General features: G+C 48.1%; 3 protein-coding genes across 3 annotated transcripts in view; 2 read left to right on the forward strand and 1 right to left on the reverse strand.

The window, feature by feature from the left end:
* The window catches only part of LOC128332561 (phospholipase A2 inhibitor and Ly6/PLAUR domain-containing protein-like), a 5346-nt gene extending 2241 nt beyond the window's left edge, over window positions 1-3105 (forward strand). Inside the window, exons 2-5 of the mRNA XM_053266943.1 lie at window positions 195-314; window positions 878-1030; window positions 1396-1539; window positions 2770-3105. Coding sequence (XP_053122918.1) covers window positions 195-314; window positions 878-1030; window positions 1396-1539; window positions 2770-2942 — 590 coding nt within the window. The 3' untranslated portion in view covers window positions 2943-3105. The remainder of the gene's footprint in view (window positions 1-194; window positions 315-877; window positions 1031-1395; window positions 1540-2769) is intronic.
* Window positions 3106-39256: 36151 nt separating this feature from the next.
* Window positions 39257-47619, reverse strand: LOC128332872 (urokinase plasminogen activator surface receptor-like). Its single transcript, XM_053267648.1, has 8 exons — window positions 47541-47619; window positions 45680-45793; window positions 45120-45155; window positions 44595-44741; window positions 43418-43555; window positions 42183-42359; window positions 41321-41452; window positions 39257-39450 (listed from the first exon to the last, which is right to left on the reverse strand). The coding sequence occupies exons 1-8, from the start codon at window positions 47617-47619 to the stop codon at window positions 39257-39259; spliced, it is 1017 nt and encodes a 338-aa protein (XP_053123623.1).
* A 1983-nt stretch (window positions 47620-49602) lies between these two features.
* Window positions 49603-60672, forward strand: LOC128332873 (urokinase plasminogen activator surface receptor-like). The gene is made up of 7 exons (XM_053267649.1): window positions 49603-49651; window positions 52272-52385; window positions 54721-54858; window positions 55141-55284; window positions 58240-58386; window positions 59317-59448; window positions 60455-60672. The coding sequence occupies exons 1-7, from the start codon at window positions 49603-49605 to the stop codon at window positions 60670-60672; spliced, it is 942 nt and encodes a 313-aa protein (XP_053123624.1).
* Window positions 60673-60948: the final 276 nt, after the last annotated feature.

Here is a 60948-nt window from a genome sequence, read left to right on the forward strand (position 1 = left end):
CGGGGAGGAGTGCAGGGACGAGAGCAATCATGGGGTTTCTCACAGTCAGCCGTACCTGGGCTTGCCCTGCCCTGCCCAGGTAGGGCTGCTCATGAGAATGATCTTACTGTGTCATGTTAATGTAGCAACACCGAGACTTTTCTTGAGTGCTATTACCAACATGGGTGGCATGTTTGTTTTTCCTTTGTCTGCAGCGGCAGCTCTCACATGCGAGTACTGTATGAGTTTTGGAAATAGGTGCGTCAACGCCACCACCGTCAAATGTGCTTATGATGAACAAGCCTGTGCCTCTTCCATTGAAAGAGCCTTTTTCTGTAAGTGGAGAGCTCTTTCAGTCAACTTCACCACCACCTTTGGTCTGCTCCAACAGGGTTCTGTAACCTGCAGAATCTTCCTTCCTACTCTTCCATACAGGGAAGGAATCATGCATAGTGGATCTACTCGGGATACTGGACCTATCTTGACCCCCTGGAGGAAACCCTTTGCATTGCTCCATAGCAGAAAGCCTTATATATGCATTTTCAAAGCCATGACATAAGCATTAATTTTCCTTACTGGATAATCGATTACTTTGACACCTTCCTTTTCTGGAAGGTCCAAATTCACAAAGATCCACAACTGGAGAAGGATAATGTGATCTCTTTCTCTCAGTCTCAAATAGCTCTCTCCCACCCTCCAACCCCTCTCAAATGTGAGTTGGGAGACTTATCTTGATCAACTGACCATACGCACATTCACTTTCTTGGGGCCAAACTACATCTAATGTGGAGATCCCCAATTCCATTCACACAAAGTCCTTTTCAGCTTTACAGCTATGTAAGATGAATGTGTGTCCTCTTCAGGACGAGGTGTTTCATTTCCATTCTTTCTTTCATAGATCCTTTTCGATTGATGTTGACTACAAAGGGATGCATTGAACCCCACCACTGCGAATCGGGCCACTACAGTGCCACTTTTCGAAACGATGTGAACATGCAGGGTAACACCTATTGCTGCCATACAGACAACTGCAACCATGTGACTCCCCCGCGTAAGTGTCTTCATCTTGTCGACTCCTGAGATCCTGGGGTCAGGTGCACTGGGATTGAAACTGGGAACCCCAAGGCCTGAGGCTGGGGTTGGACCAGCCCCAGCAAGCAACAATGGACCATAATGGTATGTGGGGAAGGGATCCAAACCCTCTTCCCCCACACCAGCTCACAGCTACTCTTCAGCTCATGCAAAGATGACATCCAGCATCACAAGTCGGTTGTTCCTATTTCATGTAGGGGAAAGGATTGCAGCCCAGATGCTTCTTGAAGGGGGGATATCATCACACACACACACACACAGGTGCAGCAGCAATATAGTTGGAGCCAGTCTTAAATAACCTGAAATGTTTTTCCCCCTTGCCAGTGCCTACACAGAGGAATGAGCCCAATGGGCTGGAATGCCCATCTTGCTTCCGTCTCTATCGCAACGAATGCCACAGTCAGCGGATGGTCAGTTGCACCGATGAAGAAGATCATTGCTTCAACTATGCTGGTTCTATCGAAGTGGGTAAGTCTTCAAAAATGTTCTTCTCTCTCCTCTTTCGTTAGACAGCTGGATTCTCTGGCCAGCTTAGGAATATAGAAACATAGGAAGTAGGGATGAGCCCGAAGCATTTTGGCGCCTACTTTGGGGAGGCACCAAAACACTTTGGCTTCCTGGTGTGGAAACGTTTTGGTTTCCCTTAAGGGGTTTCCCTTAAGGGTTTCCCTTAAGAGGCAGCGGGCAGTAGGCGCTTGCATCGAGGCCAAGAACTGGTACCATTTGTGGGGCCAAGAATGCTGGCCCTGCAAATGGCGTTGACGTATGCGCCAACACCCAGGGGTGGAGCTACCATTGAGCAAATGGGTTCAAAGAACCCGGCTGCGCCCAATCATTGGCCATGCTTCACGGCCCCAACACGCCCCCCACGTCTGACGTCAGAGGCGGGGGTGCTAGTTTAGCTCCTGAGCGGGGGGCACGCAGCCCCTTCGGGAGCTAAACTAAGGCTGGAGCTGCAAAAGCAATAGCTGTTCCTGCCTGAGCTGCGAACGCAGCGCCAGCCTACGTATCTCCTGAAGGGGCCATGTGGCCCCTTCAGGAGTTAAAAGGCTATGTTGCGAATGCAGCAGCAGCAGCCTTAGTTTAACTCCCGAAGCTGCCGCGCAGCCCCTTCAGGAGTTAAACTCCAACTCCCGAACAGAGCCTCAGGGCTCCGTTTGGGAGCCAGACCACGCCCCCTGCCTGATGTCAGATGCAGGGGGCGTGGCTAGTCCCGTGTCAGACATCATATGCAGGGGGCGGGGTTAGTGGGGCGGGAACTCACTACCGCATGACCAGCTCTTCTCCCTGAAGCAGGTGTTCTACCTCTGAGCTATGGCCTATGCTCCCACAGACAAACACACCATCGTTATTAGCGTATAACCCCTGCTAACTTCACAAAGAGGCACCTTTTTAATGTGGTGATTCTCTTTATTGAGCAGGGAGAGAGTAACTGGCCCGATCCACCCCCAGCACAGTACCTCCAGTGACTGTTGCTGGTTTCTATCTTATGTTTCTTTTTAGACTGTGAGCCTTTGGGGACAGGAATCCACCTTATTTATTTATTGTTTCTCTATGTAAACTGCCCTAAGCCTTTTTTGGAAGGGCGGTATAGAAATCGAATGAAGGAATGAACGAATGAATGAATTATTAAGGTTTTCAGCGTACATTGCTTGAAAGAGAGAGGTTTGGCTTTCATCTAATCTTCTTTCCCAACAGCCGAGTTCAACCTGCAGATGGTCACCCGAGGCTGTGCAACACAAAATGTGTGCCATCTCAGAAGAGGCTTATTGTTTACACCTGGTGATGTGGCCACCGGCAACATCACCACTGCGAATTGCTATCCAGCAGAAGAAGAAGAAGAAGAAGAAGAAGAAGAAGAAGAAGAATGAAATGTTGCCAGCCCAGTTTCTTCTAGGCACTTGTCAGGCCTTGCAAAGAGGAAGAGCATTCGAGGAAATTCCAGATGCGGATGCACTCCAGAAAGGATAGTGTATGGCTTCCATGTTTATGTTCCCAAAGAGTCCTCTGCAAAATAAATTGAAGTGGCAAGTCTGTGGTGCGTGTATCTGCGTTTTGAATGACAGATTGAAGGCATGGGAATGCCTTGGTGGGATTTTGTGGCGGGGTTGGTGGTGGAATTATTGCACATATCTCCCAGACTTCTTTGTCCACCCTTGCTAGGACACATGTAATATAGTGTAGCAGATTAACAGAGGACAGGAGACTACAGTTACAAGGTATAAACAACCGCAGAATCAAATAATACAGCGCCTTTGTGACATTCAAGGCGGCAATTCATGCTTGCTACCACAAGACCAGCTCTCCTCCCCTTCTGTGGGTTCTAAAGGAAGTTTCTGTTCCAAGCTTAACCATTTTTGTCGGGGCTGTAGTATGGCAGGTTGCTATTAAAACAAAAAACAAACCAATATTTTTTCATTTGGGAAAAGTCAGGTGAAGGAATATCCAAGCAAACCAGTTTAAAATTAGCAAACAAGCAGGGAGGATGCTAGGCTAGCTCCACTCTTCTCCAACCCTCAAGTATAGTCAGCCATTGTGGGAGCAAGGAACATTTTTTATTTGTTTGAGCACTTGTTTGGTTGAAAAACCATTGAAAATACTTCCAACAACCACGACACCAACAAAGAACCAAGAAATAAACCCCCTGCCACCCCCCCCTTTCCTTTCCACAAAGATGAAAATGAGTCATTGCAAGTTGGAATAAGATCACTTCACATGGGTCATCATGATGTAGAGAGAAGAACTAATCATTTAAAATCATTTTTTAAAGTTAGAAATAGATCGGGCACAAACAATATATATATAGCTCTCGCTCTTGCTCTCTCTCTCTCTCTCTCTCACACACACACACACACACACATAAACACACACACCCCAACACTCCATAAATGTGGGAAGCAGTGGGGGAAACAAATCACAAAGCCTCGCTGCTGGTGCTGCTCACCTCTGCTCCGACTGCCAAATGGGAGTCTCTGAAACGGGCTCGGGGGGACTGCAGCTCACACTCCTGGCTACGGGACTGGAGAGAAGGCAAGGACTAGCCTTAGGGGCCTCTCAGAAACTGTGGGCCAGGAGACATTTGTCCCCTTGTCTCATGAACAGTACTCCCAAATTGGGACCTTCTGCAGACCAGATGCTGTACCACTGAGCTATACCAGCCCATCCCCCAATGGGAATCTCTTTCTGCAGGTGGTGCTAACATGCAGTCCCCCATCCAAATGCAAACCAGGACAGACCCTGCTCAGCAAAGAGGACAATTCATGCTCATTACCACAACATCAAGCCTGCTCCCTGGTCCCACCTTCCTGCTGCCGCCAAGGAGAAATGCTTTTAGGGCAGCTAAAGATGTGTGTATGCCCACGACATACCGGGGTGGGAAGGAGGTATGCTGCCACCTCGGTGGGACCATTTTCAAGGATGGCACCATTGGGGAAAACACTTGGGGGGGTTAAGAATACCCGCCCCAGTCATTTAAAGTTACCCCTCACTTCGAACCGGCAGTCATCGGTTTCGTGCACATCCTTAACAGAATTATGCATGAAGTAGAGAGCGTAGAGAGTCAAATTATGTATGGAATAGAGAGAGTGGATAGAAAGAAATTTTTCTCACCACTCTAGAATCAGGTGTCTTCCCATGAGAACAGTCCTGCTGGATCAGGCCCAAGGCCTATCTAGTCCAGCATCCTGTTTCACATAGTGGCCCACCAGATGCCTCTGGGGAGCCCACAGGCAAGGGGTGAGGTGGACTCCATGAAACTGAAGTCCAGTCTTCTGCACCGGCGGGGGGGGGGGGATAAAATGTCCCACTGGGGGCCAGGGTGGCTGTGCCACCAGCTTGTGCTCAGCAGCCAAGCGTGAGGTGCTGAGGACAACTGCAGCCAGCCAACGGCCCGTCCACACGACAATCTCATCTCGTGCATGGCCGGGGGTGGGTGGGCTCAAAGGCCTAGTGGACCAGGCAGCCACAGGCTAAAGCAGTGGGCCCGGGCAAGGCCTGACTGGGCCTGGAGCAGGTGGATTGCCTGAGTTGGTTCCCCACACCTGCGCAGTGCAACTCATGAGCGTTGCAACCACATCACTGCACAGGTGTGGGGAAGTGATTTGGGCAGCTAGCCTTGTCTAGGCTCACTTCTTTACCCACCACGGAGGCAAGCAGTGGCGGGCTGGCTGCAGCCACCCTCGGCATTGAGTGCTCAGGCTGCCCAATGTGGGCCAGGAGGCCCACGACCCCCGTGGAGCATGGGCAGCCCAGAGCACCATTCAGCTAATTTAAGTGGCAGGACTGTCCAAGCCAAATGGGGTATGTGCCGATTCAGAATTTCTTCTAAAATTCTGCTAAGTGCTAAGTGAACAAAGAGGCATCTTTTTCAAGTGGTGATTCTCTTTATTTAGCCGGGGGACAGCAACTGGCCCTATCCAACCCCAGCACAGCATCCCTCCAGTGGCTGTCACTGGTGTCAACCTTGTGAGCCCTTTGGGGACAGGGGACTATCTTATTTGTGTCTTATTTATTTTTCTATGTAAACTGCTTTGAGAACTTGGGTTGAAGGGCAGTATATAAATGTCCTTAGTAGTAGTAGTAAAAATACCAACAGAAAGTTTCCAGCTTTCCCTGAGCATGTTCTGGTGTGAAAAAGAGTGCACAGCAAATTACTTTGCAGCGGCCAGAACGGGGAGCCAAACGTCCTTTGGGTCCAGGATCCAAAATTCCCTGGGTGTACCTCTGACTGGCATCAAATAAGACTGAGTGCTTCCAGAGTGAGTTTGGGCTGAAGGTGCAAGTCACTGCTTGCAAGGGCCATCCTGGATGGGAAACCTGCCCTCAATGGTCTAAAGCAGCTTAAACTAGGGCAGGGACTGGAGCGAACAACCACAAACAGAACGCATTGTGAAAGGATCCTCATGGCAGCCCTGGGTGCTGGCAGGGTGCTGATATGACTTGTAAATGCCTTCTGTTGCCAACACATTTGTTCATCAGGAGGCTTTTCACACAGGGCTTCTACTCCGAATGTACTTCAGAGGAGAGTGTGTGCGTTCTTTCACACACCACCCAAACCTACCCCAAAGTCCCTTTGAGATCTTGGAAGCACTCCACACACAAATCACCTTCACCTTCCCTGGCTCCCACAGCATTCCTTTTCAGCCTCAGATGAAGGCCCTCCCATCCTGCCCCTCGCCTCCTTCAAACCTGCCCAGGGAACATAGGAACATAGGAAGCTGCCATATACTGAGTCAGACCATTGGTCCATCTAGCTCAGTATTGTCTACACAGACTGATAGCAGCTTCTCCAAGGTTGCAGGCAGGAATTTATCTCAGCCCTATCTTGGAGATGCTGCCAGGGAGGGAACTTGAAACCTTCTGCTCTTCCCAGAGTGGCTCCATCCCCGGAGGGGAATATGTTACAGTGCTCACATGTGGTCTCCCATTCAAATGCAACCAGAACAGATCCTGCTTAGCTAAGGGGACAAGTCATGCTTGCTACCACAAGACCAGCTCGCCTCTCATCATGGCATGCGGCTTTCTGACCAGCACGGCTTCCTCTAGAGCAGGGATTCTCAATTATTGGACTTCAGCTCTGTTATTGGTGACCACAGAGCCCTGTGGTTTTTCTTTGGTAGAATACAGAAGGGGTTTACCCTTGCCTTCTCCCACACAGTCTGAGATGATGCCTTTCAGCATCTTCCTACATTGCTGCTGCCCGATATAGGTATTTCCCATAGTCTGCCCAATATAGGTGTTTCCCATAGTCTGCCCGATATAGGTGTTTCCCATAGTCCCATAGTCTGGGAAACATACCAGTGGGGATTCGAACCGGCAACCTCTGGCTTGCTAATCAAGTCATTTCCCTGCTGTGCTCAGACTCCGAAAAAGAGGCAGAAGTTCCTCCTCCCTGACAATCGCTCTCCCCAGTCAGGAGGGTGCCTAAACTTGATTACAGCCTCTCTTTGATAATGTTTGAAGGAGGCTATGTTGGTCTTCTGTTCTCTTTATACCATAAACAGTATTTTTGTGTTCGTTTACTTATAACTGCTGAAATACTTAGTAGATAGTATACTGATATTGCTTGAAATAAGGTCTGTGTTTAAATGTTACCACAATTTGTGGGTTTAAATATATTACAATTTCTTTCATATTCACTGTGTCTCAAGTTTTTTTTTCTTTCTTCATTATATTATGTGAAAGTTATATGTGTCCAAATCTTGTTTACTGGATGTCCACTAGCTGGGACTGGGTGTCCATTTGAAGACACGGCGATTCGGTTTTTTAAAACATCTAATGTGTAGCTCCTGATTAGGAACAGTTAGTGCCTTGGCACAGGCACCCAAATTATTTGGGCTGTCCTTCCCCAGGAGCATATGACTAGAAAAGGGTCTATGCTGATGCAATCAAAAAAAAAATTATGCTTCCATGGTATCTTGTCAGCCAGGAGACAGGTAATGTAGACTCCAGATTTCTGGGAAGAGGATATTATGTCATGTACAAGCTGATCGCTTTGGGGCTGGTTGGGCACATCTGTTCCCACATGCAGTGTAGTGAAATTGAAGTTGATTGGAAGGCATTCTGGGCAAAATTTCATGGAGCTCCCAAAGAAAGATGTTCTCCTCAGCACTCCGCCCATTGTTCCCAGGTGCTGGTCTGAAGCTCCTGTCCTTGATCTATAAATTCCTCCCAGAAAGAGGACTTTGATGTATCAGTTCCCTTGCTTGGTTCAGCTTCACTTTGGGTCCTTGAGCCTTCCAGCACTATGAAGATTCTCCTGAGCACCTGCCTCATTTTGGTGGTCTTGCTTCCTCCAGGTGAGTAAGGAGGAGCCAGAAATCCTGGCTCCCTTTTATGGTCCCTAAGAAGGGAGTGTGCAGTGTGTTGGCTGTAAAAGGGGACTGGGAGGTTTTTTCCCTTGTAAAGGGAGATGAGTAAGTGTAGGGTCGAACAGCATATCAGTCTCAGTTGCTTCTAGTTTGCCACCAACAATTTTTTCTTGTTGTTGTTTCACAAAATTTAAGCATGAGGTACCTGTTTCTTTTTCCTTGGGTAGCAAAATACAGCTCAGGGGCCAGGATTTTCTTTCCAGAAAAATGGAATTGCATTATACCTTTAGTAATGTATTACCCACAATCCTAGTAGTCCTGAGGACTATAGGCTAACTCCTGTAGGCTACCTATAGGCTCAGAGTAGAAGGCGACTCTGAATTTAAGAAGGTGCCTTAAAAGATGGAGGTTAAATACAGGTTATCTACCCAAAAGAAAGAGGATTCTGAATTCCAGATGACACACACACACACACTCCCATATTTAACAGGAGAGAGCTTCAGAAGTTCAGAAACATATCACTGCCCTTCTGCATTTCTGATCTTACTAAGTGCTGCTGGGCGCTTTCCAGATTAGACCCTAAAACGGGGTCAGGACACATCTCTGGAGTGTGCTTCCACACTTCCTGTGTTGTGACACCGCAGTCCTGACACTGACTGCAGGGTGCCGTTCATATGTCGGCTGCCTTGCTTCGAATATAATATATTGCCCAGAACCCCTGCTAAATTGGCAAAGAGGCACCTTTTAACGTGGTGATCCTCTTTATTGAGCAGGGGGAGAGTAACTGGCCCTATCCACCCCCAGCACAGCATCCCTCCAGTGACTGTTGCTGGTGTCTATCTTGTGTTTCTTTTAGTTTGTGAGCCCTTTGGGGACAGGGATCCATCTTATTCATTTATTATTTCTCTGTGTAAACTGCCCTGAGCCATTTTTGGAAGGGTAGTATAGAAATTGAATTATTATTTATTATTATTATTATCATCATCATCATCACTGTGATTTAGTGCTATGACGTCGTTTATCCAGTGTAAAAAAGGTGCCGTTTTTCTGGGTGGTGAGTTTTCACAAAACTGCTCCCCCGGCAGGTTTTATGTTTTGACTATGATTTGCCTGAACAAGGCATTTTGCCGCTTTTAAGTGGCTAATCCGGAAAGCGCCCTGGAGTGTAAGGAGTGCTCCAGACAGACCTTTGGAACAACAGTGCAAGTGCAAGAGAACAAGGGAGTTGTGTGAGGGTTGCCTGCTGCCGCCTGTCAAGCCGGATCATTGATCTCTCTAGCCAAGGGTTTCTCACACTTGATTGCCCAGATTCAGCTCTCATCATTTGCGGCCACTGGAAGGGAAAGGGTTAAGAAGCCCCCTGCTCATCATTCCCCAGTGCCAGCTTTGGACTTGCATCTGCTATCCCTGCTAACTGAGCAAAGAGGCGCCTTTTTAAAAGTGGTGATTCCCTTTATTGAGTAGTGGGAGAGCAATTGGCCCTATCCATCCCCAGCACAGCATCCCTCCAGTGGCTGTTGCTGGGTTCTTTCTTATGTTTCTCTTTTAGATTTTGTGCCCTTTGGGAACAGGGAGCCTTTTGAATGATTGATTTAATGACTGATTGATTTCTATGTAAACCGCTTTGAGAATTTTTGTTGAAAAGCAGTTTATAAATATTTGTCGAAGTCATATTCTAGTCCATGTTAATTATTCTGAGTAGGTAGCATGTGTGAGTGAGGCTGTCCTTAGGGCAGGGCAAGCGCTTTTAACCCCCATTAAAATTCACATAAGGGCCCCCACACTGGCTGATTTGCCCCAGTCCCTTCACCCCACCAGAGCTCTCTAAAGACAGCCGTGTGTGAGAGACAGGAGAGGGAGGGAGGGAGAACATTTGCCCGGAGGAATAAATGCTAAAGACTGCTGTGCAAAGTTGAAGCATCATGGTAATGAACCTCAATTGAAAGGAGGCAATATGCCAAGCACTGCTGTCGACATAGGCGGCACTGAAATTTGGTAACCATCTTCCCTTTCTCTGCAGTGGCATCCCTCACATGTCAGTTCTGTGCGATTAAGGGAAGACAATGTAAAACGACCACCACCATGAAATGTGAACCCCACGAACAAGCTTGCCTGTCTGCCATCTCAAAAGGCCATTTCTGTAAGTGAGGTGAATTTCTGTACATTCAGCAACCATCTCTCCATCTCCACACTCCCTCTCCGTTCATGTCTTAAAGGGATAAACTTTGGCTCATGAGGTCTTTCAGAGAGTCCTTGGAAGCAATACTCTAGATCAGGCCTGCTCAACCAAGCCCCACCCTCCAGCTGTTTTTGGACTACAACTCCCATAATCCCCAGCCACAGTGGCCAATAGCCAGGGGTTGTGGTAGTTGTAGGCCAATATCTGCAGGCGGGCCAAAGTTGAGCAGCCCTGGGTTAGATCCTGCATTGTAAGGAGAGTGGGTTGTCGTTCCATAGGAGAGCATCTGTTTGGCAAGCAAAAGATCCAGGGTTGAATCTTCAGCATCTCCAGCAGGGACTTGGAAAGACTTCTCTCTGATACCTTGGAGGACTGCTACCAGCCAACATAGGTGTCTAAGCTAGATGGACAGTGGTCTGACTCAACATAATTTCACATGCTCCTCATCAGAAGCATCTATAGTCCAGTTGCAGAACATGTGCTTTGCACACAGAAGCTCCCAGGTTCAACCCCTGGCATCTCCAGACAGAACTGGGATAGACTCCCTTCTGAAACCTGGAGAGCAGCTACTAATCTGGGCAGACAATACTGAGCTAGATGGGCCAATGGTCTGGTTCCATGGGAGGCAATTTCATATGTTGACTACTTATGGTGCACAGAGGTGCTCCTACCCCTGGACTTGCAGGCTGAAATCCAGGGCCTCCACAGCCCTTGGGGGCCCCAAATCCTCTCTAGTCTGTGCTGGATGGTGTGGTTGCCCGGTGAAGCATGATGATGCTTAATTTGCAGGGGAGGGGGCCTCCAAAGGCCTTTAGGTCCAGGCTCCAAAATCACTTAGGTGCACCTCTGACGGTACATCTTCGTTCCATGTGTCCAATCGGAGTCGCTTGTCAAACCAGGCTGATGGAGGGACCTTCATTGCCTGATCCTTCAGTCTGGTCTAATAGGGTTCCTCTTATATTCTTGAGCTCTGTAATGAGCAAAAGCAGCATAGAATGACTCTCAGGAGCTACTCGGTGATGATATCGCCTGGTCACTCAGTGGATGCTGTTCAGTAGGGAAGCGCAGTTGCAGAAACTTCCTTTCTACTCTTCCACATTCAGCAAGAGTGAAATCTGGCTATGCATGCAGGGAGGGAAAGATATATTCCAGGTCTACAGACAATGATCAGCCCTAATACTGGAGCTATCTTGCCCAACTGTAGGTAGTCATATCTATTGAACCTCGATATCCACGGATTCGTTATCAGTGGATTCATGTATCTGCAGTTGGGTAATAGTCACCCGACCTCAGCATACGCAGAAAAAAGGGGGAGAAGTGTGTCAACCTCGTGTATCTGCAGATCAGGGGTGGCCGAAAATGACTGCTGAGGCCATTTCTGGCCGCCATTTTGTGTTTTGGAACCTCAAAATGGCTCCATTCTTTTAAAAGAGCAAAAGACAGCGAAGCAACGTCATGACACTTTAATTTGCCTTGTTGAATAACGTATTACTTTCGTGGAAGCTCCAAATTCACAAAGATCTATGACTGGAAATAGTGTGTAAAATTCAACATTAGGAGCATGCTAATGTGATTTGGTTTTTTGTTTGTTTGTTTGGCCAGCAAATGTGAGTTGGGAGAGGTTGCTTTAAAAAATGCTCCACCCACACTCTCCTTCTCAGTGTTATAGGAGAGTAAGGGTCTCTGTCCTCTTCTGCGCTAGTGAATTCCTTCCTGTTCTTTCTTCCATAGTTGGTTTTAGTATGACTTTCACTGGCAAGTCATGCATTGCACCTGAGTATTGCATCCCAGGTCATTACAGTTTCACTTTGAATGAAAACCTGTATGGCGAGAGTAACATATTTTGCTGCAAGACAGACAATTGCAATCAAGGATCTCTCGAATGTAAGTATCTCCATCCTTCTCAAGCTGTAGATTCCGGAGGGGTCAAATGCACTCAGACTCCGACAGTGAATTCCACGGCCTGAGATCAAAACAGGGAACCCCAGTGAACCTCGCTCCGTTAACCTCATTTAAGGGGAGGGTGGTTTAGCTGGGCTAGCCTCCTTGGGAGCACCAGGCTCGCCTGTGAGCCTGGCGGTTCCCATGACCACTGGAAAGTGGGCTCAGCTCCCTTAGCCCACTTTCCAGTGATTGTGGGAATACCTCCATTGAGTCCCATATCAGTTGATCCTATTTCACAGAGCGGAAGGGGGTTCATTCCAGAAGGCCCTTGAAAGGGAACCACACACTCAAATGGAGCAAGATGAGGGCTGTATTAGCGAGCTACTGAGAAAGAGCTTTAAATAACCCCAGACCTTCTTTCTTTGTCAGTGCCTGCACCCAAGAACCGTATCCCCAATGGGATGCAGTGCCCATCCTGCTATTCCCTTGATTCAGATCACTGCAAGAACCAGGAGGTCGCCAAATGCACCGAGCAGGAAGATCACTGTTTCTATTATGCTGGCTTTGCCCATCTGGGTGAGTCTTCAAAAACATTGCGGTTTGATTCCTCCTTTTCTTTCTCCTCTGTCATCAGATAGCTGGATTCTCTGGCTAGCAGCTCTCGACCAGCTTTTGCATGGGGAGCCAGAGCTGCACAGAGGCATGGGTTAGACCTTCTTGTCATTTAATTTCAACCAAAGGGGTATCACAAATTGCCCGCCAGGGCATTTTGTGTGTGCCCCAAGTCTGTGCACCCCTGCTAACATATACACCTGCAAATTGAGCAGAGAGACACCTTTTAAAATGGTAATTCTCTTATATTTAGCAGGGGGAGAGCAACTGACCCTCTCCAACCCCAGCACAGCAGCCCTCCAGTAGGGGTGTGCACCAAACTGGGTTGCCTTGTTCAGCCTGAGTCTGGACCAAGCTCGAACCGGACCAGACTTGTTTGGTTTTGGCACCCCCAAACATGCATACCCCGGTTCGGTTCGAGAGGGTTCGCAAGTTTAAAAAAAAACTTTAAAAAATTAAATTTTACTTACTGCCACCCGCTCATGACCCACAGCAGGCCCGGAATGGGCCGAAGACAGTATTTGCCGGTGGATGACAGACAGCAAGTCACAGCAGCCCTAACCTGACTTTTGAGGACTGGCCTGGCAATTGCCCATGTGCCTTACAACTTTCTCAACTTTTAACTGGATCGCTTCTCAATTTTAAATATTTCTTTTTCTTTTTCTTCTTAACTCATGTTTTAACTCATGTTTATTACTTCTTTTTTATCTAGGGGTCTTTAGGGGTTTAGACCCTCGTGTTTTAAGTCCTCTTAGTATTAATATGCACTATTTTATAACTGATCATTTATATCCTTTTCTCTAATCTTATTTTTAACACGTAATTATGGGCTTAGTATTTTTAGCATCTACATATGTATTATTTTATATGTAGTTATTTCTTTTATCCTTTATTTAATTTTATCATGTAACCACCACCACCCCCCACACTTTATGCTGGTCGGAGACCGTAATAAAGATTGATTTGATCAGATAGATAGATACCTTGCACACACGAAAAATAAACCATTTTGGCAGTATGAGTGAAACATGCCTCCACTTAGAATTCAGATTAGCAGAGGGATATCCAACCCGGGAACGACATCCCTCTAGTGGCTGTTGCTGGTATCTGCCCTATGTCTCTTTTTGGATTTTGGGGGACTGGGGGTGGGGCGCATCTTATTTATGTATTTTTCTATGTACGGGGGGGAGATCATCTGACCCGAGATTGCCCATTCTGGCTGCTGGTGGTTACCTGGGATCTTTCCCACTGCTTGCTGCTTGATCCTTCGATTGGAAATTGAACCCGGGACCTTCTTCAGGCAAAGCATATGCTCTACCACTGAGCTATGACCAATGCCCTACACACATGCACCTCGTGATTATTAAGGTTTGTCTCTTAAATTGGTCCAAGGTGGGAGCTTTGGATTTCAAAAGAATGTGTTCTTTCTCAACAGGTAACATCACCATGAAGACTGGTGTGAAAGGCTGTGCCACCGCAAATGTGTGTGCATTAAAAATGGGCTCATTAGATGTGGCTCATCATTTGGTCAAAGGCAATGTCACCCATGGGGAGTGCTACCCAGCAAAAAAAGATCGTTCCAGTGAACTGTAGCCAGGAGTTAGCAAAGCCACCTGTGTGAAGAGTCTGCTGCTTGTGGAAGATGGTCGCCTCAGTGGTTCAAGCAGGGGAGATGTTGGACTGGGGAGTTCTGAATTCTGTGGTGTGGGAAGTGGGATCCAGGAGATGGAGTTGATAACTATTTATTTGGCCCCTGCCCCCTTAGCAATACCTTGATCCAGGGGGGAAACTACAGTTCTCACCATGTTGAGAGAATGTTCACCTGCTGGATTTCAGCCAAGCAACCACAACAGCAGGCCAGCCTAATTTCTCCTAGCCACTGAGCAACCCTACCAGGAAAGATGACGTTCCAGATGTGGAGGCACCTACTCAAGGGGATGTAGTCTATGACTTCCCTGTGTGTGTGTGTTCCAAATGAATCCTCCCCAAAATAAATTGAAGTGGCAAATCTGTGGGGTGTGTGCTTGTGTTTTAAATGAAAGTGTGCAGATTGAAAGTTCCTTGGAGCACTTTTTGTGGGGGTGGTGTGGGAGTGCCAGATGTCTGTCCAACCTTGCTTGGTAGAAACAAAGAGGCAAATGTTGAGATTAGTAAATGCAGCTGCTTCTGGGGTAAAGCAAAGGGGATTAGACCACTGAGCTGAACTGGCAATTCCTACACATACAAACGGATTCTAGGGCTCAGTAAAAATCCATAAAACCCCATCAATTATACATAGGGAGAAGCCATGTACCTGAATTCCTCCTGGGAGCAGAGGCGTATCTAGGGAAAATAGCGCCTAGGGCAAGCATTGAAATTGCGCCCCCTGTCCAAACATCTGACACCCATCTTTCAGATAACTTTACCATAATATCAGCGGAAAAATACAAGTCTGAAGGTCACATACAAGTCACATATCTGAATATGTGTACAGTGACTTATATTATATTATTATTTTTTTAAAAATAATTACCTGTAGCCCCTTTGGGGGCTTCTAAAGGCTGGGGGGGTCTGCAAAGGTTCCCCCCCCCCTGCTGGCCTCTAGGGCCTCTCAGGGACCATTTAAGCATGTGCGGTGGCCATTTTTTAAAATATTCTTTTTTTTAAAAAATGGCAGCTGAAAACAAAATGGCCACCACGCATGCTCAAATGGCCTCTGTGAGGCCTGGTATGTCCTAGGGCCTCAAAGAGGCAATTTGAGCATGCGCGGTGGCCATTTTGTTTTTGGCAGCCTTTTAAAAAAAATTATTTTTAAGAAATGGCGCCAATCTTCAAGTGGTGCCCGGGGCACGTGCCCTGCCTGCCCCACCCTAGATACGCCCCTGCCTGGGAGTTCATGCCTGACCATTCAGGCATACCCCCTGGTGCAAATTCACCTGTGCCACCAGCCACTGGCCCATGTCCTCACAGGTGGCTGAAGTGTGCTGGGTTGACCATCCAACAGATGCTCCACAAAGGCCATGCCTTGCTCTCCAGGTCTTTGCTTCCAGCACAGCCAACTAGTCTGAGAAAGACGTCATAGATTGGCCCTCTCTTTGCACCGTATGTACCCTGCTTGGGCTGAACCAGATGCAAAGAGAACTCCTCCTTATCAGACACCGGGGGGCGGGTCCATGTAGCCTGCTCCATGGCTTCCAGTCTTGACATGAAGGCCTCGATCTCACCCAAATCATCTTCACCATCCTCCTTCCACTTTGCCTTCTTAACAGCCATTATTTATTACTTTATATATGTTTGGATATTCCTGTGGTCTATTGGAGTATCCAAATATCCACATGAAAAATCCTGGTTTGATGGTGTGTTTCCTGGATTTGCTGACTCCAACAGAGGTTCTGCTTGTGTGCTGCAACTAGGGTAGATCTCCTCTGCCCTTTGGCCTAGCCCCAAATGATTGTGTGAACAGGCTGAATGGGTGGGCAGCAATAAAATCTGAGCCAGCCATAAATCGAATCAAATTCCAAAAATCCGTTTCAAATTTGAATCAGATATGAATTTGGTCTGGAAATTTGATTTGAATTCCAATTGAATTTGAATCGATTCAATCCTGTTTTGGTGCCATTTTTTAAAAACAATCAGTGGGCCTGAGTGGTTTTTAAAAGGTGCCAAACAGCTCTTGAATCAAATTCAAATCGAATTTTGAAAATTTATTTCAAATTTGAACCAAATTGCCCTTTTGAGGGGCGATGTAATGACCTGCTGGCTGGCTGCCCAGCAGCGAAGAGCCATTCTCTTCAGAGGGTATGAGAGAGCTGCCAGAAGCAGTCCGACAGGAACAGGGACAGGGCGTAGTCCAAAAACTTTGCCAAAAATAAGCAGCAGGAAGCCACAGACATCAGGATCAGGGGTGAACACAACCGTAGTCAGTCCAAACAAACAAGCTCGGTTCCAAGGTCAAGGTTGCTCACTGTCCTCCTTATGATGATCGGAGTTGTAGTCCAAAAACAGCTCCAGCTCTCCAGCTGTTCTATAGGCTGTGTGCTGAGAGTCCTGAGAGCCTTGTCAGGGAGATGCAGTCAGGTCAGAGCTAGAACACCTGTTCCTTCTGGCCAGCCTTTCCGACCTGTGGCGTTCTTCCCTTTGAGCCTGTACTCTGGCCCAATGTCACTGCCGGAGATCTGGGACAGGCACCCCGACTTCAGGTGCCTCAGAGGCCTTATCAGGAGGAGAAAGGGAAGGAGGCAGAGGGGTCTGCAAGTCTGTCAGCTCCGGCTCTGCTACATCAACCCGAGTTTCAACCTGTCCCCCCGGCTCTGAGTCTTCATCTGAGGAATCCTCCTCCACGCCCCACCCCCCCACGGGATCATCACAGGTGATTCGGTTTTAATTCCAATCACTTTAACCACCCAGTTTTAAATCACATTGATTTGGATTTGAATAGAAAGAGGCAACCTTGGATCATGGGAAGTAAAGAGAAGCACATGATCCAAACACACCACGAAATGGCAAAACAAAACAAGATCTGTGATTATCTGCAGTGCCTGAATTACAGCCATGGGAAATTCAAAGTGCAGCTTGTTAAAATGGCTCCAACGAGTGTAATCCTTGTATAAACAGCTGCCCCACCTCAGCCTCAAGGAACTGGTTCTTTGCACCAGAAAAAGAATCCTAGTTACACTGCTGGCAGCCACAGAGTTTGAGCAAGAGATCCCTATATAAATGGCATCTTTGTTTAAATGACAAAGAAGTGGTAGGCGGGAGCCAAAGGGAGAAGGCGCCTGCCACAGCCAGAGGGATCTTTGAGGGTTTCCAACTTGGTAGATGCGTGGGTTTGTATTTTCCCTCCCTCACTGAGAAAGGTTGGAAACAGGCCTGTTCATGTGGACAGATGACCCCATTTCTTCAGAGAACTTCTGAAGATATATGTAAATGTATGTATACATATATGTATGTATGGCAATTGTGCAACAGAGCCAGAAGATGGCCTTCAAAGCAAAATCCATTGGTTGCTGCAGAACGATGGGGGGTCTCTATTTTCATTTAAAACAAGAATAAGTTTCTAGTGCTCATGATAAGGGGGGAACCCATTTTGGGGGAAATGCATCATGTGCCAATGATATTTGCTGGTTGGATAGGACTCTTTTTAATCACGTAGTGGGACGACTTGATCCTGCACCACGCTGGTCCTCCATCCCATGGTGCCCCATTTCACCCAAGGCATACTATCTGCCCCTTCAACTCCTGACTCTGTGAGTTATATTTCTCCACTTCTACATCCCTATTCTTGGTGCTTTGAGATATTTACCCCTGCTAACTTGGCAAAGAGGCACCTTTTAACGTGGTGATTCTCTTTATTGAGCAGAGGGAGAGTAACTGGCCCTATCCACCCCCAGCACAGGACCTCCAGTGACTGTTGCTGGTATCTATCTTATGTTTCTTTTTAGGTTGTGAGCCCTTTGGGGACAGGGAGCCATCTTATTTATTTGTTATTTCTCTGTGAACCATTTTTGGAAGGGCGGTATAGAAATCAAATGAATGAATGCATGCATGCATTTAACTGTCCTAGTTTCCCAGTTCTCTGTCTGGATCAGACCAGCTCTTCTGCTCTTAAAGTTCTGACATTTCTCTGGTGCTGCAGCTGGGCTCAACGCCATCCCCAAAGCCCCACCTTCCCTAGGGAACAAAGAGCCAAGTGACGCTCTCTGGCCATTTGCCACTTTATTGTAGAAAATCCAGTAGACGTGTTAGTGGAACAGACTGAAAGCTCTTCCCTTCCAAGGACATTATGAATTATTGTTCTTGCACAGACAACAATCACTTTCAAAAAGGCCAGCTAAATAGCAGGCTCCAACTTGCAGGAGCTCCTGAAATGCATTCTTGGCTGTTGTCCCTCCCCCCCCCCCCCAAAAAAAAGAGGACAAGAAACAGACTCCGCAGGAGGTAGGGAATGGCCCCAGGTCAGAACCATGAGGATTATATAGAAGATCTGCAAGAAAGCAGATCGAGGGCTTCAAGTTGTGCACCAGTCTGTAAGTGCTGGAGAGGTACAGCCCGTTGTAAGTGTCCTATCCCCTTAATGGGGGGTTGCATAGATTTCTGACTGATGCAGGGTCTAAGAGATTGAGAGAGTTTATATTTGTTTTATTATTCACCAAAGGGTTTGCATCAGGGTAGGGGGTGGCCCATCGGCACCGCCCCCGCCATGAATTGCCCAGAGCCAGGGGTGTAGCTATAATTGAATGGGTGGGTTCAAATAACCGGGGGGGGCAGCTCCTGAGGGCCCCCCAGTTCCACCCCTCCCTATTTTCTTCATTATCTCCCTCACTCCAAGAGGCTACCGCGGAGGGGGGTCAACATGGGCCCCCTCTCCCCTAGCTACACCCCTGCCCAGAGCCCTGAATCTCATCAGCCACCTCCCTCCTCCTCTTCCTCTTCCAGGAAGAAGCAGAGGCACCTGCACAGAACATGGGGGAGAACTCCTGGCCTCACCTGTCTCTCTGCTGCTTCCACCTCCATAGGTGCTGTATTATAATATGGACTTTAAAAAACATATGTAATGATTATCAAAAGTGGGGCTGTGGGGCCAGGGTCCAGATTTTTTAAGTACCTAGCAATGCTCATCATCATCATCATCATCATTATCAATCATCATCATCATCATCATCAAAATTGGTTTGCAGAGCTAGCTTTTGAGGCTTACTTTTTCAGGGGGATGGACAAGGACATACCAGCTTTGCCAGTGTCAGAAGTCATAGAGACAGAAGTAGTCTGTACTGTTTCAAGGGCATGTGCAACCCTACAGAACATATCATGAATCTGGGTCAACACATTCATAGCAGGCTATGAGAGAGAGGCACCAATAGACTCAGGGTAACCTGCAGATATGTCCATTTCACAAAAACCAGAAGAAAAGAAGGGAGGGGGGTTAAAAAAAATAGGAGTGCCCCAGTGGAGTGGAATGTTTGTGGACTCAGAAGGAAGTTACATAACAGACAACCAGGTAGGTGGAGCTAATGGAACTCAGTGCAAAGCAGAGGAGGAAGGAAGACTTGAATAAAAAGATTGGGAAATTCCTCAGCTTGAAGAATACTCTCTCTCAAGACAGTCACAACCCTTCTGAGAAGGAAAGGTGCCTACAACTTTCACATTCCTCAGACATAGGCTCAGGTAGCCTATGCATGCAAACCAGGAATTTTTGGGATTTTGCCACAGACATTGTCTCAGTTCTTTGTATGGGGCGTGCTACTCTATGTGAATGTCTCTATGTACAGGCTGTGGGGGGAGGGGGTTGGAGTCACGGTTTACCTGTCTGCTCCTCTCTTGTTGCCTTGAATTCAAACTGAGAGGTTCTCCCTCCCTCCGCATAAGAGGATGTTAATCTGTTTATTGTCTTCTTAGCCTATGTTTAGTTAGTAATAAATATCAAACTCTTGTTTCTCGGTTAAAGCTGGCTTCTTGTCCAATTCCTTATAGAGGATAAGTAATTACTCTGCAACAGGGATATTCTGCAAATATTTTGCTGCGGGTCCCTATCTTTCATCATAACCAGACAGCTCACAAGGAGTAGCTAGGTGGAGAAGGGCTGACCCAAACACAGAACCCCTTCCTTGAGGGCTTGGAGGCGACATTGGCAGGCAGATATGTGATAGGCGGATAATTTGCTGCCCCTTCTTAGACAACAGTACACATGACAGATGGAGAAAAGAGACAGCCGTCTTCCAAGAGGGGAGCTGGAATAGACCCATGGGAAGTGGGACAGAGATCAGGCCTTCAGGAGGGGAAGAAGGAACAGGGGTGGTCCAAAGAAGAGGAATGAAAAGAATCAGGACCGGGAGGCCAGAAAGAGCAAGCCTGCCAGGATCGAGAGGGTGAGGCTGTCCTGAGAGGGGACTCCTGACGCCCCACTGCACATGTTGGTCTTGACGTTGACGTTACGGCCAGCGGCAAACAGTGCAACAGCTCCCATATCACACAGGTTCTTGGTGGCGCATCCTGTGAAGGCAACCTGTTGGTCCTTGAATTCATCTGCAGCGAAAGGTAGGGAAGGGTTAGCTCCAATGAATGACAAAGGCCACTTTCATGCCTGCAACCCACCCTCACATGCTGGGACAAAGCGTGTGCCTCTATTGTGTTACTGTTTTCCCCAAACAACTTGGAAATGCCTCCAGACCACACAGGTCTCCAGAGGGTAAAGGGCTCTATGGCTGCCCTCCCTGTACTGGACACGTCCACTCTTCTCTGATCTGGGAAGCTAAGCAGGTTGAGGCCTAGTTAGTTCTTGAATGGGAGACAGCTTGGGAATCCTGGGTACTGTTGACAATGGGAGAGGACTGTAGCTCAGCGGGAGAACATCTGCTTGCACGCAGAAGGCCTCAGGTTCAATCCCTGGCAGCATCTCCAGGCAAGGCCGGGAAAGACACCTGATGGAAACCTTGGAGAGCCACTGCCAATCAGAGTAAAGAATATTGAGCGAGATGGACCAATGGCCTGACTTGGTTTTAGGACAGCTTCCTATGTTCTTCTTTGTTTACACATATTTGGTTGACATGCCTGGGGGGAGCAGCTGGCTCCTGTGTATGGGAGGGGCTTATATGGCTTATATGTATGGGAGGGGCTTATACACAAGAGGGAGAGTGTTCTGTTCAGGAGGCGGGACCTCAGTGGGCCAGTGGATAAGGATTCCATGGGTGAGGAGGGTGGAGCTAACTCCTCCATTGCAATCTAATCCAACCCTGTTTACTAGGCCTGTGCAAGTCAGAAGAGGGTGTCAGAAATCCTGGGCCACACTACGAGGAGGCAGCAGGACATGGGGCTGTACGTTGGCAGAGCGATGGGGAGGGCTTTTCAGTGGCCGATCCAGCACTGGTGTGTGGGCAGCTGAAGAGAATCTCGGGAGCGTCCAAGGTGGGTGGGAGTGATGCAGGGCATCCTGGGGGAATGCATGGAGTGGCTGGGAGGAAACACAAGTGGCTGGGTACTGTAGCTCCACACTCGGCTGGGCCAGCGATTAAAGAGTCGCCAACACCACCGCAAACACCACTGCACTACTAGCAGCAATTCTGCTGGATCCTCAGAGTGGGTTCCAGGGTTTCCGACATCCTCTCCCAACTTTACCGACTTGCACAGCCCTGCTGTTCACCCCCTCCCCCAATGGCCCCACTTACCTGACTTGGCAGTGGTGGCAAAGTGGATGCAGTGTCTCAGGAGTCCGGTGCAGTTCATCTGAGTATTATTCAGGCACATGTCTGTGCCACGGACAAAGCATGAGTTGCATTGCACCCCGTTGGGGACCTGAGAAGCCGGTCGAACTGCAAGTGGAGAAGGCAGGAAGAAGGACCTGAGTCCCTGCAATGCGACATTATCTAGTGGGAAGTTCACACATACACATTCCCAGCATGCTGGCTTTGCATTCAGTGGCAGGGGAGTGAGCCGGGGGGGCTCAGGGCCCCAAGGGCGATTCTTCACTGAAGCAAGGGTAGGTGGTTGCTTCAAGTAACAGATTATTGGGGGGGAGGGTGCTGATGGGGTGGTAATTTGTGCCCTGCTGCCTCACCTGCCTCCCTTTGCTGCCCCCGAGCATTCAAGCGGTTCTTTGCACAGCCACTATCTGCAAATCGTAATTCCAAAATTTCCCGTCTCCTCCTCCTCTTCCTCCTCCACCACCACCTCCTCCTCCTCCTCCTCATGGCACCTGCCACTACCTCACTTGGTCTTGTGGTAGCAAGCATGACTTGTCCCCTTTGCTAAGCAGAGTCCACCTTAGTTGCATCTGAATGGGAGACTACATAGGTGTCATGGCTCAGACCTCTGAGTCAGAAGAGTCAGAGGAGGAATGGGAGAACTCAGTTGGGAGTACAGGCTCAGAGGCACAGCAGCAGGATTGGCTGGGAGAACAGACTCTGGAGCTGAGTTGGAACAGCTGGCAGACATGAGGGTTGAGGAGACTGATCAGGAGGAAGCTGGAATTTCACCTGTGTTAAGAAGACGTCTCAAGAGAAAGACTCAGTGGGAGACATGCAGGCGCAAGATCTCATAGGAAAGGAAATAGAACTGCAGAGTCAGGAAAGCCTGATTGGCTGCCGGTTATCTTGAGCCCTATATTAAGCAGACTGTTCTTGGCACAGCTTACTGTCAGCAATGTTGCCTATCACAGACAGTGTGCGTTATTCCATACCAATAACTTCCTGGACGTTGCAGAGGTCAGCACGGCAGCAGCTGGAGTTCCAATGCATGCGGAAATCCCCTGCCACCAGCCCATAGAACTGGTTGCAGAGACGGTCGTCTGTATTGCAGTGCTTCTCATATGCCGGGTTGTCTATGTCCTGGGCTCCTAGGAATGGGGAAGTCTATTAGATGGTGGAGCAATCCCCTGGCTGTGTGTCCTTTCCTTTCCTACTGCTGTACCAAACTCGGATGGGGAAAGAACTAGGAAAGAGTGCTTTGAAGACCCCTGCTAACCAAGTGCAGTGGCACCGCGGAAGATATGGCAAGGAGGTTTAGTGGTGTGGTCCACTTTCCCCCTCTGTGCAAATATGATTTTGTAGGTCCCTTATACTGATACACAGAAAGGGTTTTCATCGCAGACTTTGTAACCTTGAGATCTTGTTTTTCACTAAAGAGTTGGGAATCACTTTCATTCTTGTATTCCATGTTTTGAATCTTATATCTTTCTGCCAATTAGTATAGCAAGGCAGAGATAATGTTTACTTAAAACATACTCCCTAGTTGGCAACCTGGAGAAGGGAGGGTAGATCAGATGTGCACCAAGGACGGTATCTTAATTAGAGTGTCCTTGGCAGTTGGTCAAGTGTTTAGGTCTCACACATACCACTGATAAGGTGTACCCACCAGACCATCTCCAGGTGTTGGCTACGAGTCTTGTAAAAGTATAAAAAGGCAGCAGGACAGCAGTGTCCCCTGTAGCAGGGATTCCCAGATGTTGTTGACTACAACTCCCAGAAACCCCAAGCAAAAACCATTATAGCTGGGGATCCTGGGAGTTGTAGTCAACAACATCTGGGGACCCTGTTAAAGGGAACACTGCAGGACACCCCAGTATTTCGAACCTCAGTGTAGACCTTGAGACGGCTATGCAACCAGCCATCTTCAAGGAGTCCATTGTATGCCATAATCTCTTGGGTTCCTGATGAGCAGAAGGGACATATGGTATATCCTTTGTTCTGTAATCCTCTTTACATATTATTCAGCTCTACCTAATAAAACTTCTTTGGCATTTACCCTGGTGTGAGCTTATTGTCTTTGAATCCTAGAACCTGATGGTCACTGGCTGGCCACCGGTGCCAATACACTGAGCAAAGAGGCACCTTTTAAAAGTGGTTATTCTCTTTAATGAGCAGGGGGAGAACAGCTGGCCCTCTCCATCCCCAGCACAGCATCCCTCCAGTGGCTGTGGCTGGTGTCTATCTTCTGTTTCTTTTTTAGATTGTGAGCCCTTTGGGGACAGGGAGCCATTTAATTTATTGATTTATATCTATGTAAACTGCTTTGGGAACTTTTGTTGAAAAGCGGTAAATAGATGTTTGTTGCATTTGTTGTATATAACCAGGGAAATAACCTCCATTTGTTGTTGAATTACAACACCCATCATGCCCAGCCAGCTGGACATAATGGGAGTTGTAGTTCAACAACAGCTGGAGGGCCATGTTTGCCCATCTCTGTACTAAACGCTGCAACCCTACTCATTTTTAAAGCCGCCCAGAGATGTAAGTTTGGGCGGGGTATAAATTTAATACAGTACATAAATAAATAAATTTAATTAATTAATTAATTAATTAAGCCATACCTAATTTCTCCGTACAGCAATTTGCACCACAATAGACAAAAATACATCAAAACCATCCCAATTGTGTCCTTCCCAACAGAAGGACATCATCATCATATAATAACAACCTCTAGCCATTCCTAGCTCTCAAAAGTCTGATGGCAAAGAGAGGCTCAAGACAGGTGTGACGTTGCATTGCGATCTTACCTGTGACCTCATTCCGGGCAATGGTGATACAGCTGTTGACGGAGGAGGTGCATTTTTGCTGGGAGGTCTCACAGTCAAAACCGGTCGTGCTGCTGCAGTTGAAGCAGGATATGGCATCACCTGTGGTTGCATGCAGAAAGAGAGTGCTGCTTTGGGTACGGATATTGGCTCCAGAATCATCCCAGTACCTGCCCACTTCCACTGAATTAGAACTTAAGGAAGTGGCTTATTTCCAAAGAAGGTACATTACATGGGGAGTCCGGAATTTGTCTGAAAATTATGTCCACATTGATCCTCAAGCCCGCCACCTTAAGTGTCAGATGTATGGGAGCCAGCTTTAGAAACAATGTATGTGGAATAGGAACTCTTGACATGAATACTAGTCTGATGGCTATAGGCCACCTCCAGCCTCAGAGACAAGATGCCTCTAAATACCAGTTGCAGGGGAGCAGCAGCAGGAGAGAGGGCATGCCCTCACCTCTTGTCTGTGGGCTCTCAAGCGGCATCTGGTGGGCCACTGTGGGAAACAGGATGCTGGACTAGATAGACCTTGGGCCTGATCCAGCAGGACTGTTCTTATGCTCATACTCAGAAGCACTCTGTTCTATATTACTATGGCCACATTTGCACATAACGCAGAACTGCGGGTTCAATGGACCCGCGGTTCTACTCCCCACCTACACACACACACACACACACCCCTCTCCTGTCTGCATTCGGACAAAACAGAGAGTGGGTTCTCTGCAGTCAGGGAGACTGCAGAGAGAAGGGAGGACTGGCTATGTGGGCTTCCTTATTGCTTGAAGGGCAGCCCACACAGCCAATCACACAGGGAGAAGGAGGAGCTTCCTCCCTCAACTCCAGATAGAGCAATGCTCACAATCTAAAAGAAGCACAAGGTAGCTACCAGCTATAGCCACTGGAGGGATGCTGTGCAGGGGCTGGATAGGGACAGTTGCCACAAACAGCTATCAATCAATCAATCAATCTTTTTTATGGTCATATACCAGCATAAAGTAGGCTTTTAATATTGTGCAGCACGAGTGTAGATCTTATCTCTTTCTTCTGTCCCAGACCCTGCTCTCCTTCTGCAGGAACAGAACTTCTGCACCTCCCATCTCTATGCAGGACGCATCTTTTTGCCCGCCCTGCACCTGTGCCTCCGACAGCCGCTTGGTCTGCAGACCTGGTGCATGTGCGTGTGAACGAGTGTGACGTGTGCATGCGCACCAGGCACTTCTAGGTACTTCCAATCCACCACACACCGGGGCGGCAAGGAGGTACGCTGCCGCCTTGCGGGACTGTTTTAAATCACAGTGCCAGTGGGGGAAACACGGCCAGCGGGGGGAGTAGTAGCACCCTCCCCAGTCCTTAAAGCTATACCTCCCCCCCCCCAAGCTTCGAACAGGCAGCTGCCGGTTCCATGCACATCCCTACCGTAGGGTGGAGGGATCATGTTTTTGAATGCCCCTCCTCCAGCATTTAAAATATAAAAATAAAAAAAACCTCTCTCTATAAGTAGGAAATTATCTTAGCAAGGCATTTACTGGTGGTCTGGAAACCAAGTTCTTCAAGGGATGGTTAAAGGTCTAGCCTGGCATACACAAGACTAAAGGGAGAGATGATGACCATGGGAGGAGAGCTGGACTTGTGGTAGCAAGCATGACGTGTCCGCTTTGCTAAGCAGGGTCTGCCCTGGCCGCATAGGAATGGGAGACTAGAAGTGTGAACATTGGAAGATATATTCCCCTTCTCAGAGGACGGAGCCGCTCTGGGAAGAGCCCCTGCCTGCTTGCATGCTGAAGGTTCCCTGCCTGGTTCCAAGATCCCTCCCAAGTTCTCAAGATAGGGCTGGGAGGGACTCCTGCCTGAAACCTCGGAGAAGCCGCTGCCAGTCTGGGTAGACAATACTGAGCTAGATGAACCGATGGTCTGACTCAGCATAAGGCAGCTTCTTATGTTCTTCCCTCCTCCGTGAGAAGAGAAGTGCAGCAGTGGAGGCACCTGCACAGCGCTCCTGACCTCACCTTGCTCTCTGCTGCGCCTACCTTCATATGTGCTGTACTATAATGTTAGAGATATTTTTTTTAAAAAAACATTTGTAATTATTCTTGGGTATGACTGAGTTTAGCCACCTAATGGTGCAGCAGGGAAATGAGTTGCCTAGCAAGCACGAGGTTGCCAGTTCGAATCCCCGCTGATATGGGAAACACCTATATCGGGCAGCAGCGATGTAGGAAGATGCTGAAAGGCATCATCTCATACTGCACGGGAGGAGGCCATGGTCAACTCCTCCTGTATTCTACCCAAGACAACCACAGCGCTCTGTAGTCTCCAAGAGTCAACACCAACTTGTCGGCACATTTTACACTTTATGATTGAGTTTAATTATCAAAGCGGGGCTGTGGTCCTGGGCCCCGGGTCTTTTAAGTACCTAGCAATGCCCTGGCCATCTGTCGGGATGCTGAAGTAGTTTCCTGCACTGAACAGAGAGAACCTCCAGGGTGACTCCCAGCTCTTAAGATTTGTGGTTCTAGGACTAAGTTGGAGCTCTTCTTCCTTTTATGTTCCAGTTCTTAGTTGGAGGTCTTTTTAAAAAAAACTTCCAGGGTATTTTAATGTGAAGGAACATTCAACAATCACACACACACACCCTACCAGTGTTCACATGTAGTCACCCATCCAAATGCAAACCAAGGCAGGCCCTGCTTAGCAAAGGAGACCATGCATGCTCCCTGCCACAAATCCTTCTCTCCTGCACCAGGACAATCTAGTCTGCCGCCTCAGCTCTTCTCCCAGAGGTTAGACTTAATTACAAGAAAGATAAGGGAGCCTAGCAGTCTATTTCATTTAAGGAAAATTCCACCGAACGCAGCCATACAAGAACATATTTAGCATCTACGCTAGGACTTCATAGCCGCTATCTCGGGAGTCTTGCAACCTGGTCGAGCAGGGTTGTCAGCTTGTCCACCCATGCTGCTTCTGTGCCTTTAACGACCGCCTGGCATCCAGAAATGATACAGATATCGCATGAACCCCATGCTAGGAAACAAACATATGTCTCCTGCTAAAATATTTATATCTCAAAGTGCAGTCAAAGGCACAGGAGAAGAGCCAGGTCGGGGAAAGTTAGCAACCCTCCTATAAGATAGGTCTGAATTATTATGCTCATGTTACAGATCGAGGCTGACAAACTACATGATCTAATCAAGAAGAATTACTCTCAATTCTGCCCCGACAATAACTGAAGTGGATCAGAATCCCCATTTTCCCTGTAAACATGCATCAAACGGATGGGGGAGGTATTTTTGTATCTTATACTTTTGCTTTAGATTATATCTCTTATAGTTATTTTGTGCCCTGCCTCACACACAAACATCTTTTCAACGAAACGGAAACATGCAGCTTTTCGCAACTTGCATTGCCAACTGACCAGAAAAGAAGGCTGCCTGTCCTACTCCTGTGCCTTTAACTGAGGCTCAATCTGCAGAAAACCAGCAGGGCTGCTTAAACACCCGCTCGGCGGATCAAACAGCTGTGAACGAAGTTCCCAAAACTGGCACCAAGAAGGCTGCATTCTAAGAAACTCAAAGGAGAGATCCCGAATATGCACTGAGCCTTTCTGCTCCGAGGAAGCCAGGAAAGGATCGCAGGTATGTCGAGGGGGGGCGGGTATCCCTCCCTCAAAGGGTTGGTCTCCAAGATCAATTCATTCAGAGACTTACCTGGTGCCAGGAGAGCAAGTAGGAAGCCAAGGGCCAGTGGGTACATGGCGCCAGGTGGGATCACACGGCTGTTCTGCAGCATCAGTTAGGATTCACCTCTTGCCTTTGGAGTTATACACCTGGTCCTGGGAGGGACGGTATTGGTTTTGAGTTACGTGAGAGGCAAGGAACTGAGTTGAGCAATCGTATACTTTTGTGATGCCCCAGGGCAAGCCATGCTTGGCCTTTCAAGTTACCCAGCTACACCTCCCATTTGTTCCTTGGTCCCTGAAGCTCTCTCTCGCTCTCTCTCTCTCTCGCTCTCTCTCTCTCTCTCTCCCTCTCTCTCGCTCTCTCTCTCGCTCTCTCGCTCTCTCTCTCGCTCTCTCTCTCTCTCTCCCTCTCTCTCTCTCTCTCTTTCTTTCATCCAGACAATCAACACCCAAGGCACTCTCCAGAAACTATTGCATACTGCAAAAACAAACCAAAACAAACCCCGACGCACACGCCTCCTTTCATGCCAACGCTTATCCCCAGTCAGACCCCGCTTGGCTGCGTTAACTCAGGTATTTTCTGCACTGTCTGGCAGCAGCTCCCGTTCCAGGCAGGCGTCTCTCCCAGTCCAACCCGGAGATGCTGCCAAGGATTGAACCGGAGACTAGGGATGTGCACGAATCTATTCGGAGGCCCAACGGGTTATTCGCACATGGCTTCATGCTGTGGGGTAAATGTTGAGCGAAGCCACTTCGAATCACACTCGCAGCCCCTCCCCTCTGCTCTCAGGTTTTGTTTTGGTGCAAGTTCACATGGCATGCCTCTGTGTTTTCTTTCTAGCCAATGGGGGGGGGGCGGAGAGAGAGAGAGGGAGAGAGAGAGAGAGAGATTACTGTTAAAGAGCTACATCTGCATTTCTGATGAGAGTATCCTTCTTATCATGCTAATGATTCTACATCAGTAAACTTAAGTGTGCCCTCGAGTCGGTGTCGACTCCTGGCGACCACAGAGCCCTGTGGTTGTCTTTGGTAGAATACAGGAGGGGCTTACCATTGCCTCCTCCCACGCAGTATGAGGTGATGCCTTTCAGCACCTTTCCTATATCGCTGCTGTCCGATATTCAAACCGGCAAACCTCTGCTTGTTAGTCAAGCATTTCCCTGCTGCGCCACTTAAGGCGGTCTTCTACGTCAGTGCCTCTCCCTTTTTGCTCCAGGGTTTTGCTCCAGGGTTGCTCCAAGGTACTTTAAAACCAGCATTTTTTTAAAAAAAAACCCAAAATTCACCGAGGTAAGCTAGAATTCGCACGACAAAGCCTGATTTGTGTGTGGAGTGGGTCCAAGGATTTGGGGTAAGTTTGGCTGGTGTGTGGATACACACACTCTCTTCTGGAGGAGATTCGGGGTAGAAGCCCTGTGTGTAAAGCCACCCAGCAAAAGACAGTATGATGCCCACCCACCTGCACCATCTGCAGACAGGTGCTCATCAGTCCTGTTTTGGACCATCTGCAATTTCCACTCTGTCTTTAAAGGCAGAGCATGTTGCAGTAATCTAAACAGGAGGTTACCAGAGCATGGCTAACTGTGGCCAGGCTATCTCTGTCCAGGTAAGGTTGCAGCTGGCATATCAGCTGGAGCTGATAAAAGGCACTCCGAGCCACAGAAGGCACTTGAGCCTCTAGTGACAATGCTGGATCAATGAACACCCCATGCTGCGAACCTGATCCTTTGGGGGAGTGTGACCCCATCTAGCATAGGTTGAATATCCCTCACAGTTGATCTAATCCCCACAGTTTCCATTTAAACCTGAGGAGCACTTTAGCCGCATGACTGATGCCTGATCTTCTTCTTGTTGTTGTTGTTTCTTCTTCTTCTTCTTCTTCTCCTCCTCCTCCTCCTCCTCCTCCCCCTCCTCCAGAGGTTTGAAGGCATTAAAGGAAAGGTTGTGCCGTCATGTCAGCGTCAACCTCTGGCGCCCACAGAGCCCTGTGGTTTTCTTTGGTAGAATACAGGAGGGGTTGACCATTGCCTCCTCCCACACAGTATGAGATGATGCCTTTCAGCATCTTCCTAGATCGCTGCTGCCCAATATAGGTATTTAAGTTCTCTTTTTTTAAATCCACAAGGCACAGCTTTCCCCATCGCTGCTGGGGCCAGGAAAGGCAGCACCTGTGGGATTTCTGCCTGTCACACAGCGGTTGAATCCATTGTGTTTCTGTTGGGGTTGCCAAATTTTCAACCAGGCCCTGGAGCTGTGCTTTTACAGTGGCTTGAGGCACAGATGTTAGCAGGGTGATCAAGTTGGTCCTCAAGCCGTAAAAGGGTTCTTCTGGTGCTGGTTTCTGCACAATAATGGGCAGTTTAAAAGCAAAAGAGTCATTGCAGGGCCATTTTTCCCCTCACCAGCCTGTGGGCAACTTTAGTCTCTTTCAGGAGAGAGAAAAATAAGAAATGTGGGTGATGTGCAAGTCAAGGGAAGCTGCCTTTTACCGAGTCAGTGGGTCAAAGGTCCATCTAGCTTGGTCCATCTAGCCTGATATTGTCAACACTTACTGGCAACGACTTTCCAAGGTTTCAGCGTACACTGACTGGCAGCAGCTTCTCCAAGGTTTCAGGCAGGGCTCTCTCCCAGCCTAACCTGGAAATGCTGCCAGGGATTGAACCTGGGGCCTTCTGCATTCAACCCCCACCCTTCTACCTCTGGTGCTCTCACACTGAGCTACAGCCCCACCCCTTAAGGGGAATATCTTTAAGCAGATGGTGCTAACATGCAGTCACCCATCCAAATGCAAACCAGGACAGACCCTGCTTAGCAAAGAGGACAATTCATGCTCATTGCCACAACATCCAGCCTGTTCCATGGCCTCACCTTCCCGGTGCCACTAAAGAGAAATGCTTTTAGGGCAGCTAATAAAGGCATGGATGATTTGTTTCATATGAATCAGACCTCTAAATGTCACCGACCCATATAGGTCATCAAGGTAACCATATAGGGTGGGGCAGGATTCTCTGTTCCTTTCACACAGAGGCCACCAAGAAGTCACTCCCCAAGCAAAATCCTCAGATAGTCTGACTCCTGATCTACAGGGTCAACATGCACCTGTGGAAGGTCGTAATTGCTCGTATCTTTCAGTGTATACACTCTGATGGTGCTGGGGTCATTTGCACCCCGGTTGCATTGCCTGAGGCACTGAAACTGGCCAGTAGCTGCTATGCAGTGTCAGTTTGATGTCTCCAGCCAATCAGGAGCAGAGGGGGAGGGTCTTTAGAAGCCACTTCAAGCCAACAATCCAAGAAATAGCATGGCAGCGTGGAAGGCAGGAAGACTCTTGAAGCCCTTCAAGTACCCCCAGGGGTATTGTACCCCATCTTGGAAACCCTTGGGATTGCCGGGCAATAAGATCAAAACAGACATTTACGAGGGACAAGTACCAGGAAGCAAAGGCTGTCTCTGATAAATAATATTCATTGGAAGAGATGCAAAAATGGTGGTTTCCGAGCAGATCTGTTTCTAAGAATTGTCGACATGGATCTTTTCAAGCCCTATCTGGAGACACCAGGGAAGCTTCTGCATTAAAAAAATGCCCAGTCACGAAAGTCTTCTACACCTCTTAGAAGGACAGCCTGGTTTACAAATGACATATTGAGATGCATTGCACAACTGCTTCTCCCACACCGAATCCTGTGCTTAGCGGAAGAAGAAAATAACAGCATAACATCATTCATACTATGCACAGGGTCATGAGTCCGGACAAAGGAGCCACTTTTCCATCAGCCAACATGAGAAACTCTTTCGGTCTGCCAGAGACACTGCAGAATTTATTTCTGTATTTCTTTATTATTTCTTTATTTGGTTTAGATAGCGCCCTTCCAAAAATGGCTCAGGGCAGTTTATATCAAAATAAAAACAATTAAAATCAATTAACAATTAAGATCAAAATTAAATCAATTAAACAGTTAAAACCATTTAAACATTAAAATCATTAACATTAAAATCATTTAAAACCAAAACTAAAAATTTAAAACCAAATCTAATTAAAAGCCTGGGTGAACAAATTTGTTTTCAGTGCCTTTTTAGAAGTTGCCAGAGATGGGGAGGCTCTTATTTCAACAGGGAGCACATTCCAAAGAATTTGGCAATGAAGTCATGGAAAGCAAACATTACGACTCCTACAAACGGGTTCTGAACACATGAAGCCACCTTAGACTGAGGCCACCTTTGGACATAGCATGAAACCGCGGGTTGAGGAACCTGAGGTTAATCACCGAAACCGAGAATTGTACCATAGGCGATCATCCGTCCGTGGTCCAGGAACCTGGTTTCTGGGCAGTGTTCCCTCTAAGAGGGGTTCCCAGTTGTTGACTACAACTCCCAGAATCCCCAAGCCATTGGAGCTGGGGGTTCCGAGAGTTGTAGTCAACAACATCTGGGAATCCCTCTTAGAGAGAACACTGTTTCTGGGCAGAGGAACCCCTCCATCTTCCTGGTCCGCCGAAGCCGAATCCCAGTATTTGGTAGACTACAGGAGTGGGTTACCATTGCCTCCTCCCATGCAGCATGAGATGATGCCTTTCAGCATCTTCCTAGATCGCTGCTGCCCAATATAGTACCAGCGACGATTTGAACTGGCAACCTTCTCCTTGTTAGTCAAGCATTTCCCCGCTGGGCCACTTAAGGTGACTATACTTCACCAAGAAATGCTTAGTATTTTGTTCTGCGGGAATCTCCATGTGTCCTCTCTAAATAGCTGCAGCAAGTAAACTCTGTATTCTACTCTGTAACTGGAGTGGGTAGCTTCTTTAGTGCTCTGCTAATTAACGGGGGGGGGTAAAATTTACAACCCTCAACAGACGCTACACAAGTCACCTGTTCTTTTCTGACCTTTGGGAAGGAATCCGTGCAGGACAGAGGCACAAGCCGGAGTAGAAGATTCAAGGAGAGATTATTGGATCTCACCAGAAATCTTTTCCTTTGTTTAAAGAACACTTCCAATCTCCTCTTTTGTTTGGTTTTTTAAAAAAGCACATATTATTATATTAAGGATATCCCATCATAACCACAAAAATGGTTTCATGTGGCTCCGTGGGGCAGAGCCAGGGAGCTTGTTGTGGCTGTTACTTGTTGTGTTTGTGGTCTTGGACCGTGAACTTACTCTGGGGAGGTGTGGACTGAATCAGCTGGAGAAGCAGAAACCATCACCAGGACTTGAAGTCAGATTTTGGCTACTGGCCAGGGAAGGCTCTTGGTCAGGGTAGGCAACTTGGGCTCTCCAGATGTAGCTGAACTACAACTCCCATCATCCCCTGCCACAATTTTTTGATGAGATGTTGTAAGCCCACAGCAGCCGGAAAGCCAAGGTTGCCTCCCCCTCCTCTAGGCAACTGGTAGCCTAAAGCAACCTTCTCTATCACAATCACTTAGGACAGAGTCACATTTTTATTGTGACTGGGGATGATAGGAATTGTAATTCAACAACAGCTAGAGAGACAAGGTTGCCTACCCCTAACTTATGAGGTTCTGCCTACTGACCAGCTTGCACACAGGGTCCCAAATTAGAGGCCTGACCCGGAGATATTCCTTTCTCCAGTGCACAAGCCAAGTCTGTGCCCCTTTATGGATGATGAAATCTAATCCTTTCTCCTCTCGAGTGCTGTTCACCTCCGACGAAACCACTCCTCCCAACTAATGCACTGGTGCAGAAGATACCAGGAATCTGGACAGACGGGTCCAACCAGAAATATTATTCTGTGCCAGGCTGGGAAAATCGAGGTCAGCTTTGGAAGCAGAGAAGCAGTATCTGATCTGCTGGACTGCCTGTGCTGCAGAGAAGTTAGAAGAAGCTCATTAGGGGATGCTGTTCATGTTAAGTTAGCACCCATATGTTGGTATGTGACCAGGCAGAATGTTTGCAGCTCCTCAATGGGTGTTCATGTATATGTTCTGCTGCCTTAGTCACAATCATGAGAATCTCCGCTTTCTCCTCATAGTGACGTTTTCGGTGCTTATGAAAACATGCAAATAGTTGGCCAGAACCAGAACCCTACATGCGCTCCAATGCATTCATTTCAAAGAAGGAAGCAGATTCTCTGGCCACTTTCTCACGTAACGGGGGACTGGAATTGCAGGGACCCGCGGTTTCCTTACCATTGCATCTGAACATGTGCAACTCCGGTCCCATCCATAGCACAACCCGAGGTTGTACTGAAGAGAATCCAGTTTAAACCCTTAGTTTGTAGTGAATTCCGCTGCTCCAAGCCGAGGGTGCAGGCTGCCTCCATTCTGTCCGAATGCAGCACTGGAGGCTACATTCAGCTGGACTGGAGTTGAGGGAGGAAGCTCCTCCCTCTCCCCCTCCCTCTCCCTGCTTAGCTGTGCAAGATTTGTTTATTTATTTCTTTGTTTGTTCGTTCGTTTGTTTATATGCTGCCCTTCCAAAAATGGCTCAGGGCAGTTTACATCAAAACAAAACAATTAAAATCAATTAACAATTAAAAACAAAACTATACAAACAGCATAACACTAATTAACCATTAACACATTTCAACAGTTAAAAACCCCGGAGAACCATGCAGAACATTTGCAGCAATTAAAAACAATTTACAACAAATTATTAAAAGCCCTGGAAGGCCAGGCCAAACAGATAGGTTTGAAGGGCTCTCCTGAAGGCCAGCGATGAACTCAGATTACGGATTTCTGCCGGGAGTGCATTCCACAGCCCCGGGGCAGCGACAGAGAAGGCCCGCCTCTGAGTCACCACCAGACGAACCGGACCTCCTCAGATGACCTTAACGTGCGGTGGGGATCGTGTAGAAGAAGGCGCTCTCTAAGATAACTCGGACCTAATCCTATATGGACTTCTGTCAGATTTGCAGGTTGGGAGTTGCCTCACAGAATTCCTGGGCTTGTAAGCAATCTCTGGATAGGGCTAGGTTCCACCGAGAGCAAATCAAGGCTACCATGCTGTGCCTCGCATTTTCCCATGATAGTAGGGTGTGTGTGCAAAGTACTTCTACAGCTTCGCCTCATGAGATCATACTTTCATGTCTCCGATTTGATATACTGCATTGTCCTCTGGACAGCTGTGAGATTTTGGTCGTGGAAATAACAACAGTCCTCCTGGATCTCGGAAAAACCTTTGCCTGCACACTGCCTCTTAAAGCTGAAAGATCCCCTCAAGGTGGGCACAATAGCTCATGCACCACGCTGGAGCCACAGCTCAGCGGTGGAGCACCTGCTTTGCATGCAGAAGGTCCCAGGTTCAGTCCTTGGCAGCATCTCCAGGTAGGACAGGGAAAGACTCCTGCCTGAATCCTTGGAGAGCTGCTGCCAGTCAGTGTAAACAACAGTGAGCTGGGAGGACCAATGGTCTGACACAGTATAAGAGAGCTTCCTGTGTTCTACTGTGCTTCCAAATTGCACTGCCAGTGTGCCGTTTCACACCCTTTACCCCAGGAGTTCTCAGCCTTGGGTCCACAATGGCTGGGGATGATGGGAATTGTAGTACAATAATCTCTGGGGACGCAAACTTGAGAACCATTGCTTTACCAAGCCAGGTGGCTACTGTTAGGAACAGAGGGAGCTACCTTATACTGAGTCAAAACACTGATCCATCTAGCTCAGTATTGTCTACACCAGGGATTCTCAATGTTGGGTCCCCAGATGTTCTTGGACTTCAACTCCCATAATCCCCAACCAAAGGATCAGTGTTGGGTCCCCTGATGTTATTGGACTTCAACTCCCATAATCTCCAACCAAAGGCTTGAGATTATGGGAGTTGAAGTCCAAGAACATCTGGGGACCCAACATTGAGAATCCCTGGTCTACACCAATGGTTCCCAACCCGGGTTCCTCCTGAACTCCCAGCACCCCCAGCCACAATACATTGTAGTTGTGGTTCAGCAACATGTAGTTGTGGTTCAAGAACCCAGGTTGGGAACCCCTGGTCTACAATGACTGGCAGTGTAGATGGGCAGAGGTTTCCCAAGGTTTCAAAGGAGCATTTCCCAGTCCTACCTGGAGATGCCCGAGAGTGAATCTGGGGCTTTCTGCATGCAATGAAGATGCTCTACGGTTGAGTTACAGCCCCATCCCAACACACTATTATGGATCTTGCCCATTTTCTGGGCAAAGAGAGAACTCAGGAAGGCTGAGTGTCTCTCAGACTGGAAACAAAACAGGATATCCTCAAAATAAGGCAGTTGTTTTTCTGCGCACTTGGCAGCAAAAAGTGGGGGGGAATGAAGAACCAAAGAAAGGGGAAGAAATTCCCAAAGGTGCTGATAAATTATTAATAAATAATTTATTCAATATTGCTGATGACCGTGAGATGCTCTTCTTCAGAGACAACTTAAGGAATTCACATTAATCAAAATATATTCTGCGTACTTATCTGATTTCATATCTGGGGATAATACCCCATGCCAACAGTGATGACATCAACAATACTGAATAAACTATTAATAATTTGTCAGCACCTTTGAAAATCCTTCCCTGCTTCCTTCGGTTTCGACCTGTGGTTGTGCGTCATTTTTCTCCCCTCTTTGTTCCTTTTTTTTTTTAATGAAGAACTTCTCTGATCTTTTTTGTCCTAGCAACTACCCTGACTCACCACCAGAGGGCAGTGCAGTCTTATCGCAGTAGCAGGCACCCTGAACCTCTGCATACATCAGCTTTGATGGGATGTGCAACTAAAAATCTAGATCAGGGATTCTCAGTGATGGGTCCCCAGATGTTACTGGACTTCAACTCCCATAATCCCAAACTAAAGGCCACTGGGGCTGGGGATTATGGGAGTTGAAGTCCAATAACATCTGGGGACCCAGCGTTGAGAATCCCTGATCTAGATTGTCAGCTTTGCCATCTGAAAGCTCCTGAGCGTGCTCAGCCACTGAAACCTCTTGGTGGCAAAATGGCATGGTGGGTGGCGGGGGGGAGGGATGTGGTGGAGAATGGTCTTGTGGTAGCAAGCATGTCTTGTGGTAGCAAGCATGACTTGTCCCCTTAGCTAAGCAGAGTCCACCCTGGTTGCATATGTAAGGGAGACCAGAAGTGTGAGCACTGTAAGATATTCCCCTTAAGGGATGGAGCCGCTCTGGGAAGAGCAGAGTTTCAAGTTCCCTCCCAGGGCTGAGAGAGATTCCTGCCTGCAACCTTGGAGAAGCTGCTGCCAGTCTGTGAAGACAATACTGAGCGAGATAGACCAATGGTCTGACTCAGTATATGGCAGCTTCCTATGTTCCTATGTTGTCGGGATGTCACCCCCGCTTTCCTTTCAATCTTCATACCTTTATACAAAAATCATATTAGAGTCTTATTCCATTCTTTGCAGGGGTACCTCCATATTTTTTAATTATTATTATTATTTTGCTTCCTCTCTTTGTTTCTCTTCTTTTCTCCTTCTTCCCACACTCTCTCTTTTTCTATCCATTCTCCCTCCCTCGTTTCCTTCTTTCTTTCTGTTAGACAATTCTGCAGTCAGGGGATGCTCATGGGTGCAGTGTGAGCTACATGTGCTGTTTGGCTAGTAGGAAACAAAGCGGAGAATACAACCTGGGCGCTTTCCCAATTACACCCTGCAACGAGGTCACGACGAATCTCTGAAGTATGCTTCCATGCTTCCTGTGTTGTGACACCGCAGTCCCTACATGGACAGCAGGGTGCCGTCATATTTCCAGTGCCTTGTTTTGAATTTAATTGCTGCAATATAGTGCTATGATGTCGTATATCCAGCATAAGAAAGTTGCTGTTTTTTCGGGTTGTTAGTTTTCACAAGACTGCTCCCCCTGCTGGGCACTTTGCTATTTACATTTTGAAAGCAATTTGCCTGAATGGAAACATTTTGCTTCTGAGTGGCTAATCTGGAAAGCACTCTGGCTGGCAAGTGGCAGCCTTCAGGAGCTGCACGGACCTGCTGTCACTTTTGGAGGACTTTCTTTCCTTTCTTTCTTTCTTTCTTTCTTTCTTTCTTTCTTTCTTTCTTTGCTTAATACATTTGTATACCACCCACTACCAGAGTCTCCAGGCAGTTTACATCATAAAACAGACCAAGAATAAAACAAATCAAGAATTTAACCGTTAAAACATATACAATCAGATTAAAATATCCATACAAACACACCAACTGACCAGAAAGCTTGGCTGAAGAGATGTGCCTTTACTTGTTTCATAAAAGCCAACAGGGATGGAGCTGCTCTAATCTCAGCAGGAAGAACATTCCACAGTCCTCGGGCAACCACAAAGAAGGCTCTCCTTTGAGTCGCCACCAGCTGAGCTGGTGGCAGCCTCAGACGAACCACCCCTGAAGATCTTAATAGGCGGCAGGATTCATAACAAAGAAGGTATTCTTTTAAATACCATGGGCCCAACCATTAAGGGCTTTATAGGTAATAACCAGAACTTTGGATTTTACCCGGAAAGCTATTAGTAGCCAGTGTAGATCTTTTAGAACCGGAGTAATATGGTCTCTACAGGACGTCCCAGAGACCAATCTGGCAGCAACAATCTGCACCAATTGCAGCTTCTGGACTACATACAAAGGCAGCCCCACATAGGGAGTGCATTGCAGTAGTCAAGCCTGGAGGTTACCAGCCTGTGCACCACTGTCTTAAGGTCACTCATTTTGAGGAAAGGGCACTGTTGACGTTGCCTCAGGACTAGCATGGCCTGTCTGAGTGTCTGCCTATTCTCCCTGCCCTGCCTAATTTGTAAACAGATATTACAAAAGCACCAGAAATGCTTTCTCCTCCCAAGGAAACTGAGCCCCGTAAAAGGCTCCCCTGGAACATCCCCTTGCACGGTTTTTAGCGTGAATGACAAAGAGGGCAGTCAGGCATCCTTGAGCAATGAGGACAGCATGGCCACACAGGATGCCGCAACCCAGAGATGCATGCACTGTGCAGCAGATAGGAGCAATTGTCTCACATGATCCTGCAGCACTGGGGCTACTAGATTTCCACTTTGCACGCGATGCTGGCCGGGGATTTCTGCCACTCTCCTGTGATTTCCCCTTTCTGTAAAGTCCACATTTTCCCATCCGTGCATCAGAGTAGCCACGTCATCAGCAAGACAGCAGGCAGCAGCAGATGTATCCAAGCAGCGCCTCCTGCTGGTGCTGTGTTGCAGTGGGAGCCAGAGCAGCATCGGATGGAAGCATTGCGACTGAGACCCAGCAACTGGGGCTTCTCCCAACAGAGCTTCTCCAGACTGCAACCACGCAGCAAGGTTTGGCCACCCTCTGGAAACAAAAGCACTCATGACAGAAAATTGCCAAGGCAGGCTGGCAGATCAGACTGTGGGGAAATAATGGGGTCCTCTACAGGTGAGCACAGCAGGAGCCGGGGCGGGGGGCGGAAAGCTGCAATGCCCAGAGGCTTCTGGAGGGTCTGAGCAGCGCTGGAGGATGGGGATCCAGCTGTTTCAAAAGCTATTCCAAAAGCTAGGCATTTTGTCAATCGGAAGGATCAAAGCTGAAATTTGCAAATCTGTATCGCTAGAAACTGAAACTGAAACTGAAACATCTCAGAATTCCCATGACAGATGGAGGCTATTCTGGCGATCCTCTTCAGGAGAAGTGGCCAGGCTAGGTTCAGGGGCCATGCACTTTCCTGACTGGCCAGATCATTGGCCAGATGATCACCGGCCAGATTCTACAGGCAAGCTAGGAGGAGGGGAAAATGATGGCCACATGCAAGCTGGGTACAGAGACAGGCAGAAGCAATGAAGCCAGAACTGGTACCCAATTCCAGAGTGAGGGTGAAGGGAAAGGATAAGCATGAAAATTCATGTACGGTTAAACTAATCTACTTTGTTCAGAAGTACAGGATGATAGAAAGGACCGATATCTAACTGCTGGCTGCATGGTGCTCAGAGAGAGAGGCAGAAACATTCTGGCAGGTGGGGGCGGGGAGAAGAAAGGAGGGGGAGGGGGAAGTTACTCCCGGGAAGTTCCTGAGTACACTCTATCAATTGAGGGGTCATAGAGGCAGAGATAAGCAGGAAAGAGAAGGAGACCCTCACTGACTATCTCTGCTCCCAATGCCCCTAGTGGTCATTAGGGTTAGTGGTGCAAAAGGTCAATGCCATCTCGATTGGGATCTCCCACAGAAAGTACTTCCTGTGTCACCCACCTCCGTTCCCAGCTCTCAGACAACCACTTCCCCTTCCTCCTGCCTCGCTTGTAGAATCCTCACGATGGCCAATCGGAAGCGCACGTGGCTTCCAAACCCGGAAGGGCTGCTCCTCCTACCCTGAAGAGGATCGCTGCATTGTGAAATTGTAACACCACACTATTTCACTGCATTACTCAACACGGATCTTGGTACTTGAGTATCAAAATGCAAATGTGGTCAAATATGGAGGCCGTTCTTGAAATGCTAAACGTGGTTGCTTCAGATGTGGAAGTTTTATTAAATATCCAGGCTAAGAATCTAGTCTAGTCTAGCAGCCCTCACTGGAATTACACTCAAGCAGGGGGGAAGAAGAGAGAGGGTATGTCTAGAACCAAAATCTCCAAATGCCGGTCTTGAACTCGGCACCGCTGATCAGGAAGATGCTCAACTGTTCCCACAGAAACTCCATTTTTGTGTTATGCTAGCTCTGTAATCCACATGCACAGCTTCCATTGGCTAGAATATATGCCTGTACTGCTTCCCCTAGAACATAAGAACAGCCCTGCTGGATCAGGCCCAAGGAGGCCCATCTAGTCCAGCATCCTGTTTCACACAGTGACCCACCAGATGCCACTGGAAGCCATAGGCAGGAGTTGAGGGCATGCCCTCTCTCCTGCGGTTACGCCCCCTCTCTTTTGCTTTTCTGTGTTGTATGGACAAGATTCACAAATTGCTCTGACGTAATGCAAGAAAGGCTCGAAAGCCTAAAGCCATTGTGGCTGGGAATGATGGGAGTTGTAGTCCAACAACATCTGGGACCCAAGGTTGGGAACCCCTTCTTTCAAGTGATTTCAGAGATGTGCGTGGAAATGTTCTGCCTTTTTCTTCTCTCCCACCAGCCCTCTCTTTTGGAACTCCAAATCTCCCACCAGGAAAGACCATGGATAGCGCAGCCTCAGTTCTATTCACCACCTACTCACCACCCACACAACTCACCTGTGACATTCACACACATCTTCTGCTCCCCAACACACTTGATGTGAGTCCAGTTTCCTGGGGCGCATTCACCTCGACCCGATTCACAGCAGCTGGCACATTCTAGCCCATTGGCAGGCTTTCGCTTGATCCCTGAGGAGCCAAGAGGCAAGGGCAAGCATCAGTTTCCAAACTTTCACCCCTACGGGGCGACCCTTTCCACATGAACTCAATTTTATGGTATTTGTTCTCTTTATAGCCAGCTTTCGTTTCATCACAGAACTGGGCTTGTCTATAAGGAACACCTGTGCACGGCAGGGAATTCTGGGACAGATTATAGGACTCACACTCTGTTCCCACCCCAGGGATACCAGGTTGAGCCATCCCATTATCTTTTCTTAGTTTAAATGAGCTCACCATTTCATCATTTTAAATTCTGATTTTCAGATCTGATCTGATCTTTAACTAATTTTAAAATGAGCTTTCCAGCTGCTTTGTATGGTATTTTGTATTTTCTTTTTACCGTTTTTATCTGTTATGATTTGATGTGTTATGTGTTTTTATTGTATGTTTTAATCCTCCTTGTGAGCTGCCCAGAGAACAATTTGTTATGGGGCTGCTAACAAATAAAGTTTATTAATTATTAATGTTATCATCATCATCATCATCATCATCATGATGTAAACCACCCAGAGGTTTTCTATGGGACGGTACAGAAATGCGATAAAATACATCAATAAAATAGTGGTGCACGGTAGCATTATGGCCTGGGCAGAAATCCCATTCAGTCCCGAAGCTTAATAGCCGATCTCATCAGCTCCCTTTCCCCACTGATGGGCGGAGCGTTCACAAGCTCTCCACCCATCACAAGCCAGCACACTACCTTGTTCTGAAAAATGGCTGCAGATGCTCTTGAGTCCCGGCCGGCCATCATTACACAGTGGGGTAGAACAGCAGCTGATCTCCAGCCGGCCTGAAAGTTCTGGCAGCACGTACTGCCGCTGGCAGAGGGTTTCGAGGGCACACGTCCGATAGGTCATCTTCCAGGAACCATCTATCACTAGGAAGCCAAGGAAGGGACACAGAATAGAGGTCCATTCACACGTTATTTTCAACACTCGTACAATGAGTGTATAGAGTACACAGGTACCGATCTGTACACGGGTACAATCATTCACATGTTATGCTGAACTCAGGTAGAGAAGTACGTTTCCAATCTGTACCATGCCTTTGAAGGGCCTGTGACCAGGTTCACTTTTAAAATGAACACAGGTACAGTCATTCACACACTGTACATATGAGTGTACAGATATCAATACACTCATATAGTGTAATGTCTGAATTGGGCTTAGGTCACAGGTGGGAAAGATGGGGATTTGATATTTGATATCTTATTATTTAATTGTATTTACTTGTTATACCCCACTCCTCCACTATTCCTTGGACTAGGACCAGGAAGACCCGAGTTTGAATCCCTATTCAACCATAAAACCCACTGGGTGACTCTGAGCCAGTCATGATTCTCTCAGTCTAACCTACTTCACAGGGTTGTTGTGAGGATGAAAATAACCATGTACACCTCTCTGAGCTTCTCGGAGAAAGAGCGGGATATAAATGTAAATAAAATGTAAAATGTAAAATATTTCTTGGGGCTCCTAGAAAATCCAGTAAAAGCAACTCTATCTATCTATCTATCTATCTATCTATCTATCTATCTATCTATCTATCCTAATAAACTAGAAACTATCTAATAACAAGCCTCCGTTAAAACGAAAGTTTAACATTATACGTTAAAATGTTAGACCTTTAAATCCCACCAGACAGAGTTACAGCTAACATGTTAAAATGCCTCTTTAAGAGATGGGTCTTCAACAATTTCTTAAAGGCCCTGAGGGAGGGAGCGTACCAGACCTGTTCCGGGAAGGCTCTCCAAAATCAAGGGGGCCACAACCAAAAAGGCCCTCTGCATTGATACCGGAAGGGGGTTCTATGCAAGCCAAACCAGTTCTACATACATTCCATTTAAAAATGAAATGAAATGAAGTTTCCCATTTTTCTCCCTGCAAAACGTTCTCCCTTAAACATCCCTGGAAATATTCAAGCAAACTCTCAGCTTACCAGTGAAATCCATGCACTGGTCCATGTCCCCCAAACACTTGATGCGGGTGGTATTCTCGTGAGTGCATTCCCCTGTCCCGCGATCAAAGCAGCTGTAACATTCCATGCCGTTGGGTGCCTGGGGATTCATGGGCGGAGCTAGGAAAGCAGAGACAGATGGTTTCAGACCACAGGAACATAGGAAGCTGCTTTATACCAGGTCAGACTCTTGGTCCATCTGGCTCAGTATCATCTACACTTATTGGCACACCTTCCAAAATGGTGCAGGGGTTCAAGAGGGCTCCCTTTTCCTTAAAGGGTCCCCAAAGGTGCTGGGCACAGTGGGAAGGACTACTTCTCAATGGTGCTGGGGGGAGACTGTGAAGTATATTCAGTACTGGCCGAAGCTTCACAAAGGCCCCATAAACAATTATTCGGGGTGGGGGGAGCGTCCTTATTTATTTCTATTATTTTTTCCATTATATTTCTATACCACCTGATATGTACATCTGTAGGCGGTGTACAAAATTTAAAACCATTTTCAAAAGTCAAAACAGATTAAAATACACGAGACACAATCAAAACGATAGCATAAAACAGCTATTAAAACAAATCATTAAAAGTAATTCTAATTAAAAGCCTGCAAGAACAGAAGAGTCTTGAGGGTCTGCCTGAAAACAAACAGAGGAGGAGATGCTCTTATTTGAGCAGGGAGAGTATTCCAAAGCCCTGGGGCAGCCACAGAGGAAGCCCGGTCCTGGGTCGCCACCAAACGAGCTGGTGGCAACAGTAACCGGACCTCTCCAAAAGATCATAAAAGGTGGCAGGGTTCATGACAAAGGCTGAACTCTCTTAAATACCCAAGCTGTTAAGGTCTTTATAGGGTAGGCTTGATGGGGGCTGCCACCACCTCCTGGACCTTACAGTGAAGAACATCCCTGTTCCTGCAGGAATCACAAAATTCACACGGCTCTCGTGAAAGATTCCATGCGGTTCCTTGGCCTGCACAACTTGCGAGTTTCCTCCCACCGACAGAATGGCACAGCCCACTAGGCACGTGTTGTGGTCCACCAAGGTTTGAGATGTTTGCGGCCTGCCTAGCTAAGATCGGGCTCCCCCAGTCTGCTCCCACTCTCATTCCGTTATATCCCCCCAGCCCATTGGAAAGGCTTTGAATCCTGTCTCCCCAAGTGCTCACTGCCTGTGAAGCGGGTGTTGCAAAGATCCGTGTTACAATAGTAGGTGTTGTGGACCTCCCAGTCATCTTCCGAGTACACGTTGGCAGTGCGGTTGGACACGCCTTCCCCCGAGCAGCCCTTCATCACGTACTCCGCTATTTCCAAGTCTGGGGACAGAGATGGGTGAAGGGGTGAGGAATGGACAGAGAGGGACACACAGGGACCATGGTGTCTATGGGCCGCTTCCAGCCTCGGAGGCAAGATGCCTCAGAAAAGGGAAGCATTCAGAGGGAGGGGAGGGGAGCATCAGCAAGAATGAGGACATCCCTCATCACCTCTTGCCTGTGGCCTTCCCAGAGGCATCTGGTGGGCCACTATGTGGAACCGGATGCTGGACTAGAGAGGCCTTGGGCCTGATCCAGCTGGGCTTCTTAGAAAGCTGCCATGTTCCAACTCAGACCATTGGTCCATCGGGCTCAACATTGTACACTGACTGGCAGTGACTCTCCAAGGTTATTATAGGGGTTGTCTAAATCCCAGCTTACCTGGCAGCATAAACACTCCTGTGTAGTTGTTTGAATCTGGAAGATAATTGAGGGGGGCAGAAGATTAGTAAAGGATTCTGTAGGCGGCATTTCACAAGCCAAAACTGAGATGTGCAATAGTGAAAGAGAGAGGGGAAAGTTCAGACTGAAGATCTAACTATACTTTACACGTGCTTTAGAAACCCAACACTGCTTTCCACCCCCCTCAGAAAAACAGAGGGGAACATAGGAAGCTGCCTTATACTGAGTCAGACCATTGGCCCATCCAACTCAGTATTGTCTACACAGACTGGCAGTGGCTTCTTGCCAGGGAGGGAACTTGGAACCTTCTGCATGCAAGCAGATAGCAGATACTCTTCTCAGAGCGACTCCATCCCCTGAGAGGAATATCTTACAGTGCTCACACATCAAGTCTCCCATTCATATGTGACCAGGATGGACCCTGCTTAGCTAAGCGGACAAGTCATGCTTGCTACCACAAGACCAGCTCTGCTCCCATGCTCCACCTCTGAGCCCCTGCTACTTAGGGATGCATGTTTGGCCTCGGAAAATCCACTTACAGAAAAGCTTGATGGTGGAGGAGAAGCAGGAGCGGTCTCTGGGCGTGCACAGCTGTTCCGACTGGACACATTCATCGAACATCCCCATACACTGGTAGCACCGCAGGCCGCCGGCTGCAGAAAGAGTTGACAGCTCGACAACCAGCCCCAAATGTAGATTATACATAAGCAATCCCTTCAGGTGGTATCCTCGGAGTCCCACCATTGAGATGGTAGCACAGGCAGGTCCAAAAGCCACCGGGTATGGTCCATGCCTTCCCCAGTGAGTGGGAAGATGAAACCGTTGCTAGGCAACCTCACCTACCTGCCTCATGAGCATATGACGCTGCCTTAAGCCCTATTCAGACATTACATTGTGCCTGCATCTAGGTAGATGTGTTTTGTGTGTGAGAAGGGACTGTACCTGTGTACAGAGGCACTCTAACCCTCTGGGACTTTGGCATCCCAGGTCCAAGGGGGCCTCCAAATGGCCAGGAGGGCTTCCAGCACCCTCCCCACACCCGCCCCACCATGCCAAACCTCCAGGTTTCATAGGCTTGCGATGATCTCTCTCAACTGCGCAGGTGTGCCTCGCAGTTAGAAAGAGACGCTGTGCCGAAAGAACAGGCCCAACGTCGCTCCGGCCGCAGCCGCTGGGGCAAGGGGAGAAGGACTTCTGGGCTCACCCCCCACCCCCGGCAACCAACCCTCGGCCATGTGGTGACTGGAAATTTTAAAAACCAGAAGTTTGGCGCAGAAGGAGACCCCAAAAAAGTAGGTAGGGGGGGAGGCTCACGGGGGGGGGCTCATGCCAGGGGGCAGGGGGAAATTGCCTGGGTGTGCCCCTGCCTGTGTATATTTTAGAAGCGAACCAGAGTACAGGTCCCTCATAGCATGGTACGAATGCTGTACCTGTGTTCGACAGGTGAATCACAATACCTGTGTATAGATCTGTACCTGTAGGCAGATTGTACAAATGTTGAACCTGACATGTAAACAGGGCTTCATAGTAACCTCACTCACTCATTCTCCCTCCATACATGTGGAGGGGGCAGGAATTCACCCCCTCGTCTGTCCCCCCCCAACATCCCTGCAGTCTTTGCAACATCTGGAAGAGGAACCTACATCCACAGGCTCTCTGCCTGATCGGGGAACCTTGCACAATCATCAGAAGAGCCTGAGGTGGGTGTGGGGGAGCTGATAAGAACATAAGACTCCCTGCTGGATCAAGTCCAAAACAGTGGTCCACCACCAGACCCCTCAAGCCCACAGGCCAGAGATGAAGGGGTGCCATCTCTCCTGCTATTGCAACTGGTATTCAGAGGCTTCTTGCCTATAGCCATCATGACTAGTAGCCATTGATAGGCCTGTCCTCCATGAATTTGTCCAAGCCCCTCTTAAACCATCCAAGATGGTGGCCATCACCACATCCCACGGCAAAGAATCCCACCCGTTAATTAGCCACTCTGGGCAAAAGTACTGCCTCTTATTGGTCCTAAATTTCCTGGCAGTTTCACGGGATGACCCCTGGTTCTAAGGTTGTGAGAGAGGAAGAAAAATTTCTCTCTCCACACTATGCATGATTTTACAAACCTCTAATCATGTCTCCCCGCAGTCGTCTTTTTTCTAAACTAAAAATCCCCAGGTGTTGTAGCCTTGCCTCATAAGGAAGGTGCTCTAGACCCCTGACCCCCTTGGTTGCCCTCTTCTGCACCTTTTCCAGTTGTTTAATGTCCTATCTGAATCTGAGAGATGGTGACCAGAACTGGACCAGAACTGATGGGCAATGCTGGTGGGAGGAAAAGGCCGAGATCTCTTTCCCAACTCTTGCCCTGCTGGGTATCTCTGATGAAACCCACTCAAAGGATGGATTCCGTCTTACCTGCAGCCAGCACTGAGAAAAACGTGGCTATCCCCAGAGGAACCTTGATCCCTTGCCAGCATTTCTGCCACTCTGCCATCCTCCTCCTGTGTTGGGCAAGCTGTTCCTTCACCTTCCAATCAAGGTGTGTTTGCAATAATCACTCTGGCGATGTATGACCAAAGAATTTGTTTGTTGGCTCAGAATCAACTATGTTTCCGAGATCACCTGCAATCTGGTATCCAAGGACGAGAGATATGCTGGGCTGGGCCAAAGTCAGGGTGGAAAATACAGTCCGTTCCTCTTGAGAAGTGAACCACCTTCAGTCTCCAGACTTTAATAGGCTGATGATAGCAAGATCCCAGTTTATCACAGGTTCTTTCTCCTTTTAATGTGTTTAGCAAATGGACAGGTTACTTCTTTCTTCTTGCTTTCTTTTCTTTTCTTAAGCAGACCAGAATCCGGAGATCTCCTCGAAGCAGCCTCCCTTGGACTTCAAGGGATGTGGCTCTAAAATGAAGATCAAGAGTTATTTAGAGAGAGATGATTTGTTTTATATGCTCTTAAGTTTTAATTGTTGTTGGGTTTTGACTGTAAACCGCCCAGAGATTTTATATGGGATGGTATATTTATTTATTTATACAATAAATAGATAAATAGGTTTTGTGTGATGGGCCCATAGCCCAGTGGAAGAGCATCTGCTTTGCATACAGAAGGCTCCAGGTTCAACCCCTGGCAGCATCTCCAGGTAGGGCTGGGAGAGACTCCTGCCTGAAATCTTGGAGAAGCCGCTGCCAGTCTGTGTAGACAATACTGAGCTTGATGGAGTAATATTCTGATTGACTAGTGGATCTTGGCAATCGATCCAGGACCGATCCACCAACCTCTCACACCAGACCTGGTCAAGGAGTCTCCTGAATTTCACACACATGTCACCCTCGGTCCGAGTAATTGGTTGTCCTCGATCAGCGCCCTTCCCCAACAACCCATGTGGATGAAAGTTATGGTGACCGCCTTGTGCATGCAATACGTTGGCAGTGTGGTTGTGTCGATTCAATTAGAAGCATTAAAAACACAGCCTTCTCCCCAGACACTCCGCCTCCTCGTTTACCTGATGACGTTGGGCGATGCCGTGCAAAGGGTGAAAAAACATTCCAGTTACAGAGAGGTGACATGGGCGATGAAGCAGGACGCTCCCTCAGGCGTCACAGAGTGGTTATGGCTCGTAAAACTTAACTGGTTGCCCTCTTAAACCAACCCGCCCCCAGTCCCACCGAGACTGCACTCTCTAACCTTCCAAGGCCAAACTTTTCCACTCAGCAGACTGCCTTTTTCCTTTTTTTTCGGCATCCCCAGTGTTTTCCTAGTATTATTGTTTATGATGCATGTAGCCACAAGTCCAGAATCCTGCATCAGGGGAAACAATTTATTCTGCAATTGGGAGGCATTATGTGAGTTCAACATTACCAGGTCTGATTTCAGGGTCATGTTATGCCAAATATCTCATGTTTAGCCATGGATGGCCTCAGGGCCAGCCAAAGACGTTTTGGTACCCCAAATTTTAAAAGGTTCCAAATTTAATCCTTGGGAAGATCACCAGCAATTTTGGCCCTAGCAGCAAAGGAGAACAGCAAGGCTGTTCCTGTAATGAATATGCAAAAGGGAGAATTCTAACAGGTGCAGCTTTCCCACCACCTGTGGTGACAAGCTGTACCTGCCAAAATTCTATCTCTCCCTCTCTGGCACTAATGCAAAACATACAGCACCCTCACTTTGCATCTGGTCTCCCTAATCTTCTCACCATCAAGTCCATGATCACCTGCAAATCCCTCCTTTCCCATCCCCAAGTGTGCCAATTTGATATGGTCCAGAATGAACCAGCCACAGTTCCCAGGCACCACCTCATTAATGGATGGGTTGCATCACTCTGTCCGCTCCTCTCTTGGAGCTGCTGAGCAGGTTTCAAGCCAGTTGAGTTTTCGCGATCAGAGGCAACCTGGACGCAGAGCTGGGAGTGTGTGCCTTGCCAAGCCTAGCAAGAGAACGGGACAGACCGGAGAGGTGAGGAAAAAAGAATAAGACAATGAAAGCAGCCACTGAGCTCACCGTCTTGATTGCCTTGTTGGCCACAGGTGGGTTGGCACCAGGGGAACTCCCTGCTACTGGGAATCGTCTCTTTGCTTTTACTCTGAGCCAGGGATAGAAGGCAGGAGTTCTGACTTCCAGCTCTTCTTCCCACCCTCTGCCCTCACCTACCACAAAGAAGGTGGCCAAGGGCAATAGAGGGCACAGCTCCTGCATCTTTAATAGTGATGTAAAGAGAAGAGAGGAGTGGGATGCAAGAAGAGATCATTGTGTCAAAGGGAGAGGAAGAAAAAGCTGCATGTGCTGAAATTCTACACAATTGGGAAAAGCACGGGAGCTCTGTCCTCCTTTGCGCAGACACCTGACTTACTCCATCTGTGATATTTAGAAGAGGAAGGCTCTCTCCCTCCGCCCAGCTGTCACCCCTGCACACTGTGCTAGGTCTTCCATAGCACACATCAGAATCCTGCCTCTTTGCTAATGATTGGCGGCTTCTCCACTAGAGTTCCGACCTACAGTTCCTTCCTTCATCTCTTCCTAGAAACATGGGGTGGGGCAGGGGGGGGAGGGGGGACATGGACAGCTCCAGGAGCAGCAACAGGGCCCCACCCCAACCGTGTCACCATTCTCACTTTGTGCAGAACACAAAACTTTCACAGCCTGCCTTCTTCCAGGTGAAGTGGGTACCTTGTCCACAGGGCTCTCACTGGCAGGGACTTTGAATGCAGGATTCCTAGCGTTATCTGCTTTGCAGTTGCCTCTCTCCAAGCAGATCTGACGATCAGGTATCCTATCTCACATCCTCTCCCTGACAGGCCCAGACTATGAGTTCATCAGAATGCCTTCTCCGTAACCCAGCTTTGGGTTCACAGCTTTGGATCCCGAGTTGTTGCTGGACTACAATTCCCAGCTTGGACTTGGGAACTATAGTCCATCTGGGGACCTAAGGTTGAGAACCCCTGTCTTAATGTAACTGTGCAATTCTAAGCACACTTACAAGCAGGGACTAAGCCATGGACCTACTTTTGAGAAAGGATGCCTCGAATTGCACAGCATATTAAGAGTTCATGGTTAAGTTCATGGTTAAGTTTCTCTTCACAGCAACCATGGGAGGTGGGTTAGGCTGAGAGAGACGGGACTGGACCAGAGTCCACCAGTGAGTTTTGTGGCTGTGGGGACTTGAACTCAGGTCTCCCCAGTCCTAATCCAACACTTTAACCATGTGGGCTCTCATTTCTGCTTTTCCCTCCCTGACCCACTCTTTGACCTTCCCCCATTACCCTCTCATAAGATGCTCTCATAAAATGTGTTTTTCTTTTTTTTTTTTTTAAATGAAATCATGTTCACTGATGCCTTCATCAGTTTCCTTCCACAAGTCCAAATACGGTTTGGTGGGGAAATTCTCACTCAGTTTCTCAGATGCTGACTGTGCACACAGAATAGGGAAGACAGATCGTAACCTGTAATAGTATCCTGTACTTTTAAGTCGGGTGGAAAGTAAAAACATTTGGGGGGAGGTTTGAAGATGGGGCCATATTCAGTGGGAGAGCATCTGATGTACATGCAAAAGGTCCCAGGTTTACCTCCTGGTAACATCTCCAGGTAGGGCTGGGGGTGACCCCCGCCTGAAACCTTGGAGAGCTGCTGCCAGTCAGTGTAGACAGTCCTGAGCTAGATGGACCAGTGACCTGACTCAGCATATAGAAGCACATTCCTATGTTTTGGAACTCCATTTGTGTTTGATATGTATATTTGATTCATTTTGGGTCTTGCACTGTTCCTTTTAGGATCCTTTTGAAGGTTCACAATTGGTTCAGAGCTATTTTTTTCTGGGTGTTTTTAAAAAACGTTATCTCTTGGTTTTGTTTTCTTTTTAAATCCCCATCAGCTGCATTGGCGATAGCAGGAGGGGCAATGCACACACACACACACCCCACTGGAGAGTGCCATATTGAATGCCCATTTGTTGCAATATGGGGATTGTGCTGGCAACAAAACCAACAGCAGAAGTTTTAAAAAGTAATAACACATGAAAACCAATGGGTAATAAATGGGGTTCCAGCATGGAATTTTATATATTAGTGTCCCATTAGTTTCCAAACAAATGGCAAATGAACAGAATGGACCCCGTTCAGTTTCTCCATCCTTTCCCCAAACATTTCTATACCCCTCTTTCTAAGAGTTGCCTAGATGAGAGAATTTGACCAGGTGTGACTTCTAGGCATGTGCACGAAACCAGTTTGCCCAGTTTGGTTCGAATCTGAACCAGACTGGGTGTGTTCGGTTTTGCACCCTCAAATGGGGGGCCTGGCTCCACTCGAATTAGAATCGGTTCAGGCCTGGTTCTAGGGTGGCGAGCACAGTTACAATTGGTTTTTTAAAAGATTGGCTCACTGCCTCTGAGGGCTTCAGTGGCCTGGGTGAGAGCTGTGGTGGTTGTGGGGTGCTGTGGCAGCCAGCCACCTCCCCCCAAGACTCCCCAGGCCATTTTGAGGTTGTTTTGGCCCTGTTTGCATGCATGGTAGCAAAAAAAAAATGGCCACCGCGCATTTCATCCCTAGTGACTTCTCTCATTGCTACCATGCTCTGTGAGAAAATCTGCCCCTGACTGAAATGGCAAAAACTTGAATTGCCTGCAAAATGGCCTTTCGGTATTGCTTCCCACAGCTCAAGGCCTGACTTGCCACAAGTGCCTGGGGACCCGAGAGAACTGCACTGACTCATGGCAAGTCTGCAGCAGCAATGAGACCGTTTGTGTGGAGGAGACCCGAGCGGCCTATGGTACGTGTCCTGGAAGCAAGGTTACCGGCTGACTGGCTGCTTATGAAACTGACATTAGTAGCTCCTGAAACTGACATTGTGAGGTTTAGCAAGTGAGGCTTTTCCTACCACCTCTCTCCATGCCTGGAAAAGCTTCACCTGTGGTGTCAGACTGCTTTTGTCCAAGGATCAGATTTTCAACTGGCTTCCACAGCTGCATCCATATGGCTTGATTTGCAGCAGTTAACAGCAGGGGCGGCCTTTTTATGGGGCAAGGTGAGGCCGTTGCCTCTGGTGGCAAATGACTGGGGCAATGGCAGGCTGGCCAGATGCCCCCCAACTGCATTGGACGAAAAACTACCTAGGTTTTCCTCTTACCTTGCTTCCACACAACCGAAAATTGGGAGCACACACAGCTCCCTAACCTGGGTAGAACACAGTTTTTGATTGTGTGAATGACCTCTCTATCTCCATTCTGAGGGGAAAACTTTGTTGTCGAATTTCTGAAGGCACACAGGGGTTGTATAGAGAATAAAGGCGCAAGAAAGGGACCAGTAAAAAAAATGAAGTAACCCCATGTCATATGCCAGACAGGAGCATTGCTGAGTATCTGAAAGATCTGGGGCCTGGGCCCATAACCACCTTTTGAAAATTACGCTCAATCCTATCCCTGTCTTCAGAATAATGATGCATGGTTTTCCAAGTCTTTGATATTATAATACAGTGCCTATGAAAGTGAAAGCTGCAGAGAGCCTAATGTGGCTAGGGGCTCTCTCCCATGCTCTGTACAGGGGCCTCCACTGCTGAACTTTCTTTCATCCATCGGGGCTCATGGGCCACCCCGTAATGGTGTTACTGCCAGGTGCAAAAGAGGACAAGTATGTTCTAAAGCCTTCCTTCTTCCCTTCCCGGGGCTGTCTTTTTACCCGGTGGTAACCTACAGATGCGCTTCTGCTAATCAGTCACATGTTCCATTAAGACAAACAATGCATAAACCATCCGAGCGGCAAATAAAATGTGAAATGCCTGGTTGAGAAGCTCATAAATGGGCTGTGGATGATGCTGTTTGCCTGGAGGGAAAGCTAGCTGGCCAAGGTCACATTTGGGCGGACCAAAGGAAGAGATCGGAGATAAGGAGATTCTTGGCCCGACTCCACAACATCCGACTCCCTCGCAACGTGTGACCCAACAAGCCAAACTGTCCACTGCCCAACTGCATATGGCTGACGACTAGGACCCGACAAATGTCCCATTTCATCTGTGAGGAACTTGATCAATTCTATCTCCTCCGACATTCCACAGAGGGAAATAGGGACATACACAGACCTGGCCCACACACACACAGTACCTTCAAGCAATTGCTGGCAGGGCTTAGTTCTGATTTCTGCCCTCATCCCAGGGAGGATTGGGCCCATCTGCCATGTTGTTAGCGGCCGCCATTCCCGACCCCCCCACCGCCCAATAATGCCCATGACATAGAGTTGTTCCAGGGCATTGTGGGGAAACAAACAGCATCCACCAGGAGGCAGAGGTGCACCTAGGTCATTTTGGAGCCTGGACCTAAAGGCCTTTAGCCCTCCCCCTGCCCCTGCACATTAATCATCATCACGATGGGGCCGATGGGGCCAGCTGGGCAGGTGGTGGCAAGCTGGTTGGGGGGAGGTGAGCATGAGGGGAGTGAGTGGGAGCTGCACATGAGTGAGGAGGCCCTTTTGCCCCACCCCTGGCTTTGTCATTCTGCTGTAAGCGCGATGTAAGCAACCATTCCCCCCCCCCGGCATTCCGAATGCATTCCGAAATGCAACGCATTCTTGGGGCCATTCAGAAGACAGCGATGCATTTCAACGGCCATTCTCAATCTTGGTTGCTCATTGGAGTATGTTCTCCTAGAGCTGATGAAGGCAACCTTGCCTCCCCAGCTGTTATGGACAAAGTTCCCCCTGCTAACTGGGCAGAGAGGCACCTTTTTAACAGGGCGATTCTTTTTACTGAGCAGGGGGAGAGCAACTGGCCCTATCCACCCCCAGCACAGGACCTCCAGTGACTGTTGCTGGTGTCTATCTTAGGTTTCTTTTTTGATTGTGAGCGCTTTGGGGACAGGAATCCATCTTATTTCTTTATTATTTCTCTATGTAAACCGCTTTGGAATCTTTTATTGAAATGTGGTATATAAATTGTTGTTGTTGTTGTTGTTGTTATGGAACTACAACTCCCATCAGCCCTAGCCACAATTTGCTGATGGGAGCTGTAGTTCAACAACACTCTGCCCGAGAGGTTCCTTGTCGCCACAGATGACTTGCTGTGTGTAAGCACCATCCAGAGCCTTAGCTGCAACTGGGTCTTCCTTCCCTTCTAGGACCCATAAGTGAGACCCTGAAGAGAGGATGCAGCACACTTCAGTACTGCCAGTCGTACTTCTCTGTCCGGAGGGGCTTTATATCTCGAAGCATCTACTGCTGCTCCGGTGATCTGTGTAATCTCATCCCCTACAATGGTAAGGTCCCTGGAACATGGCCCGAAAGGAAAGGAAAGGAAAGGAGCTTTGGACAGCAACAGATTCTTGCTCAGGAGGCTGGAGACCCCCATCTCTCTTGCATTAGAGAGAAATTTGTGACCCAATTCTCACAACCCTAATTACTCAATTTTAACCAACACACACATCCCACATGCATATTCCTCCCAGGACAAACCTAGTTACCTGATGCTCTAACCACTAGACTCCACTTCCAGAACCTTGGAAAAACTTGACTGTTTTAGCTTGTGCTTTCTTTCATAGTCACTTACAGCAAAGAACACAACGGCGTTGAGTGTTACAGCTGCATTGGCAGCCTGGAGGAGTGTGGCGGGGCAGAGATCCCAACTGCCCAATGCAGAGGCAAAGAGAATAACTGTGTCGAAATTTCCCGCCAGTGGCTACCAGGTAATCTATCCAAAAGGGGTATAGGTGCTATTTGTTTTTTAAGAGATGTCCTGTAATGGGTTAGGGGTGTGCACAAAACCTGAAAACCCGGTTCGGTTCAAGTAAAACTGGACTCCAACCGAACCAAGTCTGGTTCAGTTTTGTGCACACTCCAGCTGGGACCACTCCGGGGGGCATGGGGGGGGAATTTTAACCAAAAAAATGGCGGACTTACCACCATTGTGGGGCCTCTGAAGTGCTGTCATGGTTGCGGGGGTACTCTCCTGAGGTTCCGCCTCCCCCCAGTCTCATTTGGCCCATTTGGGGCCATTTTCAGCCCATTCTGGGCTTCTCTGTGCTGGTGGTAGCCAGTTTGAAGGCTGCCGTGCATGCACACTAGCCATTTGCATGGCCAGGTCATTTCTGAGCCATGCAAACGTCCATTGCGCATGCACAGCGGCCTCCAGAATACTACAGAGAGGCCCGAAATGGGCCAAAACCAGACAGAAATGAGCCATTTGTGACCAGGGGAGGCTGGCAGGGAGAAAGGGAACCTCAAGAGACTCCCCCCGCTGAGGCCCTGGCAACACCCCAGGGGCCCCACAGTGGCAATAAGTCTGCCATTTTTTAATTAAAAAAAAATACGAACCGGCCCGAGGCCACCTTGGAGGGTTCGACTCGATTTCGAGTTGAACCGGTCCCAGTCCAGTCCAGTTTGAGTGCAAGCTGACTCAGCCTCGAGCTAGCTCATACACCCCTACAATCAGGCCTGTGTGATTTCATGACTATGACACACAAGTGAAAGATCTGGGGTGGGGGTGTCTCATTCAGCCTGCTGGGAATCCCCTCAGCTTTCGTCTCATTCATGAATAAAACGCCTCCACGTTTCTAGATCTCAAGACTGGTTTGAGAAGGTATGGCTAGAAGCAGCTATGGCTGCAGAAGAATGGGATGGAAACTGATTGGAACTTGCTTCAAGCGGCATGTCCTCCTAGGTGAACTGAAAACAGCTCCGAAAAATCACTGGAGAGAAGAAGCAAGGACTTAATATGTCGGTTCCTTCTTTGACGAGCTGGGATACAAGAAATCCAAATGTGACCTTAATATCTTTATTATTAGGACCAATTAAAATGTCGCCAGATTACAACATATATAAATTATAGAGGAAGAGAGAAAATGTGTCGCTGGGAGTGGCAGAAGAAAGTGGGGATGAGGACATCGCTCAGTGGTTAAGCATCTGCTTTGCGTGCAGAAGGTTCCAGGTTCAATCCTTGGCAGCATCTCCAGGTATGGCTGTGAACAGCCCTTGCCTGAAACCTTGGAGAGCCACTGCCAGTCAGTGTAGACAGTGCTGAGCTAAAGGGACGAGGGGTCTGACTCAGTATATGGCCGCTTCCGACGTAGCCCACAGTTTGTAATAGAATTTTAAGCTGCAGCAGAGGTGGTGTTTTGCAGACTCATTGAGCTTGGTGCCTGGCCAAGACATGATCTCAGATGAAACCAAAGCCAACTGGGGCAAAGAGGCAGTGTCTCGTTTCTTCCTAAGCGGACAACAACAACAACAACAAATATTTATATACTGCTTTTCAACAAAAGTTCCCAAAGCGGTTTCTATAGAGAAATAAAAAAAGGTGAATCCCTGTCCCCAAAGGGCTCACAATCGGAAAAGAAATATAAGATAGACACCAGCAAGAGCCACTGGAGGGATGATGTGATGGGGACGAATAGGGTCAGATGCTCTCCCTCTGCTCAGTAAAGAGAACCACCACTTTTAAAAGGTGCCCCTTTGCCCAGTTAGCAGTGGTTCCTCTTTGTTCAATTCACAGGGGACCCTGCCCGTTAAATAAGTTATTGCTCTCCAATATGACGGAAGGGGTTTGCTGCTACTACTTTGTGCCTTGAGAGGCACAAGCCACGGAGCTCTGGTCCTCAGCTCCTGAAAAGACCGACAGCCTGAGATGTTTTTATTAATCTTCTGTAATTTGCTTCTTTTAATATTGTAAACTGATTTGGGTGCCTTTGTCAAGGCAGAAAGGCAGTATAAAAATGTAGTAAATAAGTACGTAAATAAATAAATGTACTAGGCTGTTGCCTTGTTTTATTGTTTTATTTTTACATTTATCTCCTGCTCTTCCTCCAAGGAGCCCAAAGCTGTGTAGATGGTTGTCTTTATCCTCGCAACCACCCTGTGAGGGGGGTTGGACTGAGAGAGAAGTGCTGAGAGTGTTTCATGGCTGAACGGGGATTTGAACTCAGGTCTTAGGACCATAGAACATAGAAAACTGCCTTATATTGAGTCAGACCATTGATAAGTGTCCAAATAAAAACAATACAAACAAAGCAACAGCCTAATACATTTCTTTACTGAGAAGATTTTTAGATCAGTTTTCTATATTCTCTGAGAGAGCACTTCTCTCTCAGTCCAACCCCCCTCACAGGGTTGTTGTGAGGATAAAGACAACCATCTAAACTGCTTTGGGCTCCTTGGAGGAAGAGCGAGAGCAATGTCTCTCTCAGCCCTATCTTGGAGATGCGGCCAGGGAGGGAACTTGGAACTTTCTGCATGCAAGCATGAGGATGCTCTTCCAGAGCAGCTCCATCCCCTAAGAGGAATATCTTACACTGCTCACGCATGTCATATCCCATTCAAATGCAAACCAGGATGGACCCTGCTTAACAAAGGGGCCAATTCATGCTTGCTACCACAAGACCAGCTCTCCCCGCTGGTCATAGTTGGAGTTTGGTACATTACGAGGAATGGTTGCGATGATGGAGAAGCTATCAGGGAAATTTTTATCTGTCATTACTGATCTTCTCACTGAAGGAACCCCGATATAAACAACCTGAGAGTTCTTAGGGGAACAGTCTGAAAATCAGTCCTCCACTACAGCGCGCTTAATATAATGATTAAGCCAGCCCTCTACACAAGACCTGGCCACAGGAAAGTGCTTCTGATAGCTGTGTTATTTTCTACAGAAACTGGCTCAGTGGAGCCCATAATCAAAGGCTGTGCGGACTACCCCAAAGAGGAAATGCTGTTAGCATACAGCATCGGAAGCAGGACCAGCTACGCGGCCATCCGGGTTTGTGAAGGATCTAAATGCAACAACAGGTCTTTCACAGGTAACTTGGAGCTCAAAAGCATTTCTTTTCCAGCGGCCAGAAAAGTTTCTCAGCAGTCTCGAGTGAATTCTAGCTTATAGATTTGTAAAACAAGCCCCTATTAGTGTGCTTTGAAATCAACATTTTTCCACCACCAACTTTCATATTTTAGCCTTGGATATTTCTTCTTCACTATGAACCACACCACCCATTGAGATCATCAGGGGAGGTTCGTCTGCAGCTGCCACTGGAGGCTACTCTGGGAAGGGCCTTCTCGGCAGCAGCCCCGAGGCTTTGGAATGCACTTCCTGCCGAAATAAGAGCCTCCCCATCTCTGACAACTTTTTAAAAAGTCTGTCAGGATACATTAGTTTACCCAGGGTTTTAATTAGATACTGTTTTGATCATTTTAAACATTGTTTTAAATTTAAAATTATTGTGGTTTTTAGTCTTTTTTTAATTTTGTTGTCATTCGTATTTTATTGTGAGCCGTCCAGAGAGGTGAGTCTGGAACAGGATATAAAGATGTCAAATAAATAAATAATATTTAGAGATCCTCTTGGGGTCTGGATATTTAAATATATATATTTTTTAAAAAAAAACCTGGCTGTGCTTGTTATATTTGTCATTGACCACATTCGCATGTAACATGGAACCTGGTAACCCAGTTTCCATGTAACATGGAAACACGTTCTGCACCCCTGAAGGACAGCCCGCACAGCCAATCATGTTGGAGTTGAGGGAGGAGCTTCCCAGGTGCGAAGCAGGGCTGGTGGCAGCCCCTGTTCGGCCGCCACCGCAGCCCCTGGCCCCACCCCCGCCCCTGATGTCAGACGCTAGCCACACCCCCGTATCTGATGTCAGATGTGGGGGCGTGATCTCTCTCCCAAACAGGATCCAAGTTTGAGAATCCCTGACATACTCTGCAACCCCTTATCTCATGCATTTCAGAGCTTCCAGTAGGAGAGCTTAATGGGCTGGCATGTTACAGCTGCCTGGATGCGGGGAACGGAGAATGCTATACAGAAAACCTGCAGCCGATGAACTGCACGGGGACCATGGACCGATGCATGACCATCACAGGTAATCCATGGCACAAGGTCGGAGGCATGGAGACGGGGACGGAACCACCATTGTGCAAATGGGTTCAAAGAACCCGGGCCACCAATTAAAAAGGCTGCTGAAGCCCGCAGGGCAGTGTGGCTCAGGCTCCAGAGAGTCCTGAGCAAGCTCTCCCCTGTCCTTTTCAACAAATCCATGCTGTCAGGCATGGATTCGGGCATGGAGTCCTTTTCAAGCACTGCCTGAAAAGGACAGGAGAGAGCTCACTTGGAGCCCTCCAGAGCCCAGGCATGGGTGGGGAGAGTTCACCTGGGGTACTTCCGGAGTCCGAGCCACACCCCTCTGCATGTGATGTTGTTTCCCAGATGTTGAGATTCCCAGATGTTGTTGACTACAACTCCCAGAATTCCCAGCTGTAATGGCTTTTGCTTGGGAGTTGTAGTCAACAACATCTGGGAATCTCTGTTAGAGGGAACACCGATTGGGACCAGGACAGGGTAAAGGAAGGCTTTAACCCTGTGCATCCACCATGCTTCTGATCTGGAGCCTCCCTGTGCCGCTTCTGCTTCTCCCAAGAGAAAAGCTCCTGTTTGAGCCCAGCTGTGGTCCTAGTTGGGACCACTGGGCCAATTCTCCCACGCAAGAAATTCCCAAGAAGGTTTGAGTCCAGTTCTCTCCAACTGGCTGAGTCCAAGTTTCTCCAATTCACAGAGACAGCTAGCTGTCGTGCTGATGGCTAAATGAAGCCTCCATCTTTAGAGGCAGTATACCACTGAGTTGCTGGGGGTGGGGCAAAATGCAGGGAGAGCTACTGTCTTCCTGCTTGCCATCTGGGTCTGGTTGGCCGCTTTGGGAGACAGGATGCTGGACTACCTACCCCCCTGGTCTGATCTAGCAGGGCTCTTCCACCGGTCATGCTGCTAGGAAAGGCAGAGGAGCCCTGCCAAGAAAACATGGCAGCCGTACCTGTTCCCTGCCAGACCCTATGACCACTGTTCCCTCTCCCTGCTCTGCTTTTCTGACACAGACTACGTCCGCCATTCCAGAATCCGGGCCGGGTGCGCCAACCAGCAGCTCTGCCGACCCACAGCCTTCTACGGAGCCCTGATGCCCAAACTGCCTGCCAGTTACGTGGCCTGCTGCCAAGGTCCCTTCTGCAATGGAGGGCAGGCCCAGGGGCCCAGAAGAGGATGGGGGGTCCTGCTTGCCCTGCTGGTGGCCCCACTGCTCATAGCACTGGACTAGCCCACCGTTACCTCCCTCCCATTGATACTAGAGTCTGCACTTAACAACACCCACTCCCCGCCACCGTGATCTGAATCACTCAGGCGCAGGAGTGAGGAGGGATGCAGCAGCTGGCAGGCATCAGCACACACACAGGCACCGCTAGGGTTACCAACAGTCCCTTATTCGCAGGGACGTCCCTTATTTTGGCCCCAAATTGTCCGTCCCTTCCAGGGTGCCATTTGTCCCCTTCTTTTCAGCTAAACCTGTGGCCCAGATCAAACCAGTTATTTTCAC

Source organism: Hemicordylus capensis, chromosome 7 (genome assembly GCF_027244095.1).
Source record: "Hemicordylus capensis ecotype Gifberg chromosome 7, rHemCap1.1.pri, whole genome shotgun sequence".
In the NCBI taxonomy this organism is placed as follows: Eukaryota; Metazoa; Chordata; class Lepidosauria; order Squamata; family Cordylidae; genus Hemicordylus; species Hemicordylus capensis.

Bases quoted from the DNA above. Each gene is read 5' to 3' on its own strand.
- LOC128332872 (XM_053267648.1), bottom strand. From the start codon at position 47,619: ATGGCAGAGTGGCAGAAATGCTGGCAAGGGATCAAGGTTCCTCTGGGG. The intron at 45,156-45,679 runs GTAAGTGGATTT...ATTATCTTCCAG, and splicing joins CTCCACCATCAAGCTTTTCT to ATTCAAACAACTACACAGGA. The intron at 39,451-41,320 runs GTGAGTTGTGTG...TTTTGTTTCCAG, and splicing joins GATGTGTGTGAATGTCACAG to AGGGTGGCCAAACCTTGCTG.
- LOC128332873 (XM_053267649.1), top strand. From the start codon at position 49,603: ATGAAAGCAGCCACTGAGCTCACCGTCTTGATTGCCTTGTTGGCCACA. The intron at 49,652-52,271 runs GTGGGTTGGCAC...TGCTTCCCACAG, and splicing joins GATTGCCTTGTTGGCCACAG to CTCAAGGCCTGACTTGCCAC. The intron at 52,386-54,720 runs GTACGTGTCCTG...CTTCCCTTCTAG, and splicing joins GGAGACCCGAGCGGCCTATG to GACCCATAAGTGAGACCCTG.